Here is a 72,089-nt window from a genome sequence, read left to right as displayed (position 1 = left end):
TGTTAGCTATATTACATATTTTAATTTCTGCATACTCTGGTTGTATAAGCAAAAAAGTGAAGGGTGCAGACTTTCAGGCTCTTTGCCTTATAAGAGTTTTCAGATTGGGTGATGAGTATACTAGAAGACTCTGGCACTCACTTTGCTCATGATCAGTAAATTCCCTGTTTAAACTTGTCATGCACCTCTTAACACAATTTACATTGGATGGTTCTTGGTTTTATATTAATCTTCTTATTGTAATAATACTGCACACAGAATAGCTCTTCTTTTACTTCACCTTCTGAATCACTTTAAGTAGGCATCCCGGTTATCAAGATAGCAAATCCATGTGAATAGCCATTTATTCATGGAAATGGATCTGCTAATTACTATGCTTACAAAGGTGCTCCTTTGATTGTGCTCTTCAACTTGCCTTTTTTATATAGAAAAAATATATGATTTTTTGAGGTGGACATAAATATGAATAGCTTCTGTTTATTACCACCTGACCTAATTTCCTCACTATCACAATATCACTGTCCAAGTTATAAGAAACAGCAAATGCAGGGTGGAGTGGGTGTAGAATAAAACAGTAGAGCTATAGTAATTTTGTATCTATCAACAACATTTTGCTTAAGCATACAGGTCATTGGCTGCATTGTTTCCACCTTTTTTTTTTTTCACTCATCCCATCTAATCAGCAAAACAAGAAATTATAATTCAGTCAGGTCCTTGATTATTGTTGACAGAAAGCTCTAAAAATGTCACTCCACCATGTAAAATAAGAGCCCGTCTTACACTGCAAATATGAAAGTCAAGGTAATATAGGTACAAAATTTAGTCAAGAAGGACTTTAAAAAGCAAAACAAAGAAGCTTTATCTGGTTTATTCTGTAGGAAAAACCTCTAAACCATACTGCATCTAAACTAATAATTTTGATTCAGTCATCTGAAAACCAAACTTCTAAATATCCCATAATACCTAATTGTAAAGGTTATGTCCTTTGCTGTGTTTGCTGATGATAAGAGCGAGGAAAAGACCCACAGCTCTCCATTTAAGAATAGTTAGGGACACAGTAAGTTACCACTCCTAATAACTGATACAGATTTACTAAATTGGTTCTCTGTACATGGAACATGAGAAGGCAGACAAGATGTGGCCATGGGCTCTTTTGGCCGCGCCCTCAGGCTGCCAGGCATTTCACAGAAAAAATCAGTATTTTTGAATGTCAAGGTATGGAAGAATGTAGTGACAATCCACTCTCTGAAGAGGTTATTTTTTTCATTAAAGATCCCTGAAGCATAAATTCTATCCACCCCCAGATTTGGAAGAGTAGGAGTACTTCCTAGGCAAGCCACTTGAGAAGACTGAAAAGGCATTGTGTATGGCCACCATAAATCTGCTTCTAGTGTTTAAATACAGAGCAGATGCGCTTTGTAGGCCATTCTACAGTTCTGGTTCACTAGTCGTCCAGACTGCAGGAGATAGATATAAAAATGTAGCTGACTTCCTCCTGCCTGACTACACAGATTTTGCACTGCAAAAGAATCCAGGGAGGGCAGAAGGATCCCCTCATGTCTCATTCAGCTGGGATGTAGTCTGGACCCAGTGAAATGCTTCTAAGGTTTCCCCATCTGGATGTACTCAGTGCCCTGCAAATATATTCACTCAAGTCATTTAAGCAGTATCCTTCTCCAACATCAGTCACACCTGCTTATTTGAATCTTGAAAGTTTTTTATCCATTAACCATGTGTGTGTCTGTCTGTATGTATGTAAAAAGAGTTTATTTTCAGGTTGATACTCAAGAGACATTACAACCCAGTTTTACTACCAGCATTTGTTCTTCTTTTCTGCAAGGTAATAGGTGTATCATGTTATACTGAGCGTAACAAATTTTTAAATCAGCCAAGTGGTCTCCATTCCATCCTTTAAGTAATATTTTGTCCCTTTCTTCCATCCTATGCTCCTACTGAGTCACATTAATAGAACAATCAAAAATCATGCAAATATAAAACTAAGTGTCAATTAACCAGATGTTTTCTGCTTCTTTCGTTTTAGAGATGTGTCGCCAATCTACGTTTCTTTCACTGAATCTTAAGCAACATAGTAGCACCATAAAAATGTAAACCTTCCTGCGCTGCTGGGAACATACATGTAATGAAAATCTGAAATGATTCAGCCCTGTGTGAGAATTGTCTGACTTGCGGTATTTACTAAACCCTGTCTATCACAGGATTATGATGATTTTGAAGTCAAGGATTTAGGGAGAATATAATTTCCTATATGTTAGCAAGTGTTAATAACAGGCTCTGGATGAAATTCACAAATAATTGCGAACTCTTACTCGTTTAGATACCGCATCCTCAACAAACTTGTGCTGTGATTTTAAAATTACATGCTACCAGTTACAAAATAATTAGTTACTTTAAGACATGCAGATTAACTGCATTATCACTGTATCTTTAAAAATGCCTGTATAATTAATTGCATTGCCTTTTATTTTCATCTGTATCTCATGCTACATTACCAGCTGAGGTAAACCCAAGCCCTTAGTTTTATGCAACTCAGAGCAGAAGAATATAACTGGTCCCCACACTCATGTTGAAAAGAGGTGGTACATAAGGGAAGACTTACCTTTTCGCATCAGCTAATGCGATTGCCTATAGTGGGGTGCGTACTTCTGCTTGCTTCTAGAGCATATACTGGAGTGAACACTTGCATAGAAAGATGCAGAAGAAAGGAACAGCTGTCTACAGAAACAAATGCGTGTTACATCTTGATTGTATTCATGGGAGAGTCCAGTTTAATCCTCTGAAATACTTCTGGACATGATATTTGGTACACATTAGCTAATTACAGTGTTGGTATCAGCTTGCTTGTCTTTTTACTCTTTTTTTTTTTTTAACATTATCCCTGTTTTGACTTTACTAGAACATTGTAGGGTGACATTAGCCAGATACTTCTTGATTTATAGGGAAATAATATTTGTGTCTCGTACATTTATATGAGCAGTTTTCAAAAGTTGTTTAGGAAAGCTCAGAAGACATTCAAGAACCAGGATCTTCTTAACTGGATCAGAGAAGAAATTAGGTTGGAAAGGACCTCTGAAGGTCACGTAGACCAATTACCTGCTCAAAGCACAGCTAACTTCAGAGTTAGATGGAGCTGCTCAGGGACTTGTCCAGATGAATTTTGAAAAACTCTGAAGATGGAAATTCCACACTGTCTCTGGGCACCTCATTCCAGGGCCTGACCCCCTGACCAGGAGCGAGTTGTTCTTTGTATCCAGCTAGAATTTTCACTACTGTAGTTTATGACTGCTGCCTCCTGTCCTTTTGCTATGCATCTCTGAGAAGTGTTTGGCTGGTTAAAACTACAGCATGCCCACCCACCTTGAAGAAAACTGCTTGTTGAGGGGTAAAGCACAAGTTTAGATATCATGTAATTACAACCATGCATATACAGATGGCAAAAATAAAAGACCACACTTGTGACGGAAAAGAATAGGTGCCCTGTAAATCATGTTGAATTTACCTCACCTGCCAAAAGTGACTCTTCATAATAGAGTCATTCCCACATATTTTACAATTCCATCATGATCAGCTAAAGCAAATTTTCAAGCTGGTTATACTGCAGTAGGCATACATTGGTATAAAGAATCTGACAACTCAGCACAGGCTTCATGTGAACTGCCTCTGTCTCTGGTGAAGTGAGAGGCTTTAACCACAACATCCCTTTTGTGCTCAGCCAGCACCCCCTTTTTAACACTGTTGTTGGTTAGGCAAGTTTTACTAATCATCATCCTAGAATAGGGGTTTGTGTTTCAACAGTACTTTCACAACAGTTCAGGCTTGATGGAGGAGCCTTAAGAGAGCTGTGCTCCAGTCAAGCCAAGTAACTGACATCCTCATAAAAGAGGCCCCCAATTTATTTACTTATAGCCTCATTTCCTCTTATGGTCTTTCAGTTTTCAACACTCCCTTTGCCACATAGATCTCTATCTAGGAAATAAAATTGCAACACTAGCAGCAAAGCTCAAAATGAGACCTTATGGGAAGGAAAGGTGGTTTTATTTTAAAAAAAAAAAAATTATTTCACCCACACTGTCATATCCACATACTGACAAGCACCAAGAAGCAGGTGTCCAAAAGGTCTGTCAACCATCAGGTGCCACTAAGTGTGCAGTGAGGTGTCTTTCCAGCATTCAGACTTCTTCAATGTTGCAGAGGACAAGGTATGCAGATTATCGATCCTCAACACTTCTTCTAAGTCCATTTTGAGGTTACTGGCAAAATGCTGATTTTGGATGTACCTTCTTCTTCCCTATTAGTAGATAATAAATTCCTTCATCATGTCCCACCTCTCTGAATTATGGACATTAACTGATAGTCCTTTGACTCCCAGTCTGGGTGTCCTGTGAAGATGCACCTAGCTTTCATGAGACCTTGACATCTATGCTCCCATTAATACCAACCTAAACCTTTCTATTACATTTCTCTACATCTAGCTAAGCAGAGAGTCATTTGTCAAGAGTTTTCAGCAGTGGCGCTAGCTCACACAGTTGCTGGCCCAAACTTCTCTAGTGTGTGCGTATGCATGCATGCAAGTCCATGGGTAACCTGCAGCAGACCTGATGCTATTCCCAAACCACTGTGCAAACACTGTGTATGGGGAGGTGAGACGGTGAGAACAGCCTGCAAAGAGGGAGGCAGCAATAGCTTAAGCCCCATTACTGAGAACATGCAGCTGCAACCTAAATTCCCATTTGGCATTCCCTCCTCCCATTCAGAGTGCATGTTGATGTGCTACTTGGCCAGTCCACGTTACTTGTCTCCTCTGACTCATTAGTTGCCTATACAAGAAAGAAAGATTTATTTTCTACTTATCTGATGGAAAGGATACCTTTGGATTCTCAGGAACCACAGGCAGAAAACTTCAAGGATGACCTTCCTCACTCTTGGTATACTATACAACAACTATGTCTTAAAACCTAAAATATGGAGATACCATCCTGTTGCAAAGACTGATGATTTCTGCAAGCAGTTAAGACTTCACTGCATGGTAAGCTTTTTTGAAGGTTAATTCTAAACATCTCCTAACAGCAGGAACTTATAATTTATTTTGCTTTCCTAATGAAAGCAAATGCACTCTGTATCAAAAATAAGGAACTATTTGCCTCAGTGTTTCAAAACAATTTTCTTTCTGCAGTAGCTCTGGTGGGAGGCTGGTTAGCTTATTTCAGATTCATTTGACTCATTAAAAAGTCAAGCCAGAACTGTTTGAGGCAGCTTTCCTGTACTTTTCAAAATTGTAACTTCCATGTGGCATTATCTATTCTTCCCAATGATCACCTGACTTTAGCTTATATAATTTTTTTGTCACTGTAGATAAGTTAAAATAAAACTTTCACAAAATATTAAAATGAAATTCTAGTTCTGCTTAGACAGGAATATTTTCCTCAGTGAAACACCTGAATGAAAATCCTTCAGGTTTGTTTAAAACATGATATATTGTGTTGTAACCGTCAGTATTATAGGGTCTGCAGGGTGTAGAAAATAGTAAAAAAAAGTAAACTAATCAACTTGGTGTCATGAGATGTGTGCCCAGATTACAAATTCATATGTTAATCTGAAACAGCACACTGAAGTCTTGTTGGTCACTGCTCAGTACAGGCCAAAAATATATTTTCATGGAAGACTGTGAGAAAAAGCATTTTAGAGCCATCCACTTACCAGTGAGATGTTCATGTGAGTATTTATTTTAAAAATATACAGTACATGGAAACATTCAAGATGTTTGAAAGGCACGGGTGCTGTGCTTTAGCCGCATTCGGCAACCAAGCACCGCCCAGCCGTCCACTCACACTCCCCCAGCCCCAATGGGATGGGGGAGAGGATCTGAAACGCAAAAGTAAGAAAACTTGTAGGTTGAGGTAAGAATGCATTAATAATTTAAATATAATGCTAACAACAATAATAATTTTAAAATGTAATGAAAAGGAAAATGAGAGAGAAAGAAACAAAACTCGGGAAAAATAAGTGATGTAATCACCCACCATCCGCTGAGTGATGCCCATCCCATCCCCGAGCAGCCATCGCTCCCTCCGGCCAACTCCCCACAGCTCATACACTGAGCATGACATCGCATAGTCCGTTGGGATCAGCTGTCCTGGCTGTGTCCCCTCCCAGCTTGTCCACCTGGCAGAGCATGGGAGGCTGGAAAAGTCCTTGACTAGTGTAAGCACTATTTAGCAACAGCTAAAACATCAGTGTGTTATGAACATTTTTCTCACGCTCGGCCCTACACCAGCTACTAGAAAGAACATTAACTCTGTCCCAGACAAAAACAGTAGAAAAGGTAACCCACAGAAAGGAATGCAAGAAACTGTTGGTTTGCAATGATAACGAACACTGTCACTTGAAGGTTGGGGTGAACATCAATAATCTGCTTTCTTGGACTGAAACCTAAATGCTAGATATGTTTCTCCCTCAAGTTATAAAAGAAAGAAGTGATTTAAGGATCTCTCTAAGTTAATGAGCTCTCTTAATTTGTATTGAGATTTACAATGTGATCTGTATACTGCATATTAACTGTATGTTAGAAATAGATGTTGTCTGGCTGCGATGTGTTGGCTTCAGACTATGGAAGAGTGCTCAGGCTGATTACTCCAATAGTGTTATTAAATATGAACAGACTGAAAAGACTTATTTTTAGACTGTAGATTACAGAATTTCATTACATGAATGTGTGGCTGTCTAGTTAAGTCTGGCACAAGAAGCATGGGGAAACAATAACAGTATTCATCTAGGCGCTTAAGCCCACAAGGACGTTCAGTCACAGTAACATCAACAGGTATTTATACACGAAGTAATTTCTGTTACTGCATTTACCAACATAGCAGGGAGTTGGAGAAGAAACCAAACCAAATTATTGACGAAATTTAGCTAACATTGTATTAGGGCAAGATGTTCTTCATATATGTTAAAACTAAAGGACACTAAACCAATTAGAAAAACAAACATTCAGTATCTTTAGAGAAGGTCTGAGACTGATAAAAGAGGAAACTCCCACCTCAGCTGGGCCATAAAGAACAAAGTCAGTATCCTTTAACCACAGACATCCTGGGGCAACTAGACCTTAAGGAGAACAACTAATCAGGATATTTTATGTACGTTGCCAACTTGGTAAGAACTAAGTGTCCTTGGGGTGAACCATCCTCATCATAATAGCAAAAATCATGCCCATAGATCAGAAAGCCCCCTACTCAAATAAGCCCCTCACTCTCTGAGCATGCGTGGCAAATTTAACAGGATTTGATTTACTTTAGTTTGTACCTTTAAGATGAAGTGAGAAAGAAACTAAGCAACAACTAGCTGGGGGGTGCGAATATTACTAATATATTTAACTGTATAAATACCTACTGCGATTTTGACCTGGTGTGCTTGACTTGTGGGAAACCACCGAGCACCCCAGCTTGCGCAACCCTAAAACAAATAAGCAGCGTCTCTCTCCTGAGTGTGTGATTATTGGCTCATTGCACACCAGGTAACAGATCTGCGTTTCAGACAACATGAACTTTAAGTTCTTTTGAGAAATCAGACAGCAATAGCACACATCAAGCTAAGAACATTTACTCTAAATTTAACTGAATTACACTAATCAACATAAAAAACTAGAGAAAAAACAATACTCTGCACCAAGGGTCTAGCAAACGTGAGCAAGGGGCAGAGTAAAAGTGAGTGCTAGTAGTGAATATCTGCAGTGAAATTCTAGATCATGCATATAGAGAGAAACATACCAAAATCCAGTATTTTTATTAAATTTAGTTAGGGATTTTTAGTCCACTTGTGTGAATGTTTGCTCCCAAGTTTGTTTTCGAAGGGTTTTTTTTTTTGACCTTTCCAGAAGAAAAAGAGTAAGGCAGAAAGGACAGTTATTTTGTGAAAAATACACCACTATTGAATAGGTGTGTCCACCCTCCATTGACTGGTTCAATGCTGACGAGCAGTGCTTATTCAGTTTCCACATAGACATAGACATATGATGGAGAAAATAGAGTATATCACATTCTGCTAAGTGCATATATAGAATTCCTATATTTTGATGGTTCAGCTGTGGAAGGCACCTATTGAAACGGTTGTGAAGATTTGCAGGTAAGTCTTTTATTCACTGTTCTCGTGCAATCTGGTTCCATTCGTTGTATGGTCTCCTGGAAGCCTGGCCCTGATAAGTTGCATTGGGCTGTGGGGAAATGGGGTTTATGTGACATCCAAACCTTTTTTAAATACATTTAGCAAACTCTCATAGAATTTCCAGAACAGAGTGGTATAAAATAACTATGAGTTATCACTTCATACTGTATTAACTCTACATTGGGTTTTTTTTCTTTTTTTTTTTTGCAGTGCTGAGCCTCTCAAATGATATTTTCCTTGTGTTGCCCTTATTTTGCGAATTCCTTTTAGGGTTGTGTTGTAAGTGCAGCGGTGTATAAAGTAATTGAGGCTTTTATGCAAGCATATGTTTTCGATGGTTGCTGGCTTTATGAAGGTGGATGTGATAATCTGTGAGTTTAAGTGCACCAAGGAGTCTACATGCTACTATTTCTTTTCAGGTTCATCATGCTACTAGGAGCTTACTGGATAAATATTACCATCAAAGCAGCCTAATTTATATCCTTAGACCATCACAGCTGAGTCTACTAAAATACAGTAAATTATTTTACCAGGTTATGTACATACTCCATCTTCTGCATCAACACAGAACAGAGTAAAGCTTATTTTCTTTTTACACCACCCATGCATAAGAACTAGCAAATGCATCTAACTGGAAGTGACATGACTGTAATTAAAGCAAAAAAAGTAATGAAGATATTATACATAAAAAGTGAATGAAAAACAAATGAAAATAGTAAATACTAAATGTTATGTAAATACTACGGAAGATCAAAACAGCATGAGGCATTATGTTCATTGTGTAACCTTAAAATAGTCTGTAACATTTGCTTATTAATCCAGCATTACTGGAAGCAAAATCACACAAGATTACCTCCACTGTATTTTCCAACTTGTATGGAAATAAACGCAGCTTCCTTAAAAAATCGATCAGTACTTCATAAAATTTTTCTGTCCTCTCAGCACTAAAAAAGAACACAGCTTTCCTGCCTTCTTCAAAACCTATTAATAAGTTGGGATGCCATGCCTCTTTTCCCAAGATTTCTCACAGTGGGTTTTTTTTCCTGCTGTGTACTTTTTTATACTATTCTTTGGTTTCCCTGGAAAGCTTTAAAGCACATTACACAGAAAGCACATATCTCATCTGCTTCTGTACCTCCTTTAAAGCAGAAATTCTCAGGATGGAAATGAATGTCATGTATTTGCAAATTAAGCTGCTCAAGCTTCTCATGTTTCAAAGTCCATATAAAAGCAAGGATGAAAAAAGGTGTATTTTGGAGCACATATCTTCCTTGTCTGTCACAGATATTTCCTCTACCTACACGGAAATTATCAAGGGGAAAAAATGCTATACTTAGTCTAGCAAAAGGCAGAGGACTACTGCTTTTGTGTGTGTGTGAAGGGAGGCGGGAAGGTACAAGAGAGGGAGAAGAAGGGTGTAAATTTCTCAATATTAGTATGATTCATTTGATATTCATTCTTGCTGTGACCAAAGCAAGCCTGTGAAGAAGGGTCTCCGCTTACATGACAGAAAGAGATATCTGTTTTAAAGGAATGTCGGGTTAATATCTGTGACTCTTCTCTCCAAGCATATTTATCAGACTCTTTTCCCCCTTCAGTAGTTTATCATTCCTTTACACATAGATCATTTACATACAAAAGGGATGTAACTACACTGGTAAAAATGAAGAACTTTTTTTGATAGGAAGAAAAAGCTAATCAGGAATTGAGACTGAACTATGAAAAAAAAAAATTTTGCCACAAAAACTTCCCCATCCAACCTCTAGAACCTCAGTTAGTTTTTGGATTCTGTTCAAACTGAAGTACTGATCTAATTTAAACACAGTTTTTTTCATTTACTTTTTACATGTTTCAATTCTAAGCAGACTCATTGTAAGCCTGCTCCTAGAAGTTAAATACATTGATTAGAAGTCACTCTCTGCAAGCAGAACATAGAAATAGCTGATAGATCTTGAGTTTTAGTTCAGTAGTAGTTGGAGCATTTCCCTTAAAATCTGAGCTTTATTCACCAGTTCCTGATGTATGCAAGGATTCACTTAAGGCAGGTTTTAATGCAGATCACCTAAATTTGAACCTTATTAGTGTTTTACTGAAATTGTTAAAAGAGAGATGTTTGGTTCCTGTAGGCATGACGTTTCATAAATGTTGCAACCACATCATTCAGCAAACACATTGGAATGAGGCCTCAGTTTCTCTTAATTTTAAATTATCTCTGTACCAGCTTCATAGCAACCTGCTTGGAAAAGATAAATTGGCCAAGGAGCAAATTAAATTTACCTTTTAATAAAGTCCCTGTAATGATTCACTTAAAGCAAAGTTAAAGCAGAACTGGATGATGGATCCCAACATTTAAAGATGTTGGTTGAAAATCAGGCTCAGAGGCAAGATGACATTTCTCTTTCAAATTCAGATCAAGCAAAGATCTTCCCACTTGGATTCTGAGGGTTCTTGATTCTATCATCAAGTCAAAAGGGTGCTGATTCTTCAGTAGTTAAGGCTGATTCTTCTTAGGTTGGGAAGATGTCAGAAAAGTTTTTTTGGAACCGGAGGGAACCACGTTCCCACCCAAAGCATCCCGATAGCCTTCAAGACTTCTGGAAGAGTTTAGCCATACTGTTCCCAGAAAAACTGGTAGCATTTACAGCATTCCAAAATTCTAGGAATTTTATGTACAGCACTCTTTTTTAACATTGGTAAGTTAAAGGCAGTTCACAGGATGTCATTAATTAGGTTAAGTTGCTTTTGACTGCAGAATATGATGGCCTCCAAACTCTTCTCCACTCTTAAGGTACGGGAAGCCACATGAAGAGTGTTTCATGCTGTCTTTGTGCACTGAAGTTTTTTTCTGACAAGGGTGTATCACAGAAAGTCTTACCGTGCTTGCATGTCATACTATACCTGCCAAACTCTAATGGAAGGCTTGCCAGCCTAATGGAAGCTAAAAGCTAGGTGACTAAGGACAGTCCACCAAGACTGTGTAAAAAACTTGTAACCAGTGTTTCTGTTCAGCTGGGATTTTTTGAAGAGTTCCCCCACCCACTTTTTTGTTTCCCTGTACCACAGATGACAAGGACATGATTTTGAAGGAACTACACCTCCTCCATCCCAAGAAATAATGCTGGCTCTCTTCCATAAAGAAGAGAACTTAGTGCAAAATGCAGTCTTTTATTTTGCTTTTCTCAACATCTGAGGGCCTCTATTACTTACAAACACTTTTCCTAGCCATGTGAAATGCTAGTTAGCTGTCAGGTAGCTGCACAGTCTTGGGCTTCTCTGTACAAACACGACCACATACACTTCCTCAGATAACCTGAATGACCATCATTTTGGGGGCAGTGTAATGCAGAGCTCCAAGCTTGTGCTCAGACAATCTGTGCTGACTCACGCAGTCTGGCTGAAGCAGGTCAGATCCAAAGCGGAAAGGATTAAACGGTTAGGTTTGTCCTGCCATGCCTAAGGGCAAGTCAGGCAGGAGCTATTAGCAATTCAGAAGAAAGAACAAATGGGTTTGATGGGCAGCCAATCTCAAATGCTTCTCAATCAAGTGGACACTCTCCCATGCCAGCCCAGGGATCACCACAGCTTTGATGGGCAGGGAATGGGAATGCATGATCATGCATTTCTCCATAAAGGCATGAAAATGCAGTCCCCTTCTGTGGAGAATTCCCAGTACCCACAGAAAACTAGGAAGAGCAGTTAGTTCTTGAAAGAGTTGTTAGCACTTGATGATCCTGCTCAGGGAGGGTTTTCCAGCGTAATGGCTCTCTGGAACCTCCCTTTTGTTCCCTATAGAAGACGACATCTACTAGGACTCCCCTAACTCAGCCCAAGATTAACAGCAATCTTTATTCTCTGCTGGTACTGCCGCAAACAGTGCTTTTAAGGGCCCCTTTTGTTAACACGGGTAAATCTTAAAAGACTGCATAAGAATCAATGGAAGTTTTTCAAATAACTGCATACAAGAAGAAAGAGAGAGAGAAGTAGAAGAAAGGAAGGAAAGTCAGACGGTCCAAAACAGACAGGAGGGCTTTTGACACCACTCACTACAAAACTTAAACACAGGCACAATTCTCCTCACTCTACTCCTGTGAGAAAGCAAAGCCCTCTTTTTCATGCTTTATTACTCTCTCTCTCTTTTCCTAATGCTCTCTGATGCTTCTCTCTTTAATTAGTCATCGTTGTTGTAAGTTTCTTTAAACTGTAAACAGATAATGTCCCAGAAACTGGGGAACCCATTTGTCAGAAGAATTACTGGGAATACAGTCCCTTTTAATGAAATTGAGAGTTGTGAAATTAACAGAGGGCTGACTCGAGATTTCATTCTTTGTTCTCCTGTTTTGTCAGCAACAATTTTAAGCAAAATATGTATGCCTGTACATTCATCTTCTATATTTTTTGTCAAAGAACGACATGATCCCTTAGTGTAAACTGGGAATTTGATCTTACCCTGTGTATCTGCCACTGTGAAACCAAGAAATTCCAAACGTGTACCAATCCTTTGACTCAAATCATCTTCCCCCAAATAAATTTCATCTCTTGGACTCCGAGTGTACATGTGGCTCTTACCCACATGCAAAAGCCTTACACTTAACAATGCTTGATGGCTCCCGTAGTGAACGGGAGTTTGTCGTATCATGTCGCAACAGAAATGAGTTGTATCACGTCACGACACACTTGCAAAGCTCCACTTCGAATAAAACACCCATTTGATTTGTTAAAGCAGACCAGGCCCCAGCTGTTCACCTGTTTTCATTGTTAAAACAAATTACTTAATCTCAGAGGGTAACACAACCTTACTTACTGATGTTTCCCATTTCATTATCAGTCTGAAACTGTGAATGGCTTTTAGATGTGTATGCTTGAATGATGCACCAAATGGATGGATTAGGATCTGATGACACCGTATTGTATTTCTATTAGAATGTCTACAGATCATTTTACTTTATTCTTTCCCATGATTAAGGGTTTATACAGTTTCATCTAAAGATTTCTGGTGCGGCTTACTGAATTTCCTTGTGTTTAACTCCACCTAGATTGTGCACATTTCATTAATTAGAAAAAGCTCTCCGTGACAGTTAAGAAGCTAACTGATTCTTTCGTAGATGTCCTGGGATTTAACACTAACGGTTCAGTAGCCTGTGGCCTAGCAAATACCTGAAGAACAACAGTCTTGAATACTTGCAGGTTTTCCATCAACTCCCCTCTCAGGCACTGCCCCGTCAGCCTGCTGGAAGCCAACAGCTGGGAGCACTAAGGGTAGCCCACCAAGCCTGCGCAAAGAACCTGTAACCAGGGCTTTTGTTTGGCTGGGATTTTCAATGCGTTCCCCCATCCCCTTTTTCGTTTCCCTGTCCCATGGGTGACAAGGACACGACCTTGAACGAACCCTTTCAAGTTTTGAGGCAACTACTCCTTCTCCACCCCAATCATGTTGCCTCTCTTGTGACAAGATGACCATTCAGTGCAAAATGCGGCATTTTGTTTCTGAGATCGCACTGTACCTGGCATACCCGAGGGCCTCTACCACTTGCCTGGTCACATGAAACACCAGCCAGCCTTCAGGTACCCGCACCCTCTTGGGTTTCCCTGTACAAACACCACCACCGGAGCACCCGAACGATGTTTCAGGGCTGGAAGATAACCGGGGACCCCGCGGAAACCCGCCGGAAAACGCCAGTCCCCGTGAAACCACTGGGTCTGCCAGCCGTGGTCCCGGGCCCCAGGCAGGCCGCGGCCCGAGGGCCTGCCCGGGGAGGAGCCGCCGCTGCTGAGCGGCGCCGCCGCCGCCGCCGCCCGCTGCGGCCCGCCCGTGAGGCGGCGCCGGGCGCGCTGCGTGCGGAGAGCGGGCGGGGCGGGGCAAGGGCTGCCCGCCGCCCCGGGGCCGGGTAGGCCGTGTTGCCAGGCGGCCCGGCCGTCCACCCGCCCGGCGGAGGGCCCCGGCAGCGCCGCGGGGCACCGCCGCCACGGTGAGTAACGGGGCAGGGCGAACCGGCGGCCGGCCGGCGGCGCGGGCGCGCAGGCGCGCTGGGAGCGGCGAGGGCGGGCGGGGCGGGGCGGGGGAGCGCGTCCTCCGCTCCTGTCGCAGTTTGGGATCCGCAGTGCGCCTGCGCGGCGGCGGGCGGGGGGCTGAGGGGGGAGGAGGGCGGGGCCCGGCCCTGTGTTTTGAACGGCTGGATGCGGGTGGCTCACTATTTGGCAGGAAGGTGAGGAGGCCTCTATCCTGGCGGCGGAGCTCGTGTAGGGAGAGAGGGATCCAAATGTGGCAGAGGCGAGCAGGAGGCAGCGGCGGCGGCGGCGGAGGGGGGCAAACGAGAGAAGGGGAGCGGTCGTCCCCGCTGCCGCCGCGGAGGAACTGAGCCGCCTGGCAAGGCAGGGGGCTGCGGCAACGGCGGCGGCGCTGGCAGCCCCGGGCCGCCCGCCTGGCACCCCGTCCCGCCGGCAGGTGAGCGAGCGGGGAGGGCGGGGGAGGGGAGCGGGGGGGTGTGTGTGGGGGGGAAGCGCGCAGCCCGTCGCGCCGCCCTTGGCCTGGCCCGGCCCAGTACCGGGCAGAGCCGGAGGGAGTCGCTGTGGGGGGAGCCGGGGCTGCAGCCGCTCCCAGCCCGGCCCAGCCTCCCCTCCCTCCCCTCCCCCGGGGGCTGACATTATGTATCCACCCGCGGCGCCCCGGCCCCGCCACATCTTCGCCGCCGCACTCGCGCCGCCGCCCGCCCGGAAGCCGCGGGAAGCGGGCGGCAGCGCGGCCGCGGGGCTCATGTTGCCGTCCCTGCCCTCCCCTTCCCCCCGCGGCGCTCCGGCTGCCTGGCAACCCCCGCCCTTCCCGGCCGCGGGGGGCTGCCGCCGCCCTCCCTTGGCACGGGGCCCCGCTCGCATACACCGCCTCGTCCCCCGCCGGAGGGGAGGACTCGGGGCCGCCCGCCCTCCCCGCCCCCCCCAGCCTGCCTCCCCTTCCCCTCTGCGGAGCCATTGTATGTGGGCTGGGGCCCGCCGAGGGGCTGCTGCCAGATAAGCCTCCCCCTGGATAGCGCACGCCGGGGGAGGGGGAGGCGTGGGATAGCGTGCCCCGGCCCCCCCCCCGCCCCATCCCGCCGCCTTGGGAAAGCGGGGCGAAGGGGGCGTGAGTGCGGTGGCGGGGCCGGGCGGCGGCAGCCGGAGGGGGAGCTGCCGGGCCGGGTTGGCGGCGGGGCTGCGGGCAGGGCTGCCGCGGTGCGAGGCGGCCCGTCTGCGTGAGAGGGAGTGCGTGCGGGAGCGAGTGTGTGCGTGCTGCGCTGCGCTGGGATCCTTTGTCTGCTGCTGCTGCCGCTTTCCCCTCCTCCGTCCCTCCCTTCCCTCTGCCTGCCTCTCCTCCCGCCTCGCCGTTCTCTCTCCCTCCGTTCCCCTCTCTCAGACTCCAAGCGCTGCTGCAGCTGCAGGTTTGTAAATACTGGACCAACACACACACAACATGGCTGACGCTCGCCCTGCTCCACCAGGGTCTCCGCCTTCTCCCTCTGTCTCCGCCGCTTAGCCTCTCCTCCGTTTAGGCTTTTGTTTCTTCCCCCTCCCCCCCTCATCTCCCATCCAAAAAAAAGAGGAAAAACAATTCACCTTCCTTATTGCGCGCATGGCGGGATTTCAAGGGTAAGGATCCTTGCTTTGGAAGCTTTCTCCTTTCGTTTTGCTGTTTACAACAAAATGAAACGTAAAATCAAAGGTGATTTGGGAACCTGGCAAGGCCTGGGGTGAGGGAGGAAGGTGGGGGAGGACCGGGTAAGCCCCGCTGAGAGAGGCTTGATTGGAATGTGCGTATCTTTTTCTCTTTTTGGGTGGGGGGAGGCTGATGCATCAAAGTGCTGCTGGCAGAGATGAGATACTGTATTACACTTGCAGAATGATCTAGGGCCGTTTCTTGCGTTTCAGGATGTGGTTCGGCATAAGGTATCAACTCAGCACAGTCACATGAAAAAGACCTGAACTAGTTATGTCAGAATAGGCATTGTGTAGGTAAAAACCGTAGCCTAGGCTTTTTTGGATCTCTTTGCATTCCCTGTGTCTCCTTGTCAGTATCTTAAACAGCTCACAAATCATGGGATACAAAACTGGAATTAACACTTGCCAGGTCTTTGTGTTGCTAGTTTTCTGTCACAGATTAATTCGCCCTTGTGACGACAATGGCACAAACCGAAGCATTTCCTTTTTGCTACAGGAGGCCTCCCGCTTTTCAGATTCCTTTTTTTTGTAAAAACAAAAAAGGCATGGCATCATGAACTTAGGTGAGCTCCCGAACTAAAACAAGACGGCATGCTTCTGACCTCTCCTAACACAAGGCAAATGCTCAGTTCAGTACCCCCCACCTCAGTTATTCAGAGCACCCCCTTCTGGCTTCGATGAATATGGCTTATTTTTCTGCTTGCTTGTGACGTAAAACCAAAATAACGTTTCAAGGTAGTTAGTTGAGCACATCTGAAGTGATCTGCCGTGGAACAGATTTTATATCTGTTGTTACTTGAGGGTGAATGCTGAAGGTGCTAAGACACGATGCTTTATATTGCTTTCTGGACATGTTACTGCAATTCATACTAAACGTTTCATTTTTCAAAGATTGCATTTAAAGACATGGTCTTTATCCGATCATATATACATGGTTAGCCAGAGCTATCTGCACACTGCCCTAAAGTAACAAATATCCTAGGCTCTGCTCTCTTTGTCTACCTTGCTTTGGAAGCTTCTAGTGGAGAAGCACTGGCATGGCATAATTATACAGCCATTACTGAGACAGAAATAAGTACGTTTCAATGCTAGAATTAAGTATCATATATTTATACTTTTTTCCTGCTGCTTTTTCCATTCCATTAACAAATATTGATTAACTGGTGAGGAGAAAATAATTTATAATAATGAGTTTACAACAATGTAAAACTTAAGTGGAGTCATCCAAGTTACAAGATCATTTTGGAATGTGTGCCTACGTCATGGCTCCTGAGCCAACTGTACTACTTCTAGATGGAAAAGACTGAGCAAAAGTCTGTAACTTGATATATCAGTAGATTCCAGCAGCAGTTACTTTTTTTTTTACGTTTAACAACATAAAGGCCATATGGGTAAAGCCACTAGGCTAGTTCGAATTGTAGCTGATCAGTCATTCGCTATGATAGCCTCCAAATTTTGAAATTGGTACTTTCTTACCAGAAGTATGAAATATAAAAGGTATGCAGCTTCTCCCTCAGAACAGGCCTTTGGATACTTAAGCTCATTCTTAGGCTGAAGAGCAAAATAAACAGAACAAAAATAGGCCATCCACAACACATCTGTTTAAATAATGCATCACTTAAAAATAGTTATGTTTCTTAACTCTGGTACATTGTGGTTTTGTTGCCAGAACTGAATTTGATTCTGTAAAATTCAGCTCCACTTCATTATCTTTGAGAAGTTTATTGTTTACAGATCTTTGCTATAGCCTGCCATTATGTTATCTTCTATGGACACCTAGAAGATTTTTCTTTCTGCCTTGGTTATCTCGATGAGCTGGTCAAAAATCAGTGTTGTGGGTCTTAGTATGCCATGAGGAGCTGACCTAGTTGAAGAACTTGCCAAATCTTTGTGTCTTTGGTACCACCAAATGAAGACACCGCAGTGTTTTTTTGTCATTGTGGGTAATGCTAGGCTGTGTTTAACAAAATTAAAAACCAGGTACTAATAAAGTCTTCTTTTCCAAAACTCTTTACTTTTTCATGTTGGGAAGTGAGACTGACAAAAGATGGTGACTGCAAGAAATGCAGTCTTTGTGATCAGCTTGCTGGAAGATGTTAGAAATTAACCCATTTCTTTTAATAAGAAATACTTTTTAGTGAGTCTCTGATCAAGTAAATAATGACTTAGTAATTTCATAAATATTTTAAAACTACACTAATTAAAATATGAAGGTAATAACACATTTGATCATATACTATAATACTTTTTGTATATTCTCAATCTGAGTAGTATGCCTCCATCAACTTCTTAGCCTCTATCTTTCCTTGCTATCTGTTGCCAAGCTGCACTCTTTGACATGTTCAGATATGTAATCATCTAGCTGATGCAATAGCTGTTTTAAAGTTTTTTTAATATACTGCATAATTTGCTTAATGTTTGACAAGTGAAATATTTTCAGTAAGATTCTATTTTCTGAAGAAAAGAAACAGCCTCTTTCTTTTTTTAGGAAAGAAGCCTGTTGCTGTAAACTTTTTGTGCTTTCATTTTGTTTTTTTCTTGCCTCCTTTCCTTTCTTTCCCCAAGTATTAGAGAGATCAAACTTGACTTCTTGGTATTACAGTATGAGAATACGTTTCTGTAGATGACTAAAAGCAGTTCAACAAAGTGGTTTAAAAACCGTCTTTCGAAAACTGTTAACTGAAGCTGAGCCAAGGGAGAATCACTACTACAGAAGGTTATTTCCTGTTGTATGGTTAGATGGCTTGTTTCTCATGCCAGGTGTGAGAGGATTTTTTGGTTTGTTGTTTTCCTCATTTTCCTTCTCTTACTGCCCTTCAGAGTTTGGTGGTTCTATGATCAGAAGGTGAATGCTGGTCTTTGTTGGCACTGGCTTTTCTAATGAGTTCTTTCTATATATGAAGATGTGTCCCACTTGCTACCCAGATACTACCTAGATCAGTAAACCATATGACTTGAAGGAATGGGGAATGTGACCTTCCTTGTATAAATGTGCAGACTGTTTCCCTCCACATTTCTACGACATGAATAAGTGTTGAGTTCCTTGTAACAGTGTAGTTAACAAATTTGTATTTATCTATCAACAGTTGATTCTAGTGACAAGGGGGCCTCATCATTGATCCATTTCAAACAATGGTAAAATAATTTAAACCAAACTTACTGCTTTTACTGTGTGGTGATTGCAGTTAACTTTCTGTTGTAGTGTAAAATGTGAATTTGCTGATATGTGTAATTCGGAAGGTAAATTGATTTGGCTGTCAGATTATGGAGAATGGCTCTACCTATCCCAGTTATTTTTTTTTTTATATTTCTTTCCTATAATGTATGTTGTGAAACTGCCATAAGTCTATGCTATATGAGGTCTTGTTTGACTTGCTTACTTAGAAACTTTATTGAAATGGTTCTACAAAATGCTGAAATGTGCAGAAATTGTTGTCATTACCTGTCGTGACTACTAGCCTTAAATACTCTAATCATATTCTAACCTTTGCAGTTAATTGCAAGGTGTTTGAGATTATGTTGAAATATATTCTGATTTTTTTTTTGAGAACTGCTTGCAGAACAAGAGTTAATGGCATATACTGTAAGCACTTGCAAGTAGGTTTTAATAGCCTTTTTGATAGCACCATAATAAGAGCTGCTTAGCTATTGGTTTGGTTTTGTTGGTTGGTTTGGGTTTTTTTTAAATGTTATTGTTGAATGTTCCAGTAGGGTATTCTAGGCCTGCACCTACAAGTACTAGTTGAGAGTAGATAGTTATTTCAAGAGCAGTTCTGTGGATTCAATGATGTATTAAACACTTAACTTACACAGAATGACTGCTGAACCATAGACTTTTGGCTCTGTATCGTAGTCCATGCAAAATGAAGTTGTATCATGTTAGTTACTCCTTCGTTGTTGTTTTTTCCATTTGTTTCCTGGTTTTTCTCACATTGCTGACTTATGGTGGCCTTGCATAGGGATAACATTTTTATCATGATGACCAGGTGTTGGGTCTACTTGCTGTCTTTGAAGTCACCGTTTATTTTCACTTCACCACTTTGGGCCCAGCTGTACGCAGGCCCTCTTCTCTGACTGTTTTGTAGCTGGTAATCCCCTTCTAACAGTGCCACCTGCCTCAGCTGAAGGGCCCTGGGTTCAGTCACTATAGCTGACTTTCTTGAGTGATAGGTGGTGTGTGGTAACCTAACTGTTCTTAACACTGGTTTCCAGAGTTGGCTGTTTCAGTGTCAAAGTGCTGGGGAGCCTGCCTGGTGAAGTCTAAGACTGCTTTTGTCTGCAAGATTGGAAGTTCTCTAGAATGAAAGTACTCCCAATAAAATGTGTTGCTTTCTTTAAGGTCACTGGCAGATGTTACATCCTTTTGTTTTTAAAGAGTCTTCCTAGTGGTTCAGAGGTAATCTTGAATCTTGAGATCCCAATTTTGGGAAAGCAACTATATAACTTTGGGAGTAGCCTATTAAGATAGCAGTTCTCTGAATGTGTACCTCGGAGGCTTTTTTTTCCCTGTCCATTGTGTTGCTTTGTTTTCTCTCATAGAGTCATCTTAGAGCAGGACAATTAATGAATATAGGGAATGTTTAAGTTTAATCAGCTTTGATTACTATGCTAAATAGGTTGTAAAGTGTAGCATTACCTGGCAGTTTAATGTCAACCACTGATGCTGCTTCTTAGAGTGATATTCTGTCCAGATGTGGCCAGTCATATATAAAATGAAAAAGTAATAAGCTTGAACTTTTCTCCAGTAATGTTCTTTGACTTACTCTAAACCATAGTAAGCTGTTCTAGCTGATCTATGTCATCATGCTGAGGCCTGTGAACTTCTACCTGTATAGACCTTAATTTGACCCTCTTTCGAAAAAAACCCTTTTTTTCCCTCTGACCTTGTATGAATCCAATTTAAATGTAAAAATGAACTTTGCTAGATCTTAATCTCTTATCCTAATTGAGTAAGAAATGAAAGATTAATTAGATGTCAGATCTCTGATCTGGTGTGTTTTAAAATAAAATAAAATATTTTTCTGTTGCAAAACTAATTTGCCTACTTTGGTATTTATGTTCCATGCACAGAATTCTTCCCCAGTATGCTGAATAAAGGTAGCTTAAGTCCAGTGTATAATCTTGTGCTTGCTGTTGAGACTTTTAAATATGGAAATTTCTAGCTTTCTAGATGTAATATAAGTGTTGTAAGCTGAGTAGCATAGGAGAAGGCATGTTCTAGAATAGCTCCATGATGACAATTCTTGTTAACCTTTTCCAAATGCCTTGACAAACATAATGTCTGCAAAAATTCAGTATGGTGCTCAGGCTTCTAGTATGCAAAGGTAAGTACTTATCATGTACTGGCAAGTATTCTGTCCTTCTGCACATCTGTAACTTATCTCTGTTCTTCAACTTGGACTGTAAAATTGTTTGCAGATTAGACTGTCTTAATTCAATTTTCTATTATATAAAAACACTTGGTGGATGTAGGTTGTGTAACTCGCAGTTGCCTATGTCTGTATGATTCTGGACAATTGCTTGCGTGTCCTGTTTTATAACCATATGAGTTTTAGGCAATGATCTGAACACCAAAGCGAAGTCAGAATGGGAGCAAATATGGTAGAGATTAATTTACTGTTTCCATCCCAAGACCTTCCAGTTGCAGAGAGCTTTATTAAATGGACATAATTACTTCTTTTGCTCATTAATCCCCTTCAGAAGATCTTTGTATTAATGGTGAAAGATGACACACAAATTCATTAATGGTCATTTTGCCATCAGTGGACCTGTGGTTCTGTGAGATGTGATTGGGCAAAATCCATGCTCTGACAAGAATATATTAAAAATAGATGAACAGTGAATTCTGCTTTTCATGTGACTTAATAGAAATCTGACTCTTAAGTACTTTTAGGGTTAAGGAATATGCAGGTATTTGATACACTAGGAAGCTAGAGATTGTTGGATACTCACATGATTGACATCATGTTGGTAGCGGGAGGGAGCATTCACAATGGCTGCCTTCAGGGTCATCTCTCTACTGCTGAAAGGAGAAGGAAAAGGCTTGTCTAGGAGTGAAAGGATAAAAGATAAGGATAGAAATCTCTTCTAGTCGTAGACTGCAGGAGTGCACCTCAAGTGAATTGTCTCTCCATCTTCTGCACCTCCATTTTGTCAATAAATGCATACTTCATTGTTAGTGCCAGCCATAAGACAGAGCGGGCAAGCAAACTGTCTTGTGGTTCATGTGCTCTCCTAACTGTTCAGGCTGGGGGGGAAATTCACTCCTACCCACAGTTATATCTGTTTGTGGACTTGTAGCTTGTATGAAGAGAGATGAGACAAATTTATGTTACTTCATATCACTAGGGACATGTGGCTGTATTAATAATGGATGAAAAGTACGTTTTTAAAGAGCACTATCTTTCTGTGACCTTGGTGGGGAACCAGGGGTGAAAGAATCATTGCATAGCGGATAGTTTTAGGCTAGATGCTTGAAGAATGGAATTTATATTGATTCATTTGAGGTGGGCTTTCGTTTTGTTTTTCTCCATATGTATAAAATCAATTGAAGGAGGAAAAGGGGTGGGGTGAGACTTCACTCTTCAATATATATGCTGGTTTTCAGTCATACTTAGGTCTCTAGCCACATTTCTAGGAGACTATGGGCAGGGATAGCACAGGGTTAAATATGAAGCAGGGATCAGCGGAGGAGTGGTGGTCTGTTCTTGTGTTATCTTCTGTTTATTTGTAGGACAGACTTCTAGAAAGCCTCACTGCTTTTATGGGGAAGGATATCCTGCTTTCTGAGATTCCATTTTCACTGAAAGATACCTCACTTTTTCCCTTTTTGAATTGCTATTTCTCCCCTTTTCTGCTCCTCAGTTGAGTAGACTCAACCTTCTTTCAAGTATTAGAGGACAATTCAGTCCTCTCTGCAAGTAAGTATGTGCCTTTCCAAAAGGAAAAAGGGATGTGGTTTTTTTGGGGGGTGGTGGTTGTTATTACCAATACCTAGACTGAGGCAAAATCTGAAGAAATAAAATCAAATTTTTATGTTAATGAATCTAGTTCAGGTCAGATATAGAGCTTTCTGAAGATAAAATTAGATAATTAGATATGAAGCTAAAAAGATATTTGCTGCTGCTGAAAAGTTCTCACTCTGAAGTCCTATCTCGATTTATTTACTTCCTCATTTAATTTCTTTTTGTGCTGCATGCACAGTGAGGTAATTTCATAGCAGGGGTTTTGATTAGAGCTTATTATCGAAGCCTAGGAAAGCACCTTTGCTGTGGGGCAAGCAAGGTACGGTAGAAAACAAGTTGATTCCAAGGTGGTCCTCATTCTTAGTCTTGGCTTTCCTCTTGCCATCATTTTGTCACCTTTCTACTACTATGGAACACAAAGAATTAAGTGTTTTAAGGCAGCTGTTTCTCAGCAAAAATTGTAATATACTCAAACTCATGCAGGCATTCTCTTACAGAACACTTTTTCCACAGTCCAGTAAATAACTTTTCAGAGTGACTTGAGAGGGTTCTTCATCTTTCTAAATACTTCAGGATCTTATGGTTAGTTTCATGAATGTGCAGATACCCTACCAGTTTCAGAACTAGTACTTTGTGCATTTTTCTCCCATGTTTTAAAAAGCACCAGCAGTATGAGGATTGGTCTGTTTCTGATGTCTCCAGGGCTTTTATGGAAAGTCACTGGTTTCACAGCTTGATTTTTCTTTCCTTGTTGTTCTAGCCCCTTCCAATTTATGCAGGACGTGTTCTGTTTTCCACCAAAATTCTGAAAGACCTGTACTTAAGCAAAAAAAACACTGTAATGTCACAATACTGATAATTCTCATCTTTTATAGAAAAAGTATCATTAGCAGTTTAATGTTATCATTGTCTTTGCTGAGCAATCCAGTATTGACCGCAGTAAATCTCTGATACCTTTTCTTTCCAGCTATACTACTCTTCTATAACTAGTAATTTTTGCTTTAAAGCACTGTTCTTCTACTGACCCTCCAAATTTATCAAAAACAGTGTAGTTAGATGTAGCTAGAGCTCATAATACATTGCTGAATTTTGTTTTCTGTGCCTTGCTGTTAGTGTGTGTTACAACTTTGACATCTGTTACAGCTATTCACCATTTAAAGCTGGTAATCCGTTCAGGTTGAGATTCGTATTAACTTTGTAGACAGTAAGTGAATGTTCTGCAGTTGGGGTGGAAAAACAAAGATCATGTCATTGGTTAGTAGTCATGGCAAGAGGCTTGCCATTCTTAACACCAAATGCCTTCACTTAAGTGATTTATGTTTCCAGTGTAAACAGTTACATGAATGCATTTGTACAAGAACTGCTTTAATCTAAGCTAAAATGGCTGAAGGTGGATAGGTGAGACATATATTCAGTTCATAACTGGTTGCTCAGCTTTTTCAAGATGCAGATTAAAGGCAAGAGCATTTTCCCTGAGTCCCCTTTTCATATTTTTTTTCTCCTGATCATTGCAAAGATAGGATGAAAATTACTCCTGATTGAGATTGGCTAATCACCTCTGTAAGCTTTTCTTAAAATCGGGTCTGTAGGGAGAAATTTTTCTGTTCTTTGGGCTTAGGGTCTTTGCATTGGTGTAATCATGCTTCAATTTGCAAAATGCTACTGTTTACTCTTTAATTACAATAATTTCTAACAATGTTATTTTTCTATTTTATTGTGACTAGGGGAGGCCTTAACTTACCCAATAATTTCAGTATAATTCCTCTCCTTAGTCCAAGCTGATTTAAGAAAGAGAACTACATTTTTATCAGAGTAGAGGCAGTCAGTATTTGTGTCCAACAGGGACCTCTGATTCATTAAAGTGTCTGTTATGATTGTAGTTAATGTGGTATTGATGACGTGAGAAGTTTAGGCATGTGTGTCTCAAATCCATGAATAAGTGAGCTCATAATACAGGCTGTCATAGTTTTGGTTGTATACAGGTTTAAAGTGGGTAACTGTTTTTTAACTTTGTCCCTCTTAAGTATTTTGTGGCCCTACTTTTTGGGGGGTTGGTTTTTTTGTTTGTTTGGTTTTTTAAGTGCTGAATTACAACTTATTTGTTGATATCCTTATTGGTTACTTAGATTGAGGTTCATAACCATTAAATTTTCACTTTCTAATCAATGCTGTGAATAATAGCTTGTTCTAATAAGAATTTTGAGTGCTCATGTGTGTTGTCTGCTTTTAAAACTGGTCAGTGGTTGCTGTAGCACAAGTCTTAAGTATTGACGTATAATTACTTGGCTTACTTACCAAACACGCACACTCTTTTTGGTGCTTTCTGGCCCTCTCCCCCAAATTGGTGGCCTGCCATTGCTCACATTGAAGGTGAATAGTGATTATGTCATGAGTAAGATAAAACAGCTGCAGAAATTGGATGTAAACTGTAAGAATCAATGATTGTTAAAGCATGAACTGTTATCTCTGAATGCAGGAAACAAAATATGTTCTTTAATGCAGGCCTTCATGAATAAAATTTAGAAGCCTGCTGCGTTAGACAAGAAATATGTTTCAGGTATGTCAGGAAAGTATTTGCCCTTGCAAAACTAACTGATGTCACATTCTTAAGCTTGACTTAGGAAAATATTTTAATTATGCTTATCTTCAATTTAGTGTTGCAGTGGTGTCTTCTCAATGTACTAGGTGCTAAGGTCTGAGAACTCATGTCCAAGAATAATGTGTTACTTGGGATCCACAGAGTACTGGTGAGCTAAAAAGTTTTTAAGTGATCTGTCAAATGGCAGATTTTTCCCTCCCCACCTCGTTTTTAAAATACAACATGAAGCTCATATCCCCTCAATGTTGGAAGTGTGTTTAGCAGTGTTACTAGCCTGGATTGTTGAACTCTTGTAGACTTAAAATGTCACTTAGAAAGATCAGCCAGCCTCCTAAAGGAGATGTGAACGCAAGAGTTTGATTTGCCATGGTTAATTAACCTAACAGACTTAGGTAAGGGCAGCTACTTACCACTCCCTTACCTTGTAGCAGCAGGGTTAGGTATGTTTGCCTTGGGCTTGCTCTTCCAGTATGTTTGGATGATCCTTTTGACTTTGGAACAATGTTTCTCACACTAACACAATAACAATTAAACATAGTCTTTCAAACAAATGTGGCTGACCTAAGTATCCCCTGTGAGGAGACACACAAGCAGAGAACAGAGAAATGTCTGACTTTTTTTAAGATGGACATTTCCCTCTCTAGTTTCCAGAGACCTGTCTTTGTTACCAAACCAAACTCAGTAAACTCGCTTAAACTTAAAATAAATTATTTGGGTCAACTCCATCTGTAAGAGCATGAGTAAGGACACAATATTTGCATTGGAACACTGAAGTTCACTTGCATTTACCAGAGAGTGGTAGCAAGCATATGGCTTGTACAGTAATAAGGTGTTGCTGTCATATCTTGTGCAGTGGTTAATTTTGGGCATGTGTTTTTTGGGGTTCAGGAGAAGGGAAGGGTAGGGTAGCTACCTATGAATCAGCTAAGGTGTTTCATATTTGCTGTGATGGAAAAGTGTACAGCTTAAGACAGTTACACCAAGCTGTAACAGCTTCTTACCCTGGTGTCTGTGCATGTTCTTACCCTCTGGTTAAATGCAAAGTAATTTGCAGTAGACTGAACAATTAGGAGTGAGTTAAAATTTACCTTTGGATAAAGGGATGCAGGGAAGGTTCTCCTGGCTTTGAATAAATAGTAGATCTCTTAAAATTTTTCATAAAATTATTATCTTGTAAGACTTAGCTGTGGAGGGCTGTGCATTTATTAACTGATCAGTCAGTAAGTTGGAACATATGCAGGGTTTAGTCAGAGTAGTTTTGCATTGCCTGTAAGAGGAATTATGTGGATGCATTAAACAGTCATTGTGCTGCAGTTGTGGTATATTGTGTAAAGTCAGAAGAAGAATTGTAGCAATGGGGATGAAAAGAAATGAAATCATATCTTAATATTCCAAAGTGATAAACTTTTCCACTGGGTTTAAAGCTGTTTGGCTAAAATTTCGTAGCCATTTATGGTGGTTCCACAGGAGGAGGTCACAATACTGAAACTGAACCGTGCCTTCTGTTGGCGTGGGTAAATCATTCCTGAATAAACAAGAGGTTTTGCTTATCCATGCCGCTTGAGGGAAGAGTAACTAGAGCTCTGAAACAACTCTTTAAAAATGCTCTATGAATGTGTTTTTATTGTTCTAGTACCAAAGGTGTGCATAATATTGTAGCAATAGGCAATTTCTTTTTCAAAATTAGTTTTGCTGTGCTAAAGAGTGACTGCAAGGTTTGAGTATAGACAAATGTTTCAATTGTTCTTCTCAGCTGTTGGAAAGCAACTAGACTAGAAACTGGGGGGGGTTTAATTTAAAAACCTGTACATTAATTAATATGGAACTTAAAATTTTATGTTGACAAGCACATTCTGTTTTTTTAATTAAGCTCTTGCAAGCTCATTTGGCACTAGTCAATTCTATTTCTTCTTTAGCTTGATCCTTATCCAGTAGAATAGCCAATGTGTATGTTTTTAATACCAAATTTAACATCCAAGTGTTTGGATTCTTGTGTTAAGTTTTTGGTATATATTTTTTTGTAGTAATATGGGAAACAAGGAATTGTTCAAAGGGCAAGCATATGGCAAAATGTCGTTGAGTGCTGTAGCCAACTACTAGTGAATCTGGTTGTGACAGTGCTAAGGTGGGAGGCAGATCAAATAAGAATCTATTGCATTTAAATCGGTTTAACTTTAGCCAAATGCCTAGTACCTAGCTTTACTGTTGATAAGCCCTAAAAAAGTGACTAAACATGCAAGGCTTTCTGGAATACATTGCTGGAGAACTTCACTTTCTTTTGTTTTCTGGGTTCTTTATAAAGATATTCTTAAAGTGGCAGACATCTAGTTGTCCTTTCCCCCTGAAACTTGGAAGGAGTTTCAGAAAGCTCGTCGTATTTAGTGTGAGACTAAACTTCAGGCCTGTAATTGAAAAGAGCACTTTTTTTAACTTAACTGCATTCTGAATATGTTATGCATATGTCATTTTCCATTCCCAACCCCTTTTACCTCAGGAATTTTGTTTAATTATTTTGTCACTTTGGTTTTTTCAGTGTTGGGTTTTTTTTGCCTATGCATGTTGATGACTAGCTTTTTCCCTTTCAGGCAAAATCCTCTACCTATAGTTAATAGTAATCATCAACTGATGTATTGATTCCTTGTCTGGTTTAGTGAACATGTAGTGTTACCATTTTCACTTACTTCTAATCAGCCCATATGACTTGAGGTGTGGCATTTAGAGATTAGTGCTGTCTGGATGTTAATTGCATAACCATTGATGTCCGATACCTTTAGCAGTGGGTTATAGGCCTTTCCTGGCCTTTTTTCTTTCTTGAAGAACTCCAGGAACATCCAGAGCTACACATAATTAAACATAATGAAGAAGGCCTTGATCAGAGGTTCCCAAACTGTTTCCAGTTGATTCAAAGACTCAAACAATGGGAGAAGCCTTGCTCTTTGAACTATTGAGCTGGACCAGCCAAGATGATCATCTCTTGTAGGTGCAGCTGTCTGATCAAGAACTCTAAAAACCTCTGGGCAGAGGTGAGCTAAATCCTACAGAAGAGTACTGAATGTTGTATCCTCTAATGGAACTTCTTGGTGCCTTTTATATGAAAAAAAGGATGAAAAGTAGATAAAGTGTGATAAAAGTATACCTGCTGATGAAAGTGAAGTTAGTCAACCCCTTTGTCTTCCTTTGTCCATCTTTTTTTCAATTCCACAATCAGAAAAACTTAATGGGCCTCTGGTCAGCTTATTTAGTAGCACAGGGGGAAGGAGGAATCAGTTTTTTGTATATCTGCGCTTCCAGTGCTTTTGCAAAGATCACTCAGTGTATCATACACGTGCAGGTGTGACAGAGGCTGCGTGCTATGCAAGTTGCTGAAGTTCAGAGACCTGTATTTATTTGTTGGTTATACCCAACACAAAGCTTAAGTATAAAAGTATTTCTTGTATTGTTTTCAGTTCAGTGACTTCTATCCCTGATACATAAATAAGGCTGCAGGTTGAAAGGTTGTTGTGGAGCTGTGCTAGAATATTTTACGGGCAATTTAACGTTCACAGATTTTACTGAAGCATAATATTTCTGATTATTTCCATAATTTTCTGCCATGCTGAAGGATGATTCTTTCTCCTGTTAGTTCAGAGTTCTTCTCTGAACAGTTTAAACAGCACTGTCAGTCACTAATGGGCTGGAATAATGTAAATTCATCTACAATTATTTATAGGGATTTCTTACTTTCTGTTAGTTTCTGAGTTTCTGTTATTTTCTGAGCTTATATTAGCTTCAAGTAACTGTTTGCAATCTTTTACCACTCTTCAGGAAACAGATTTAAAAAACTGATAGTGAATTGTCCCATATCTTGGATTGTTTTCGTCGTTAGGGCTCATAAGGCACATGTCATTGCTTCCTGTCTGAGCGCAGAGAGGTGTCCAGTTAATCAAAGCTATTAAAAGCTTGTCAGGAAAAAATGGAGGAGTTCTTGCTGATGAAGTTGATTGGGTTACTATTCTTTGTCCGTGTTCATTATGCAGGTATCAAGGTATACTTACAGACACTTGTAATATTTGGTGATTTTTCAGCTGTTTTTATATAGCAGATTGCCTATTAGGAAATTTGTCATTACCTCATCATTATTTACTTGTGTTTTTTAAAAAATTACTGTATTTTTGCTCCATAAGGATCTGTAACAATGGTTACAGGCACTTTTGTGAATTTTGAGAAAGAAGATGCCTAATCTCTCAGAACAGAAATGTTTTTCTTGGTGAAGTACTGTGGGGGAATTTGTATCAGAATAGATTGATTTAATCAATGAGCTAGCTGCTTTCTGATGAAAACATAGCTTAATTTAACCTACTTATGGAAGCTGTAAGTATAAGAAATAGATAGTAGGTGCATGCTGAGAGGTAGTTTTTGTTAGGAAGATTAGTTTCTTCAGCTGTAGAAGACGCTTGTAGGTATAACTTGTAACATGGTCTCCTGGGGGGTTCTGAAACAATGCTTAGCATGTCTTTGGATTAGTTTTCATTCAAGTTCCATTAGTGATTTTAAAGATAAAACAGAAGCATGCTTACAAAATCTGAGAAGAATTCTAAGGCAGCATACTTTAAAAGTAAAAATGGAAAGTATAGAGAAGTAGTAAATAGGAAGCACAAGACTTGGAAAATATGCTTTAGCTATGATCAATTGAACCTACCTTGAAGGAAACAGGTTAACATAGATTATCATTTTGAGGACTCTTAAGGCCCACTTCTGCAAGATGCTATTTTAATATACATATTACAGGGAGTGGGGAAAGCACTTATCTTTGAAGCCTTCAGCATACGGAATAATTCAGGAGTAGTTGGAAAAGCTATAGATAAATAATTTAGACATTTTTAGGAAAACTCTTGCTTTGGTTTTGTATGAGTTGGTAACCTTTTTTTAAAAACTAGTGAAACAAAATGCTAATAAAAGTTACACAACTTGAGAGTTCAGTTTAATTAGTTTGGGGGGATTTGTTTGGTTGGGGGTTTTTGCATAACAGTCTTTTTAACGGTATGGCACTGTATGGATCATGTTCTCTCCTGGTGAAGGGAAAACATGTTCTTCCACTGTTGTCCAAAAAAGGCTAGAAGAATGTTTTTCTTAAGCCATGTGAAGAGAATTATATGGTGTGATAAATTCATCTTGCTTTGAGGGCCAGGATTATCATACTCTGTTAGGTGACTGGACTACCTACGTATTAGTAGAATTAAATGTTAAGGCTGGTAATAGAAAAAACAAGTCACCAATTTGTCAGTGAAGGTATAATTTGATTGCCAGTGTCCTGGGGAATTAAGGGAAGAAAAAGCAGAGAGGTTTCTTTTCAACCAAATCTTACTCTTGCAGCAGAGAGGTTAGCTGAATCTCCAACTCCCTCAATACTGAAAAGCATCCTTTTGTAATAATTTTCATAGAAAAAATATCATGTTAAATCACATTCTTGCCTTTTCCTGTTTAAGCATTATACTGGGTTAGTAGGAGACCTCAGTGGAGGAACTTAATACCAGCCAGCTTTACAGGTGAATGGATGTTAAATGTAATGTAAATGGAGAGTTTTGAAATACATGGTTGTGTAAGCTGGGTATTAAAACAGGTGAATTGGAGAACCTTTTAGGACTGACATTTAAACCTAGAAAAGCTAGCTTCCATTTTGGAGGACTAGCAATACGCAGCCTTATGTATGACTTTTTTGAGAAGGTGCACCTCACATGCCTAAGGCTGAATTACAGTCATTTAAAAAAATACCAAACCTAAACCAGCAATGCAATACATTGCTAGTGGAACTAGCTACCATGAGGAATACTTGTGCTTCTGAAGGCCTAGAAACAGCTGTTTTTATAGAGAAGCTCAAGTTGCATTTTGCAATACTTACATCCTATTAAAAACAGCATGAGAGGGAGATGCTGAGTGGCTGAAAAATTGAGCCAAGTGTTCAGTGCGTTGTTCACAGCTGGAATATTTGGCCTCTAAATGGATATTGACAAAGTCTGAAGCATTTCTACTACCAGTAGTTTTTGTTGTCATAGGTTGCATGCCATGTAGAGTAGATTAAGTGATGCCTTAATTGTTATAAAAGATACTGTTGAAATAAGAGGACTACAAATGAGATCTGTTCCTGCTCTGAAAACTTCTTTAGCTGCAGAAAACAGGTAAGAAACTCCTGTGGAATCAAGTCATGTACTTACATGTCTATACTGTTTCAGTAAAGCAATGAATAGTAAGCAGGTCAGAAAGAACAACATTACGTGATTGCCTCCTGAAAAGAACTGTGTCCCTTGCATACATGGAACAGAAATTAATATCCTGTAGATCTACAACTGATAGCCTTAATTATTTTACAGATTTTAACAACAAGATAGGACAACGTTTTGCTCTTTCTCTAGAAATGTTGGTTATCTTACTCATTCTGTGCACCTCAGGACTGTGCTCTTGTTTAATGTATGCAAGGTGCTTGTCTGTCATATGTGATAATTGTATTTTGTGTTCAGCTATAGTAGGTAAAGTTTTTTTCTGGGTTTACAGCTGTCCACCTTTTAAACTGTAAGGTGAAGAGGTCATGTGAATTAACCAGTATAGTTCTTTCTCTCGCCACACACAGTTCTGTATGCATGGATACAAGCGCTTGAAATTAATTCTGACCAGTGCTTGTTTTCACTGGCTGTCTTCCTAAGTTTTTGCTGCTGAATGGTGAGGAAAACCAACGATTTTCAGTTGCATATTTATTCACTGGGGAGAAAGGCTGATGAAGTTAGAGCTAGTAAAGTGTTTGGCAGGACTTTGCTTCTTAATATTAACTAATTCTAGTAGGTTTTCAGAATTTGGTAAAATTACTGATTTTAAACTGGTAGGAAATGTAAAAAGATGTTTCCAAATCCTGTGGTGCATCTTTTGTTCTTAAAGTTGTGGCTAGCGATAGAAGATCAAGTGTATGAGCTGTTGAGTTTCATGGATTGTAATGGAAAATATTTCTCTCAAAGTACAAATGCAGTAGTTTGCATAGCTTAACTACTACTTTAAATATTTTAAGACATTTTCCCTTTTAAACTTAAAAAACAAGAGATCGCAACCCACTTATATGTGCCCTGTGTTTTGCTGACTAAAACTGTTGAATAATTAATTGAAAATTATTTATGACTTGATTTGTCAAATATCAGTTTTCTGACAAACATTCATTAATGAAGATTCAGTACTTCACTGCAATGAGTCTGAACTAAGAGCTGCCAGTGTGTCAGCATATTCACTGTCAGATTTTCATTGAGGTAGTAGCTGATGAACTGAGTTTCTGCTATAGGCTTTTTATTAATTTGGATGGCCTTATGAATTTAATTTGAATGAGAGACCATTGAGTGGAAGGTGGAAGGGGACCACTGGTTCTAAAACTTGGTGGAGGGACATCCACCCTCTAACAAAACGATGCAAAGAACAGTGTGTAGGAGTTGGTCAAAATATATTGGTGTAAGATTAGGGGTTAAAAATGGCTGTCTTTTTCTTGCATTGTGGGATGGTAGTGTGGTTGGGAAATGGTCCTAAAGAAGGCATATAAGAATTTTGTGGTATTGGGTGACTACGGTCCTTTGAGTCTGCCCATGGTTCTCTTCATGCTGGAAGCTATTTCATGCTCAAATTTGGGTGGCCTTGTTTGCAGTTGCTTTTGACTTCCCAACATTGGCCATTAAGACATGCATCTCTTATTCTGGATGTGTGCTCTAAGCTCTTTGGAGTGAACTTCTACTAAACTTCAATCAGAATGGCTCATCATCATGATGATGTAAGTAGGAAAAATAGTAAGTTTTTTTTCTGATAATTTTTTCAAGAAACTGTGGCTTTCTTGATCCAATACTTGGCATTTAGATCAGGCAGGTGAAATTGAAAAGTATGAAGAGTATGTATATCTTTGATAAGGACATAGCTAGTGTTTAGTAAAAAAAACCTAGTGAACAGCTAATGAAAAAACTTCAGCTCTGAACAAATAAGCAGTGTTCATGCATACTTAGCAGAGACCCACTGGTGTTTGGCAGCAGAGCTTCCGAAAGTCCCTGTGTGTGTTTTCTTTCTCTCCAGCATTGTGTGGGCTGGTTAGCATTACAACCATAATTCAGTAGTGTGTCATTTGTTGTGCTGCTGAAGACAACCAGTGAGACTTTTTCTGCTTGTATTCTGTGTTCTGCTCTATGCTCTTTTTCATGGTTTTGTTATTGACTGAAATGCAGAATTTTTCAGAGGTGGTGGCTAAAAGTTACTTGTGGCAACTAGCCCTCAGAAACCACAGAGCAGCATGTACTGCATCTAGTTTTGCAAAGCAGCTAGGACAGAAAAAAATGCTGCAGTGGTCCCAAGAGGTTATTGGTATGAGGAACTGTGTAAGAAAAGCTGGGCAGCTGATTGAACTGGTCATTGTCAAATGACTGGAGGAATTTTTCTGTAAAGCAATAGTAAAATGACTTACATAAAGTCAAGGAGGACTGGAGGCTGAAGTCAGGGAGAAGGGTAATGCAGAAAGTGTCAGGCGGTGCTTGGGAAATACAGTCTTTAAACAAAGTTTCGGAAGAAGTGAAAAATTTCTTGGTTTGCTTTAATTTGGTATTCTGGAGTGGCAGATAGCTTTAGAAACTATGGTAGACTGGCCAGTGGTTTTGACAGGTAAAAAACACTAGGCAATCTGGAAGGGTAGCTGATGTGTAATAAATGTGGGCAGAGCCAGGCAAGCTAGGTGCTGACAGTGGCACAGACTTCTTAACCTGGTACCCTCAACAGAAGTTCTTCAATGTACATAAGCATTATTAATAGTCACTTCTGTTGTGCGCTTGTTAAGGCTCATCTTGCCTCTAAGCCAGTTATTACCCATGTAATTAAAATATTGTGAAATGTGAGAAGAGCAGAGTCCTAAAGAGCATGGAAAGAATTAATTGTGGTTTTATAAAGAAAGCTGTATGTGATTAGAGTGAAGCAAATGTAACGGGTGCACAACTTTGCCTTTAATATTTGTTTAACTCTTACTAAATAGCAATGCATTGTGGCAAGTTCAAAGGATCCTACTAGGAAAAAAGTTCATAATGATTTACATGCTCTAGAGTAAGAGAAAAATTTCCCAGAGTTCTCTAGAATAAGTCTTTAAAAAAAACCCAAAACAACTTAGAAGCCCTTTTTAACTTACCAAGCAGTGTCTGTATGCAAAAAAAGTTGAATTTAAATTTATATTTCCGGGGTTTGATTTCTGAATCATACTTTTCTTAAATGTATTTTTTTAGATAAAGTTCAACTATTCTAGGTTGTTCTCAGGATGCACTGTGTTGTACCCTGCTTCTTTGCTTTGTGTTTATTCTGCATATTCTTTGAGCAGATTTTTCTTATCGCTTTGAAATACGAAACCTAAGTAAAATCTAAACAGTTACATTGTTATCTTGGAGTTTCAACAGCTTGGGCTACAACAGTTGATAGTGCAATTCTGTAATTCTGTAATCTGTGTTTTACAGTGATCTTAGTAGCACAGAATTTGCAAATGTAAGGTCAAGGGAAAACTGTCTCACAGTTGTTACATACAGGTTATGAAGCAAACTTCTCTATCAGATTTCATTTATAAAAAACGTATGTATTGGGGTTCTTGTTCCCACTTCCTCTTTCATTTAACAGCTCTTACTCTCAGGAGAATCTGAAGTCATATTTTTTTAGGGAGTTTTGAATGTATGAAGTGATTCTGATTTGGCCCAATTGATGAAGTTCATTTATACAACTTAATATCAGTGTCAAAATAATAATTCTTTATTATTTGGCAATTATGCTTTGCTGCTGCATGAAGCGTTGATGACACTGAGGCATATGTTAATGTCAAGCCTCTGAGAACATTTATGGATCTTTCTATGTTAAGTGGCAGAGACATGCAGTTCACTTTCATAACTTCTGCGTGTCAGTCTGTGTAGTGTAACTGCTAATTCGGTGTAGCATATAACTTATAAATGTCTGGTCATAGTGCTCTCTAAAAGTAATCTTCTGACTTTTTTTTTTTAAGTCAGCAAGAAACTAAATGTGGCTTATCTAACTTGTTGACAGTTGAGGCACTTTTAAACTTCTGATCAATTCTATCCTTTATCCTTATCCTGTGATCTTAATTTCATCCTATAGAAAAGAAATCTCTAGGGGGAGACTTTCTTTGCATTGATCTCATAGCCCTGTAGGCTTCTAGAGCAGGGTTTCATTGCTGTAATTGCACATTGAAGCTTCCCATACAGTGATTTCTTGAACTACTTGGGCAGAGATTGGAGAGTAACTAATAGAACTTCTTAGAGGTTATGTTGAGACTCCTACCTAAGTTCTATATGTAGGAAACTGTGGAAGATACTTCCAGGTTTCTGATGGCTCAGGCTTCAACTTCTGCTTTTGTTTGCTAGGAGTATTTGGACAATTTGTTCTAAGGGCTTTTTTCCTGCCCCACTGAAGAATAGATAGAACTACTAGACTGGTACAACCTGGGGCTTCGTAACCCTGAAGGTAAATACCAGTACTCTTACGATGTGTTTGTACATACTTAATTTAAGTCATGTGTTTGGATGTGCTGAGAATACTGTCATCCACATGAAAGATTCTGCAAAGGAAGAAAGCCAGATATCCTCTCTAAGGGTGCCTGAAGGGTAGATGAAAACAATGATATTGTGCAAACAGGGAAAGACTATGAAGGTTGGTAGGATGGAACTAAGAGAGAAAGAGGAAAAGACATGGTATGAAGGGCGTGCAGGCTGCTCTGCAGTACATGCTGCACTGCAGTATATGCACTGTAATTTTCGGTGGCTATTATGGTCAAAAGTTACTACTAATTATCTGTAATAGCTTTAATCTAGACCGGAAAAAAAGAAGGTAAATTGAAATATATCTGAGGTCCTTCTGTGCTTTCACTGTTCAGATGTTCAGATAGCTATTTGCCAGATAGATATTAGGTTTTGCCAGGCTAACAGCTGATCTACTAGTTGGGTCATCTCTGGGCGATTTATCTTGGACAGTTGATTTACCTTCTGCTTCCACTTGTGGCCCACTAAGTTAAATCTTTATATGTAAGTACAGCGCATTTCACGGGGAATCCCTTGGAACTGTTTATGGTATGCTACTTACAGAGTCTGCTGCTTTTTGAGGGCAGCATCAATCCCATACTCATATTGGATATGGAGTTTATACTGAGGGCTAGCATAAAATACCAAGCCAGTCCAATGAGAATGAGATGACATCACTGTAATTTGTAGTTGACTAGAAAGTCTGAAATAATCCTCTGATTGCAGTAGGATTTAGATGCACTTTAGAAAGTGCCATCTTGGTATGATTCTAAAAAGTAGGAGTTCAGTTCTGGATACCTAAACTTGGCAGAAGAGTAGTTCTCACTAACTAGAGAGACTTTGCATCCTTCAGTGCTTACTTCCTAGACAGCTGAACTTTAATAATGAGTTTCACTGGTGTGGCACTAGTCAGATCCATTCACTGGCTTCTTGAGCTGGAAACACTTTGGGAAATCTCACATTTTATAGGTTTTCACCCATGGATTTTATTTATTTTAAGAATGCAATGCATGCTTCTGTGAACGTTTAAGACAAGCACCTTACCCTTTCTTGTTGGGTACTTAGAAATAACTTTGTGAAATTTATCTCTCCTCCAGTAATCCAGGGCTTTTCATGGAGCAGATGACAGCAAAATATGTCCGAATGGGATATAGTGTGTCCTTCCTGTAGTTCTGAACAGTTGCCCAGGACAGTAGTGTCGAATGTGATTGCTCTGTGCTTTGGTTTTCTGTTTGCTGTTTTTCTATGGAAAGTGAAAAATCCTACTTGGATTTTTTTTGTGTTCCAGGCTATTGATGTGTGGGTGCTCTAATGCAGGTGAGAAGACACTTAACGTCCGTATCTTGCATCTGCCACAGTAACTATATGTAAGCATAAGGATAATGCAGACAAGGCTAAAAACTAAATTTGTAAGCTTTTGGAGGAAATTATATTTTTTAGCATTTAACCTGTAAATTTTTTTTTTTAAATCGGGCATAGGTATATTCTGGCATAGGGACTGAGAATCCTCTGCTCTGCTGCTCTTTACTACTGCTTATACTACAATTTAGAACTGTAGTGTGGGAGTTACGAAAATTAGTCTTGCAAGATGATACTCTGAATCTGGGAGGGTCATCATTAAGTCCCTGAAATTAAAAAAAGCCAAGTTTAAAATACTGACTCTAAGGAAGTTTTTTTGCTGTCTTTACAAAGTAGCTGAATTATACACTGTTAAAGTTTATTTCAAATTATGTCCGTTGCAAAGATAAGAGTTCTTAAATGCTAAATTGGATTGAGACAGAGTGCTTTAATGATCTATGTCATGAGGAAAATGCAGTGGAAATAAAGAACAAACTCTACTGTTGTCTGAGTAACAGCTACATTTTGCTAATTCAAGAGGAAATAAGAGGCATGGATAGGAAATATTGGAAATCATACTTTCAGGTTTTCTCTGTGGATGATTTTTCCTTTTTTCTTTGCGTGTGTAAGAATTTTGAATGCAGCCTTCAAGAAGAAAACATCCACTGATGCTTCAAATTAACTTAATTTTTTAAAACAAATCCACATTTCACCTCAAATACTTTTTCTAACTTTAGTAAAACTGTGATAAGGACATGTGCTGAAAGAGGGTTTAGACAAAACTTGTACAAACTGTTGGCTGAGACTCTGAAAGATTAGTATCCTTTGTAAAGCCGCCGATCTAATTCTGAACCATTGGGATAACTCTCCAGAAAATATTACTGTTGATAGTTGTGCTTCTCTTATGGTGTTTTCAGGTTTTTGGGTTTCTTTTTAGGATTCCTAAATTATGTCAACTTCCCTGGTTTTATGCTATAAAACCTGGTTTTATACTATAATATGAAGTTCTTGTCTTCAAAACTTAATGGCAAACCCTGTTTTGCACTCTGTTATGGTAAATAGTCTGTCCATTTCGGCTGGAGAGCAGATCTGTCGAAAAGCACCTGGGGGTCCTGGTGGACAGAAAGCTCAACATGAGCAAACAGTGTGCTGCTGCAGCCAAGAAGATCAACAGGGTGCTGGGTTGCATCAAAAAGGGCATCACCAGCAGAGATAAAGAAGTCATTATCCTGCTATGCTCAGCGCTTGTCAGGCCACACCTGGAGTACTGTGTACAGTTCTGGTCCCCCTGTACAAAAAACACGTGGACAGGCTGGAAGGGGTCCAGAGAAGGGCCACCAAGAAGATCAATGGACTGGAAGCCTGCCATACGAGGATACACTGGGAGAACTGGGTTTGTTCAGCCTTGAGAAAAGAAGGCTCAGAGGGGATCTCATCACGATGTACCAGTACTTAAGGGGTAGCTACAAAGAAGATGGAGACTCCCTTTTTACACGGAGTCACATGGAGAGGACAAGGGGGAATGGACACAAGTTGCTCTTGGGGAGATTCCAATTGGACATGAAAGGGAAATTTTTCATGGTGGGGACAGTCAACCATTGGAATAATCTCCCCAGGGAAGTGGTTGACTTGGCCACGTTGGACACCTTTAAGAGTCATCTGGACAGGGTGCTGGGCCATCTTGTCTGGACTGTGCTCTTCCTGGTAAGGTTGGACTAGATGATCCCTGAGGTCCCTTCCAACCTGTGATTCTGTGATTTGTTTATATGCTAAAATGTTTTAATAAATAATTATTTATAAATAGAAACTGCAGTGTGCTGTCTGTTGCATTCTTTATGGTTAACACAAAGTTAAAATAAAGGACTTTGCTGAACGGTTAAAAACATTTTTCTTCAATTCGAGAATCATCAGGTAGCACAGTCTGATCCCAAGGATTCGAGTGTGTACATGTGCTGCTTCCTCTTCAGCAGAAACTGTGCAGTATTTGCAGTCCTATTCTCAACAAAGGTCTCCTGAATAGACACCCTGTCACCAAGAGATAGTTTGCGCAAAATTCAGGTTCTTCAGTATTCTGCTGAATTATCTGCAGTGTATCACTATAGCATTGTAGTGTGAAGGTAACTTAAAATTTGATTCATGTTTTTATATCTGTCATAGAATCAGAGAGTGGTTTAGGTTGGAACAGACCTTTTAAAGGTCATCTAGTCTAACCCCCTTGCCATGGGTAGGGACACCTTCAAGTAGAGCAGGTTGCTCGAAGCCCCATCCAACCAAATATATCTGTGTGTTCATATATATGCACACACAGTTGGCATGCCAGTGCTGCTTTTTTCTGTACAGCTGTAGAGAAATAACAGTACATCTATGAGTAGAGGACAAACTGCTGAGACTATCATAGGGGAGGGATAGTAGTACTTGATTTGTGGTCTTTCACCTTATAAATCCATAGTTGAAAAGTATTGCTTTTCATGGTTGTCAGCTGTAAATCACTTCCATGTTCAGAGTTTACGTACTGTAACCTTTCTTCTCAGGCATCAGATGTTACTAACCACACAAAAACCTAGTGATTGTATAAGAAAAGCTCTTAACCAATATGCTGGATGATCCTGTAGGGTTCTTCAAAGCAAATTTGGAATCTGAGTGGCTGAATTCTTATACCACAGGAAAGGGTTTGGGGTTTTTATTAGGGAAGAAAAAAGTAACACAAACCTGGCGTATATTTTTATTCCCCCTGTTTTTTAGGAGATATTTTAACATTAAGATTGCCTTTTGGGGATGGGGGTGCAGATGACTTGCATAGAATGTTCATGTGGTAAGAATTAGGGAGTCTAAATAACATACATGCTTCATCCAGCTTTTTAGTGCTGAAGCCATCATCCTACTTCAGCTGAAACATGTACCAGCAGTTCTGAGCTGAGTTACAGATACGAAAACACTGCTTACCAAGGAATTCTGTTACAGAATGACTCCTTCACTGACCCATCTTGTGATGTGTTGTGATGTGCTGGTCCTCAACATCTACTGGTGCAAACTTGCCGGGGTTTGGGGTGGTGGGGAGTTGCATGCAAGAGAATGTCTCGGATATCGAAGTGAAAACGTTAGAGTCCACCAGGTGGTGCCAGAAGGGCTGCTCGCTGGTAGTTTAGAAAGCAGGAACAGACCTCTCAAAGACGCGAGCCTGTAGTTAACATCAATGGGTATATAATCTGAATTTGTTATTCTATATATGAGAAAAGCAACACATGCTGTTGCCCCCAATCTCCTTTGAAGCTTCTACCCTAAAAGCAAGGCATCAGCAACTGTTCTGATACTACCTTCTGTGTTCATGATGGTAAAATTTAGATATGCTATTTAGGAGTGAAGTACTTTGTAATTTTGGTGCCATTAGCGTTAATTATCACAACTATGTTTTTGTGCTACTAATGTCCCTCTTCCATGGATAGTAGGGTCATGAAGCTTTCACTAGAATGCAGTAAACATTGTACTGTGTGTTGCAGTGAAATGCATGTAATTTGGTGGAAAGTCAAGCATGACAGTTAACAAAGCTAAGCTAGACAATTATTTTAGGTGGATACGCTTATTTTCATGGAGTTAAAAGCTCATATAAAAATACTTTCATGTCTAAACACCTAAGCTTATAGCAGGGTTTAAGCTGCTTCACAGTGAAAGCTGCAGTCTGTTTGTATGCTAGTTTTTCCTCCTTTTGCCTTTGTGCTGCAAAAATAATTTTTTACACAGCTTCTGTCTTAATATTGTCTTCCTTGTTACTCTGATAGCATGATTGTGCTACTCTTTATTAAAACTGGTATGATTAACAATTTGTAGGGCCTGCGTTTATAGTTTAACCTAACCTTATGTGAAATACTCCACAATAATTAGAACATTGGACAATGTAGTCATCTAATTTCCACATTGTGTTTTTTTTTAAAGTGTGCAGTTGATAAAATAAATTAGCAAATGTAAGAACCCTTTAAAACTCAATTTGTAGTTTTAGAAAGCAGGCGTTCTTTATTGCAGCACCAGGTGCACAGGGGATCGCTCCACCTAGTGTGGGCCCCAAGTTGCTCTACTACAGGGATTATATGCAATCAAAACATACATATTAATTAGATTTCTAGGAAGTAATTACCCTATCCATACTAGTCATAGGGTCCATTAACATATGCAAATGTACGTAACACATGCACATTCATGTTCATTGGTGGTCTTCTAGGGTCCTCTGGTGGTCCCCTAGTCATCCTCACCGTGTCTGCTGGCTGAACTCTAGGCATGCTTAGTTCATTTTTGGTTACACAATTCGTACTGATACTAAACTAGCTTATTCTAGTACCTTTCCCTTATTTATTGTATGTAAGGATACAGTGTCTCCAGACTCCTTTCTACCTAATCACATCTAACAAGTTACGAGACTATCTTATTGACAAAGTTTTCCAAGTACTTCAAACTTAACTATGTTGCTCCAATTAGAGGGGCTGTGTGTTCTTTTGAAGGCGGCATCCAGTATCACTGTGGTCTGGGAAGGTTTGTAAAAACAAACAAGCAAAACACCTGGACTTGTGAGTAGTTGCAGCTGATGACAAGGCAGAAGAGTGACTGTCATTAAGTGAAACCTGCAGCTGCACTGTTGGTGACCTGTGCTGTCAGGTGTTGGGGAAATCAGTGCCTAAATAGTAGGCACTTTCTTCTGATTACTGGCAGTCTGTAAAGGCTAGTGGAACTTGACCTGGATGTGTCAGTTTGGATCCAAAAAAGCTACTTGTGGTGTTTTTGCTGTATCTGCTGCTATCAACAGAATTACCCTAAAAAGTTGATTGGTTCATAGGCATCCAAACAAGGAGTTTCTGCTCTTAACAGTGTAGCTTATTGCTACTGAGTACATCAGAAGCTTTTTAAGAACTACTTTTCTACTTTTATGTGAAGCGTGACATTCTTTGAGGCTAGTAATAACATTTTAGAATAAAAGGGTTTGCATTCTGTGAGTTAATTTTATTCTTGATGATTTTCCATATAAAGAGTTTAAGATTTTTACATGATGGCATTAAATGTGTTGTAATGTCATTCATCATACTTAAACCAAAACCCATAGAGCTTAGGATTCTTATTTTCTGTCTTGTGAGACGTAGTTACATATGCTTTAAAAGTCTAGATGTTCCCAGAGTGCATAAGTTTATTTTCAGAAAGTCAGGTTTTATCCCTACTTACTAGTATCTTCAGAACTGTCAGTGTGAAACTGCAATGTAAATGGAATTAAGAATGCTAGGTTTAGGAAAATTCAAGTTTCATTTGTGTTCAGTGAAAATCTTCAGTGGTGTTTTGAACTAGTGACAGTTAATGGCTTAGTTTCTAGAAAATCAGTTTCAGCTGCTGAATCGGGTTTTGACTTCAGTACCCTTGTGTCCTTAGGTTCAGACAGCACAGTGAAACACTTCATTAAATGCTAGCAAATTAATTGTGACTTCAAGATGGATTAGGCAGTATTTTTCCTTTTTAGGATATGACTTAAAATTTGTGGCACGGTAAAGATTGGGGATGTACAGTGGAAAAACAAAGTTTACTGGTAGAAACCCGCAACTTCTGTTTTCGTTGTCTTTATAGCTACTTAAACAGTGAAATGAAAATATCTATATAGTACATATGCCATGAATAAGAAATTGGGGGGGGCGCAGAGTGTATGATACATACAGGTAATATGAAATGCTTACAGCTTCTTGAATAACAGTTCAATGTCTTACTGCAAAAGGGTATGTTAGTTTATAATTCTGAAGGATTTTCAGTTTGTGGGTTTGTGCCAGAGGTTTGTTTGATTTATGGTTTGGGGGGGCTTTTTTGGTGGTTATTTTTTTTAAAGTAGAAAAATATAATACTAGATAACACTTGATTCTTAACTAACAGCTCTCCTGGAGGAAAAAAATGTATCTCTATGCTTTCGCAGTGCCTGTGAGACAGAATGTGGTAGTATATCGGAGCAGTGCTCTGAATTCAGTTTCAAAATCAGTGATGCTTCAGTGCTGATGTATTTTAATCCATAGTAAAATATTTGAGTTTAGTAGAAAAACAATCGTTATGCTGTGTTCTAGTAAAATAAAGCAAGCTAATTGCTTTCTATTGTGTCTTCAAGTGCTTTTTAAAAGTTGGCTATTGTTGCTCTGGCATCATTCAGCATTGTTGTGTATGCACTGGTAGATATCAGGAAGAGATGAAATGCTGAAAATGACTGAATTCCTGTAAATTAATTTTTTAACTTCAATTCTACAAATTTTTATGAATTCCTGACTGTGAACATCTAAGTTAGCTTTTCCAAACACAGTACCGATCTTTATAAAAATTGCAAATTACTGAATGTTTGTCTCCCTATTGGTGTTTTTTCTTAGGAGTGTTCCTCTCTGTTGCTCTAATGTTCCTAGAAGTTAATGGGTGCAATTCATGGAAGAATTGGCAAGTGTTGTTAGATGTAAATGCATTTTTCTGTGTAATAGCTTTACCATACCTCGAGGCATGTCCGTGTATGTTCCCTTATTCAGTAAGGCATAAGCATAAGGTACACTTTTTCCCTAAGCTGGATGACTAGTTACAGGTCTTCCTCTGTTTTTAACCCATGTAGGACAACAGACAGCAGGTTCCAAAACTGAACTAAAAGAGGGAAGACCAGCCCTGATTAACAGATTACAGAGCACATGATTACAGCAATGACATTTCTTAAGGAAATGAGGCTAAAAGGATGATCTGACTACACTTGTCTTAGCTGTGTGTAGCACTGAAGTAATAGATTAATCTGGATAAATGTTTCCTGTCCCAAAATGTTAGTCTGAAATAATCTAGCCTGTAATTCTTCTTCAAACTTTCAGGCAATCAAAAGTTTCTGTAATTAAATTCCGAAAAAGACTTTAAAGAGTTCTTGTTACTTGTCTCCCTCATCTAAAGGAATGTGATGACTAGAAGTTCTAGGAATCTGAAGAGGTTAGGTATAGAAAATAGCCAGAAACATCTGCAGGTCTTCTATGCACCAATGACTTCCTCAACAAATTGTGGCTTGAGTTAGTCCTTGCAGTGGAATCAGTGTTTTGGTACTTTTTGCATGTTGGATTTTTTCAACAGACTTTTTTTTTTAACTTCTATGAAGCACAGTTGTTTTGCGTGGGTCTGAGGGTATTCTGTTTCTAATAAATGGGAATAGTTTACTTGTGCTCTGGTGAAGGTGTAGTTCAGTGTCTTCTAAGCTAGCCATTCTTCTGTTTACTAAGCTCAGTGATTTTTAAGAAGCTTTCCTTTCTGTATGTAGTTGACTTTAATGTGATCTGCAGTTAGCCTATGAATATGAGGGAGAAGTAGCAGCCCTAATACTTGTTTTGCTGTATTCTTGCCTGTAAGCCCTCTGGTCAATGTTTTCAGAGTAACAGGATGTTGAAGGAACTTACTGCTGACTGTGAAAACCAGTATTAAAGATAAACAAAATATTTTTATCTTAACCAAGTCAGTTAATGCATATCTTAACCAAGTCCCAAATCAAGCTATTTATACTCTGCCTGTTTTGTTTTTCAGAGTACTGTAATTGAAAGTACATCTTCTGCATTTGAGGAAGGACAAATTCATGATTGAATGGTGGATTAATAAGTAGCTGTGTTCTTCCAAGAGTAAGAAGATACTCTGGGAGTTGGGAAGAACTGGATTTTCACCCTAGTCCAGCAGCTTTGCTGCTCACTTAAACACAGATGAATGAAGACCCCATTTGGAAAATCACCGGGTCAGAGGTCCAGAGCTGATGCAGGTGAGGTGTTATTCAGGGTGGTCTTCTTTGGTTTTAGTGGGTAAAAAGTGTTCTTAAATAAATAAGGGTTTTAAAAATATATTTCATGGTTTTATGAAGGTGTTTTCATTCCTGTCTTAAAAGAATATTTACTTGTGTTATAGAAGCTGATGAATTGAAAAGGCATACATAAATTTAGCAGTACAGACATACGTATAAGAAGTGTTTAATATCATCTATAATATAAAAGTTTTATTAGAGCTGTAAGTTACATTAAATTCTAAAAAGGAACAAAGTTAATTTTGTAGGATTGCATTGACATTAAGGAGAGAACTTCATCTGGGAAGTGCTGGACCATAAACAAATTTATTCACCATATAATTTAAAGTAAAACTCTTATTGGTTTTATAGAAGCTGGTCACCTAGTAACTGTAAAAGAGAATCTCTTGAAAACACTACAAAAGTGCAAGTACCACTGCTACTGTGTCTGAGCTGAAATAGGCTAGTCAAAGTTTTTGACAGCAATTTTTCTATTCAGAGAAATGCAAAATACAAGCAAGCATTCATCCTCTTATGACTAAGTAGGCTTATTCAAAGTTTTGTGGCTTGAAAGACTAATGAATCTCAGTCAGTCTTGTGTGCCCTGGAGTAAGAATTATCAGTAATGATGCAAAAAAAGTGTCAAGTTGCCAACGAAGAATTGTTCTGTAGGTTGATACTTGGTCCTGTATAAACTAAGCCAGACTGTTTCAGCTGTGCATTCTGCCTGGACTAGTGTGTGACAGGTGCTAGAAGTTATCATTAGCAAGTTAGAAATTCTACAGACCAGCATTTCGAGGATGGAAAGGTTTCAGATTAACTGTTCATTCTTCTGTTCAACTATTTGCTTTTTGGTTGAACTTATTTAGGTAATGTAAATTGTTTTCTATATTCAGCACCCTTCTTATTTTGTGCTGTGGGAAAAGTCTTGTATGCGCAGCGTATTTTCTATCACCAGGCATTGTGAATTGGTGCTTTTCGGAAAGTCTCAAGAAGTTAAAGTGTGTAATTGGGAAAGCTCAGTTAACTTTTAAAATACCCAATCAATAGTCCTGCTTTCCAGTACTCATCCAATTCATTAAGAACTGAAGCAACTGATAATGGAAAACTTCCCTGAAACCCTTTGGACACTTTCAAAGCTGGGTTTACCTGTGATTAGCTTACATTAATGTTAATTTGCTGTCACTCATTTGAAACATCTACTGGTGTCGAGGGTAACTTAGGCAAATATTCTTGATAAATGGTTTCAATGGGGAAAGCCAGTATAAAGTCTTAAATGCTTGGTTCGGTGAGTGTTTGTTCTGTCAACTGATGGTCATCCTTATTCTTGACACTAGTAGAATACCTGTGGGAGCAGATGTATATTTGTAAGAGGAAAGAAAGGAGAGCAGGCTTTGACCTGGTACTTAACTTCAGTATTACTGACTCCTAAGCATTAACTGGGCACTGTACCCAAGTTCAGAGAATTCAGACGCTAGGTTTTTAAGGCAACTGTTAGAAGAATTTTGTCTAACAACTTCAGTGTGGCATGCAATTAATGAGAGAACTACAACACAGATTTGAAGTGTCATAATGTGAAACTTGCATAAAAGGTGATTATTGGGCTGGATTTTTTTTTTCTGAAAACCAAAAAAAGTTAGGCTAAGACCTCTTACTCAAATGTTGAGAAGAAAATTTGCTTCCTAATTTGATTTTTGACTCTTCAAAAAAAGAGAGAAAAGAGAGAGAATTCATAGACTTATTTTTGAAGAGTCACATCTTCCATTATTCATTAGTTTGTCCTATAACTGGCGCCATGTCAAATTGTCATTAAAATTTGCGTGCTTTAGATGCCATTTTTGCTTTTTGATATCCCTATATAACGGTTACAATTTGTCTATGTCTCTCTGTGAAGATCTTTTAATCTTACCTGAAAAGTCCTTAACTCACATTCATTTGATTAATGTAGTATCACTGTCATTTAAATACACACCGTAAATGATACACATTCGGTCTGCCTCAACTCTTGGCATAGCTATGGCCTAGGCTTGGGTGTTGCTAGCTTTCAGCCTCTGGCTGTTACAGTCTTGAGGAAGACAGCTGCTGACCTCCTTGCTGTTGTTGCACTTCCTCCTGATCATATTTGGTGGGCTGAGGCTAGTAAAAATAGGTTTTACTTCTTTGGGGTTTTTTTTGGGGGGAGTGGGGGAGGGTATGTCATTATATGCTGTTTGTTTCTTGATTATGGATACGCATTAAGAAAGAGTGCAGCAGGTAGCTGTCATTAGGAGGCTGCGTAGCCCACACTACAGTCAAGGTTGGGCACGGGACTTTTAAAGGTAGCTACTGAGCAAGAAAAACAGAACGTTTGTTTATCACAGCAGTAGTTTCACTGATAGCAGTCTAATTTTTCCTTTGAAATGAACAACAAATACAGTAATTAAGTTCATCAGAATTTATCAAATGACTACTTTGATGGCTGGAAGAGAAGCTTTGCAATGTGATACAAATTAAGATTATAGCAAGTTAGTTGTTTGGTTTTTTTAATTTCTTAAAAAGTGTCTCCAGGAGAGAAAGCTATCAACAGTGCAACCAGGTAAGGTGACAGAATAGTTTAGGTAGCAACCCTCCCTCTTCTTTTTAGAGGGAGAATTTGGTTACAAACAGGTGAAGATATATTCTTCCTTAGTTTTACGTTAAAAGTTTATTTGCTAGGGAAGAACAGCTTTTAGTCCTGCAGTTGTGGCAAGGTTCTCTGTGTTTAGATTAAGAGTGTCAGTGATCCTTGTGACCCTTTCTGGACTTTCAGAGAGGGGTCATGGTGATGTTTTAGGTTGGTTTTGTTTTTGTGTTTTTTTTTTTTTTCGTTTTTTTTTTTTTAAATGTTAAGGATTTACCCAAGTTAAGTGATAACTGAACTTGACAGTTACTTCATTTGAAATAACTGGTAAGGACAGTAACAGTGGGGGTGAGCATGACATTTGTTACGTACATAATTGGTGAGATAAAGGTTTGATGGATGGACTGTGACATGGATAAGGAATGGCTCAATCCCCAACAGCTCAACAGCTCAATCCCCAACTGGAAACCAGTAAGAGTGGTGTCCCTCAAGTGTGTGTACTGGGACCAGTACTATTTAGTATTCATCAGTGACGTAACGGTGAGATTTGGCAAGACCCTCAGCAAGTTTGCAGATTATACCAAGCTGAGAGGTATAGTTGATTCACTAGAGGGAAAGGATGCTATCCAGAGGGATCCTGGCAGGCTTGAGGAGTAGGCACATGTGAACATTATAAGGTAAGGGCAACCCCTGGTATCAAAAACAGGCTGGGGAATGACTTGGGGTTACTGCCGGATGAAAAATTGGACATGATCCAGCAATGTGCACGTGCATCCCAGAAAGCCAGTTATATCCTAGGCCACATCAAAAGAAGCATGGCCAGCAGGTCAAGGGAGGTGATTCTGACCCTCTACTCTGCTGTCATGAGACCCCACCTGGAGTTCTGTGTGCACTTCTAGAGTCCCCAGCACAAGACATGGACCTGCTGGAGCGGGTCCAGAGGAGGGCTGTGAAAGGGACCAAAGGACTAGAACACCTCTCCTATGAAGAAAGGCTGAGAGAGTTGGGATGTTCAGCCTGGAGAAGAGGAGGCTCTGGTGACACCTTATTGCAGCCCTTCAGTTTGTATGGGGGACTTATAAGGAAGATGGAGAGAGGCTTTTTACCAAGGCCTATAGTGACAAGGCAAGGGGCAGTGGTTTTAAACAGAAAGAGGGTAGATTTGGATTGAGCATAAGGAAGGAATTTTTTGCAATGAGGGTGGTGGGACCCTGGAACAGGTTGCCCAAAGAAGTTGTGGAGGCCCCATGGTTGGAAGTGTTCAAGTCAGGTTTGATGGGACTTTGAGCAACCTCATCTAGCAAAAAGTCCCTTTCTCCAGGAGCAGGTTGGGGTAGGTGGTCTTCATAGGTCCATTCTGTGGTTCACTAGAACAGCTGTAAAAGAAAGTCTTGTACATTAACAAGTAACTTCTTAAACAGGATTTACTGTGCTTTACAGTGTTATTGATGCAAGTATCTGATTTTGGTATTTATTACCTTTTTTAAAGATGGTTGCTACTTCCAGGAAGTTATATGAATATATAGTGTTTCAGAACAGCTAAATACTTCAAGTGGAAAATAAGTTTTTAAAAGTCTTGCCTATAAAATTGCTATCATCTGGGAGTAGATAATAAAGCATTAGTATATTCTCTCTATTAATTTTTCCTCCTGATTGAAAGGTATGGTGAAAGCATGAATACAGCTTACAAACTTTATATTTGATCTGTAAATCATGTAAAATCATGGGATTCTAGGAAATGTACAGGCTACAGAAAACTTTCTGGAGGTACAGATAAACTAGTGGTTGTGCCAGGTATTCATATAGGCTAGTACAATTACTGTTACAAAATCTAATGCATTACCAAAGCTTTTTGCAATTGACTTTGATTTCATCCCGTTGTAGACTTATCTGTGACATTACATGTGTGGTGACTTCTTTGAAGAAGCCAATTTTCATCTGTCCTATGTGTTGGCCTACAAAGAAAATGCATTTATTTGCAGTAAAGTAGGTGCAAAGGCAGAGGTATGTTTGATTAAAATAAGCTTTTGAAATCTATCTCTATTGGCAAACATACTTCACAGTTCCATCTTCAGAAATAGTGGAATTGAAGAAAAGAAGGAAAGCCAGACTTTTTTTTTTCCCCCACAACAGTAGAGTACATGACTACAGGCTCTATGAATTTGCCGAAGTACAGAGTCAGTTTGTAGGACATAGTTTCAGATAAGCCAGCTGTTCCTGTGCATGGCAGCATGCCTGTCTAATTAGTGTACGTCTGTCTCCAATATTGGAGAATACGGATTTTTTTTAACTTAACATTATATAGTAGTATTGATTGTAAAATAAGTTGTGACTACCCTTGTATTTACACTTATATTAGGCCATTATTAGTCTAGTGATCACCTGTTTAATGTTGTGTAAGTGAAAGGCATGGTGCTCTAGAGTCCTTCCTCGCAGTTCACTTTCAGAGATACAGAATCCCACCAACCTGCCTGATGATCAGGAACAATTGTAATGCCTTTACTGGATAGATTGAAATCGAAGTAATTTCTTAGTAAAGAAAAGAACTAGGAGACATTGTCATATCAAGCTTTTGTAGCTTTTTCCCATTTAAAAGTAATTTTAAATTGTTTCAGTACTGTCATTGTGAACAAAAAAGGTATCCCACTCCTAGATTTGACTTGCTTAGGCTTGCAGTGAAATTTTTTGGCAGTCAGAATTCATTTTATTTCTGTACTTATGGTCTATTTTGATTAAAAGAACTCTTTTCCTTCCCCAAACCCTTAAGTTGAGGTTGGACAATACTAGGTGTGAATAGCATGCCAACGTATTTCTTAGGTCCCTGAAAGTAATTCTGAAGTAGCCTTTAGATACAGAGTAATTCCTGTGGGATTACTGCTCTTTTCATAGAAGATTCTGAAATATAACTTAAAACACAGCTTTTGCTGCTTGTTGTAAACACAGGATATTCAGAGAAATAAGATATTGTGCTGTGTTTTGAAGAGCCTGTCTGATTTACCTGGATTGAATGGAGGGTGCTATCTGATTCCACAATAATAAAAACATTGCCAGCAGCATTCTCCTGTCCATCTGCCTGTTCTATACCCACCAGCTGAAATGATAGGCATACTTCGCTTAGAGTCAACATCCTGAAAGAATGTTTGGTTTAGTGTGTCTTGTCTCATCCTTTTTGTTTGTCTGTCTTTGTCTAGTGCAAAGTAGAAGCATTCATAAATGTGGTTTCTTTGCAGTTTAATTTTAAGGATCTACTTTAAAGGTCTGTTATGAGCAGAATTAACTAAGCCTCAAAAAACACAGACTACATGAAAATGAAATGCTTAATTCTGTTGCTCTCGACTGGGAGTTGGAGTTTGTGTTTACTTTCCATTACAAAAATGTTTCTGTGCTCTTATAAGTGACTGAGACATAAATCTTCCCTCCTTCCTCACATCCATCAAAGTTTGAGTCTTTGCAGCTTATTACAAAGAAGACTAAAAACTACTCCATTTGTTCTGATTTTTTTTCAGTATTAATCTTTTTCTATTTTGAAGAGTTGAGTTGTTGCTCAACAGTTGAGCTGCTGAGTGCGTTCAGGACAATTTAGTTGTACAGAGGATTTTGACTGTTACCTAAGATGTGGAATTTCATGGCGTGTTCTGGTTAGAACCTGTCTTTCCATAGTTAAAAGAGGTAAAGAATGTGAATTTAAACCCATCCAGTCAATGGCATTTATGCTGTGTGGAATGTAGTAACTCTCATTTATTGTTTTCTAATAAGTATTAACATCCTTGAAGTCACATTGCCACTTGTGACCAAGCTGTGGTTGGCCACAAAATGCTCTGTACACAGGTGGGTTTTTTATTTTGAAATATTTGTGTGAAGATACTGCCCTTGAAATGTTTGGGATTTTTTAAAATGCCTTTCTGCTTTGAACTTGGCACTTGACAGATAATAACTAATGTTAAGGAGGCCTCTATCGTAGGCTGTTTAGACAGTGCTGGAGGTCTTGTAGAGAATTTATATAAGCCAGGTTACTGCTTTGTTATGTTCTGCAATCATTAGGTGAAGAAGAAAATCAGCAATATATGTGTATATTAAAAGTTAATTTAAAACAACTATTTTCTCTCTCAAAAAAAAAAACCCACAACATTTTAAATCAGTAAGAGATAGCAATACATCATAGGTATCACTCATTAAAAGGTCATGCATTTACAAATAAATATCTCTGTAAAGAAACTCTACAAGCTCTTTGCAATTCTAATAATGGGAAAGAGTCTTTTACAGAGCTCATTTCTTGACATATAAAGGTAAGTTTTGTGTCTGTTTTATTTTGACATAGCATTACTTCTTCCTTTAATGTTGTAAAAAAGCAAAATTCACAGGATTTAAGATATTCTCACACATTAGAAGAATTCTAGTATTTGGAATTAATTTATTAATACCTGTAGGGAAAAGAAAAACTGACCAGCATTTCTAAACATTTTTATTGTGAATTGGTTATAATGGGCTTTACCACTTCAAAGGAGTAGTTTTGCAGTCATTCCAAGACTACCTTGCATTAGCTGCTTGAAACAAATGCTGGACCTTGGCATGGGTCAGATGATATTTGGAAGGAAGTGACAATAGTTAGAGGTGCTTCAAGGTCCATAACTATTCTTCTGTGTGACAGGGGCTGTTCAGCGTATTTTATGACAGGTGCTTGTGTCTGGAACATACTGTCTTTTTGTGCCAACACAAGACTTTAGTGTAAGCTCCTGGTAGGGTAATGGTCTTTCACATGCTGCTGTTAAACAGATAGAAGTGTGAATATCTTATTGATGTAATCCTCAAAATTGCAGCATTATGTAATATATGGTCTTCAAGTGTGGGAGTAGTTTCCTAAGGTATAAAAACCTGCATTTGCTTGCTGGTATTATTATTTTTAAAATAAATATCTGTAATTGTTTTAGCAGTTACTTTAAAGCATGACTTTAAGATGCTTTTGATAATAAATGGGGACAAAAAAGCAGTTTGAAACAGTTCTGGTGTATTGCTACCATTTTACCTGGACTTCATCCTTGTATTTCGGTGGCTGAAAGGGAATCATGCAGTGAAATTTGGGGATGTGGTGGGAGAGAGGGTGCACGTGTGTGTAACAATGCGACTGCTATGTGAAGCTGTCCTACTGTTAACATGTACATGAACTGCTTAAGTTAGCCTGATTTTGGACCTTGTTAGTAGAATATGCTACATCTAATGATTCTGTGCTGTTCCATCACCCTATTTAGAGCTGCTGTAGGAGACAGAAATGTTCATGATTCAGTGAACTCTTGCTACAGTTTCTGCAAATGCAAAAGCATTTGTAGCAAAGCGCTACAGAACTCAGTAGTGTAACCTGAGGTGTCTTTAAAAGGAGTTTACATCTCGTTCAGATATTACTGAATTCAGACAGTGCAAAATACAAAGTGAGTTCTGGCAAACAGGCATGTAGTCAGTACAAGAGTGGGTTTGTCCTAAGATCTTCAAATACTTGCTATCCTATCTTCCTGAAAGCTTGTTGTATTCATACTAAACATCCAAATGTCATAAATTTCTGTATTGAACTGGAAGCTACCTGAAGTTTGACTGACACAAGAAGCTGAGAAATGCTTAGTCCTTTTAGTTGGCTTTGATATAGAGCTCACTACATAAAAGAACAAGTTGAATCCTATCAAAGATCAGAGGTTCCCAAGGTAAAAAGTGAACAGGACAAACACCCATTCCCACAGGTCTGCATAGCTTATCCTTGATGTTTATTGCAGCTTCTGTACTAATTTTTCCCGTGTATGTCCAGAGCTCCTGTTCTTCACCTTGAAAGATTAAATGCTTTGGAATTCCCTTCCTACACACAGGTTCAGAGTCCTTGAGCAGAGGACAGAAAGCAAGTTTTGTGCAAAACAATCCTGCAGAATATGTGTGTTATTTCTTTAGTGTTTTTAGTCACTTGAACTGATTTAGCCAAAACCTTATTTTCTGTCATCAGCCAGTAATAGAAAACATAAAATACATGTGTTTGTTCTGATTCCGTAGCTCCTCTACTTCATAAGAACAGATTTATTTTTCTAAGTATTTTTTAAATAAAATGCCACCATATTTTTAATAAAACTTGTTTTATTTTACTATGTATTAATAAAATGCATCTGCCTCATATACAGAAGAGGTAGCTGATTGTATGATCAGAAAGCTTGTTCAGTGGTTCTAGTCAAGTCTCAGTCTTTTGGGTTTCTAACCAAGCTTTCTGTGATAGTGTGTTTTAATTTCTAGCTAACTGTTCTTACAAACATGCAGTTTAATTGCTTGGTCTTATAACAGTCAAAAATTGCAGGTAAGATCTTTACTGTAGCAGTTGGCATGTAAATTTTTGAAACCCAAACGTTTCAGATGTCATTGCAGCTGGAAATGCATGTTCCTGAGAATTTGATACCAGCTTGTGTTGTAAGCATAGGATGTAGTATTATTTTGATTCTGCCATTTCTGTAACTTTGTGTATGTCCTCTTTAATTTTTCACATGAAAATGGAAAGATTAAAATATTTATGAAGACTGAAGGTTAATGGTACTTTCAGTGCTTGAGTCTCTTGTGTGACACTACTATCAGAAAAGTTTTAAACATATATATTCCAAAGCTGTGCTTGGAGCATGCACATAGTGTTTGCTTAGACCTATAGAGAAACTCAAGTATTTCTGTGTAGGAGTTAATTTAAGCATCCATAGTTGAACTTCTGGCATGTTTCTACATACACAACATTAGAGTTACACATAGATCAGTCCAGCATTCTGACCAGGTTCTTTCAGATATTGCAGACAAGGATTTCATGTTTTAATACCAATTGAAGATATTAGACGTCATTCTGATTTAGCAGAGCAATATACTGAAATCTCAACGCAGTTGTAATACAGCAATTGCACTGTGACAGTGACTATCAATCACAGTGGCCTATTGACAGCGTGAGCTACCTCACTGCCTTTTTGTCCTGAGCCTTGTAAAAACCTTTATGGCTGGCCCATGACTGACCAAGCTTTTGTCTGCTGTAGCAACCCAGAGACTTGGTGGCTGCCTGTCCTGACCTATAGGCTCAGATCTGTTCCGCATGTCCAAGACAGCAGATTTCAGCATGGCAATTAGCAGCTCTGGAGTATTCTCCCACCACCATCTCCCTTGCCCATACCCCATCCCTCCCCAAAGGCTGGCAGGGAGCTGCATGACCCGGCAGACAGCATAGCCCTGCAGCAAGCCTGCCTGTTGTAGTGCAGGGTTTGTAAGAGAATCCCCAGCCCTTAGTGCTAAACCTGAGCCTCTTCCTGATTTGCTCCTTTTTTCTGTAAACAGATCATCCATTCTAGGGATGTAGCTCCTGGTTTAGCTGAAAATATAGTTTGTAGATCAATTGACTAACAAAACCTCTCACAACAGGATGCCTCTGGTGTTTGCTCAGTTTTTATCATGGGAGCAACCACGTTAATGGTACATTATTTTCCTGGACCATATGAATATTAAGAAAAATTGTGCAGAAAAGAGAAAAGTAAGAGGAAAATAAAACCCAAGGAAGACTAGTGATGCAAATAAAAACTGTTTTGCTTGCCATCTGTCCTGAGTTCAGCTGGGATAGAGATAATTTTCTTCACAATAGCTAGCATGGGGCTATGTTTTGCATTTGTGCTAAAAACAACGTTGATAATGTGGAGACGTTTTCGTTGTTGCTAAGTGGTGCTTACACTAGTTAAGGACTTCTTCAGCTTCCCATGCTCAGCCAGGTGCACAGGAAGCTGGGAGGGGACATGGCTGGGACAGCTGACCACAACTGACCAACGGGATGTTCCATACAGTAGGGTGTCATCCTTGTATATAAAGCCTGGGGGAAGAAGAAGGAAGTGAGGTCTGTTCAGAGTGATAGTGTTCATCTTCCCAAGTCATTAGTTTGAAGGAGCCCTGCTTTCCTGGAGATGGCTGAACACCTGCCTGATGATGGGAAGTAGTGAATTAATTCCTTGTTTTGATTTGCTTGCTTGCACAGCTTTTGCTTTACCTGCTAAACCAACTTAATCTTAATTCCTGAGTTTTCTCACTTTCACCTTTCTGATTCTCTCCCCCATCCCACTGAGAGGGGAGTGAGTGAGCACCTGTGTGGGGCTTAATTGCTGCCGGCAGTCCTTTTTGGTGCCCAGCGTGGGGCTCAGAGGATTTGAGATAAGGACAGATTTGATGGGAATGTGCTAGACTGAATTCATAGCTGTTACTGCTGTTTACCTATTAATCCGATGGTTTCTGTGCTTGCCATGGGGCTGGCTTGCCTCACTGTATGTTAGAGTCTAGTGCTCATTAGTGGCTGTTTTTGCTTTCGTTGCTTGCTGTACCGCTGATCATCTTGCTCTGCCGTGCCTGGGAACATTCTGATAACAGCAATGGCCATGCACCTTGGCTGGCAGACAGCCAGGGCATCGCTGCCGCACTGAACGGGCTGGAGCTCCAGTGTGAACTTGAGTCAAAGGGACTGTGTGTGACCTGTGGGTAGGTCCACGCTGGAGAGGGTTGTGCTGGTTTTTGGCTGTGCATGAAGTCATGCTGGGACACATGTCGCGATCCACTGTTGGGCTGAAAAATTTGGCAGAGGTTAAACCCCCTTGCTTTCCAACCGACCTCAGATAATTCTGGGAGGTTGAGGGCGGCTGGGCTTAACTTCTGATTAACTCCAGAGTTTTATCGTGACTAGGTTCCTTTTATGTTCTTGGAAACAGCGTTAAGACTCAGAACGGAGCCAAGTGCCAAGTCACTTTATTTGGCCAACAATAAACATGTGAGAGAAAAGGAGAGAGAAAGGAAAAAAAAAAAAGGTGAGAAAGGGGAAGGGAGAAAGAGAGCGTTGCGATAGCTACCGCGGCGGTCGGTCCGTCCATCCGTGCGTCCGAGGTATCTTTGAATCCGGCGGAGGGGGGCGGGTGTCCCAGAACGCTGTCGGTGGTCTCCGCTGGTTTCCCCTTTCTATAGCGTTGTCGGCGGGCACAGCCAGGGGCTGTTCTGCATACCTACGCCTCCCGCTCGGCGGTGGGGCGCGTGCCCGGGACCGTCGCTAGAGGGCGCGAGAAAGCTCTAGAGGGTCCGGGCCCCCGCCATCAGTCCAACCTGGGCCCGGGCGCATGCGCAGAGGGCGCGTACTCCCGCCGGGTGAGGAGGGCTCAACGGGCAGCCCCGGCGACCAAACTGCCGCTCAGTTGCCGTGGTGATCCGGCTTTGGTAGTGAAACTTGTCCTGCCAGCAATGTTGAGACAAGTTTCGAGTCCCTTACAACAACTCCAAAGTGAGTGGCTAAGCCATGATGCCACCAAGAGACCAATGCCCAGCTGTCTCCCCAGGCAGTGCTCACCCACCAGCCTCTCCCCGCTCCCCTCCAAGCCCCCCAGTTTTGTTGCAAAGCTTGATGCAATATGGTATTGGAATATTCCTTTGGTCATTTGGGGTCAGCTGTCCCAGCTGTGTCCCCACTTCTTGTGCACCCCCAGCCTCCTTGCTGGTGGGGTGGTGTGAGAGGCAGAAAGGTCCTTGATTCTGTGTAAGCCCTGCTCAGCAGCAACTAAAACATCCCTGTGTTACCAGCACTATTTTCAGAACAAATCCAAAATCTCACAAGTAGTTTTCTAACAACCGGCACAGGCCTACTTTCCCCTTTCCTCTCTTCAACTTATTAGAAGCTTTCTATTTTTCATATTTATCCCAAAGTATCACTGGGATCAGTGCAATGTAGTACTATCTATGAACAAATCCCACTTAGGATTTCTCCATTCTTCCTCTACAATTTTTTACAGCCTTTGTTAGCACTCGGTGTTTTACATCCTCTAAACAGTAAACAGCCTGTCTGCAGACAGTCTTTTTGCTACTCTTCCTTACTCACAGCACAAGTCACCTCTCTGAGGCTCTTATTCATGACTAAAACTCTAAATCAGAATTTCCAGTATTATTGAATTGTTAGTAAATAACATTCATGCTCTCACATCACAGACTGTTGGGTCCATGATGCCAGTTAGTGTCAAGATTCCACCACTCTACTGTCCAGGCTTTCTTACATACTGCACACAAGGCGGATGTAATATTTTAATACCTTTTTTGTTAAGTTTTTTTTAACACTGTGCTGGATTTTTATTTAAGCAGAATGTTACAACCATAAAATCACCAATACTTAGCAGAATATAATAACTGAAATATACAATTGCATCTCAATACAAGTGTGATTGTGTTTACTGGTCTCTCTGACATGCTCACCATCACAGCACTGGGTGTCCCCATTTGCTGGGAAGGAATACATGGGTTGAAGATAGCTCAAGCCTGTTGCTCTTCTCCAAGCTCTTTTTGTTCATTGTTTGGTTTTTATATGCTCTGTTAGGCCGAGATGTGTATATACTTCCCCAGTGCTGCTCTGGCGAACTCAGGACGACATGGATTTGCACCCTTTGGATTAATTCAAGGATGAAAAGTTACACAGCCAGCTGATTGACTTAACTGCTGTAGCTGATTGATCATCTCAACTGTTACAGCTATTTTCTTAGAACAAAGACCACACAGGTCCCTGTTGCATGAAGTTCAGCTTTTTTTCTAATAGCTGTGGTCAGTCAGTCCTCCTGTCCATCCCCGAGCTTCATGAGTGTGTAGCCTGTGTCTGTCTTTGCAGAGCCTTCTCCTACTGTAGCAGTTCATTGATCAGTCATAACATGAAGTGTTTGGATTCTGTGCATTTTAACATTCAAAATAGACTTATGTGTGAGATGGCTTTTTTTGGCATTGTATACACCTTCATTTTTCAATAATTCCAACATCATTTATATTGCAGGTCATGCAGGAGTGTCTGCCAGCATGATGAAGAAAAGAACTTCCCACAAGTAAGTTGTTAGTATTTTTACTAAAATATAGCTCTCAGTAACTGTTGTAGAAATGTATCTGTATTGTTCCACTCACTTCGTTATTGAAAATCATGTGGAATAATATTCAGTCTGTATATTTGTGTAGAGTCAGATTTCTGTTTTTTTTTTTTCAGGGGGGTGGTAGGAAAGAATGCCCCACAGAGTTTTAAATATAATTTTCACTGTTAATAGGACATTCTTTTTGAATACAATTTTGTAATTCTTTCTGAAATTCAGAGAGAAGGAGCTGTGAGCCAGAAATTAGCCACATGTATTCTAGGATCTCTCTTTTCTGGCACAGAGTTCATGCATTGTCACCAGGCCAATAAAAACTGCAAAGCATGCTTACTGATAACTCAGTCTGGAAATAACCTTAGAAATACCTAATCTAGCATTCATTAAAACTGTAGTTTTGACACTGATTTTTCTTTTTTCTAAAATAACAAAAAAATACTTCTGTAAGGAGGCTGCTATTTATGTGTGAAGGATACCTGCTTATCCTGCACGTTCATGGCATCTCTTTTTCCCCCTATGTTTTTAAATAGTAGCAGCTGAACATTACTGAGTAGCTGTGTGAAAATAGAGGTAATGTTTTAGGCATAATTGGTCTTGGTGTCAGACAGCAAGATACCGTATCTGGCTACATCTCTGGTGGGAGAAATCTAAGCCGGGTAAGTGTGAAAGTTACTAAAATGTTACAAGTTGTATTTTAAGTTTTAAGTGTAAAGTCATATAGTGGTGCATCAATCGGAAGCACTTTGTTCGGCAGGTACAATTAACATAGTTAATCACTGCTAACAGTGTTAACTTTCCCAGAGACAACAGCTGATGTAAAACTACTCTAATCCCTTCCACCAGCTCATCATTATCCATTCTTGTCTATCTTCATAGAAGGCAAAGAGAAACATTTATTTGTCTAGAGGCAGGTAGAGTTGGTTAAAACTTAATTTCTCTTGTTCTTTTTCAACCGCTCAGAAAGGAGTGTGTGATGGGAAGACTATCAGAGGTGGGTTGCCTTTTGTACTTGAGGGTGGCTAGATTTGTCTTTATTGTTGTGGTGATATACACTTACTTAAATACCTAAATAGGCTGTAAATTTGTTAGCATAAAGGCTTTTATGTGGCATAAGAAGTTTTGATTTTGAGGCATTTAACTTAAGTATCCAGCTTAGTTTTATGTTAATTTAGCCTAGTTCAATTGTTTGTTAATTATTTAGTGAAGGTTTTTTGTACCAAACCAAGATGACTTCTTGTGCGCTGCTCACTGATCTGTCTGAGAATAGTAGCAGAATAGTGGCCATAGTAGTTTACCACAGACCAGTAGGGTATGAATGACCATGTAACAATATATGCTGATACTACTCTGAGCTGTTACAGTAGACTGTAAGTTAGTAATGCATACTTTGTTACTGATTTAGTAATTTATTTAGTTGCTCCTCATATAAAGAAAAAGAGGAACAAGCCTACCAGCACTGGAAGGCCATCAAGGAGAGTTTAAACTAGCTTCAGACAGTTTGTGGCCGAGAAGGGAGCCAAGAAGATGAAACAGGGCATGACTCAGTAATTGAGGACATGATAGAATGAGCAGTGTGGGTGAGTCATCTTCTTTACTAAATGGTAGTTAACTGTTGAGCCTTTTGCAAAGGGTTCCCATGGTTATAGGGCAGTTCTTCCAAGCGCTCTGTCAGTGGGTAGTGGTGATCTCTGCCAATATGAAGCTGACCTCACTGGCATCAGATGAGTCAGTAATCTCCCAGATTTCATTCTTTCCACCCTTGGTGCATAAGGAAAGAGTACAAGAACTAGTGTAAGTATAAAACAATTCTTTCTTCATAGGCTCTCCAGATTTCTTGTAGTTGGCAATTCAAGGACTTTGAGGTGCAGGTTATACCTGCAATTTAACTACGAGTGAACTTAACCATTTTGAATTTCTGATCCCACTTTAAGCTAACTTGTAATCTTGGTTCCTGCAGGATCTGAAGATGAAATACACAGTTCTTTGATGGTTTTTGAGGGAGTGCAGAAAGTATTTCAAAAGTTTTGCCTCAACTAATGTGCCTTATAGTCTGAATATTGTGAAAAGTAGTCAGTAACAATTCTGTCATCACCATTCTGCTCTTAATGATAGTCTGTAATAAGATCACAATTTTAAAATTTTGCATCTTATTTTTAATAACTCTTCTGCTTGGCACCGTGAAAGACTTGAAATTGTACTGGCCATTGCTGCTGTACTGCATTTATACTGTTTTACAGTTTTCTTGTTTTTCACAGTTGTGCCTTTTTTGCAGATCTGAGGGGTGTGGTTTTCCTTCACACTTCTGGTTTTTTCCCTAGTTCTACCCTGTGGTGTTTTCCTGAGATGATTGGGGGGGGTGGGGGGGGGGCGGGGGGGGGGGAAGTGTGGGGGACAGGATGGGGGACAGAAAACAAATAAGTAAATAAAAACCCAACCACCAAACCTAAATGGGTAACTTTACTTGATAGGTTATTGGGAACTGCCACTCTCCTATTTATAAATGCTAGTTTTTATTTTAAGCACAACCCTGAAGTAATGGTTGGTTTTTCTGCTGCCAGTCCTGTGCAGTTCTGCGCTACTGGTGGCAGCTGCCAAATAAAAGTGTGTGTGAGGACTATATAAATACAACTCTGAAATCTGGGAAGATTTCTTTCTGTCTGTGTAGTCTCTGGAAAGTTCCTGAAAGTATCTGGTTCTGATAATGAAACCTTTTCACATAACTAGGTTTTACTTACCAGCTTACTGCCTTCAAGATAAGGAAGAGGATCTGAAACCTTTGGGGATTGAAGGGCTGTTTACAATGATGATGTGTTTGATGTGTCAGAGCTATTTCCAAAACGTGCTATTTTTCTAGTTTTCCTGCCTTCATGTTTTACATATCTAGGAAAATTGTTACCCAGTCTTCAAGAGCAACTCTTTCTGGAATTCTAATGATAATTCTAAACAGAAGGAAAAATTGTGTTGGGTCTTCTGTATATAGTATCATAGAAGCTTATCTACATTTGTATTACTTGGTGTATCACAGAAGTAAGAGAGAAGACTTGAGAACTTGAGAGGTTTGAGTTGGTTATTTGGTTGTCTTACGTGGAAGTACATTCATATCTGTTATTTATTGGTAGAAGCCTATGCTTGCTTTCTTACTGCATGTTCAGATGCAAGAAGTAGGTTTTCCATGGTAATTTACTAGTCTGAAAATCATATTTCTTAGAGTGTAAACCACTGGAAATGAGAGTGGATGGCTGTTCAGTAGTACAACCTTCAAACCAAAATTTGAACTGCAAGTACACCTGGTGGGTACTTGACTTGTAATTAAATTTGTAATGCTTTTTGTTCTCTGAGGGCACCTATTTTTAAAGGTAGCTAGCAGTTTGAACTCAGTTATGTAGCCTTTTTCCATCGTATTTCTTAAAATGAGTGTGGAGCTTTTCACTTAATTGTTCCAATTTAAACATTAAAGTAGATTATGCTTTATAGGCGGAAATTAAAATTGACTGTGGTTGAACATGAACAGCTTATCTTTACCTTTTTCAATGATGAGATGATTATCAGTGTAGACAAACTGTTTAAAACTGACATTGTTTTATCTGTTTTAACTTTTTGTACCTTCAGTTGGTTTTATTCTGCTTTAGAATGGAACTATGATTCATTAGAACTAAATAAATTAATTGCATACAAAACAACCTAATTTTTATTGTGCTGAGAACCAGGTCTCTGATCTCATTTTGTAAAAGTAAAATATTTCTCAGATTATTACAATTAAAAAAAGAAAAAGAATAAAACTAGAATTTGCAAATGTGTTCTAGGTCTTGCACAAAATTAGAACCAACTTTGTTGGAGAGTGCCTCTTAACTGGAAGAGGTTGGAGTTCCTATAACAATCTGAGCTATCAAAGTGAGGAATCCAAAATCTGCTGTTTGACCTTGCTGAAAAGGTCAAAGGATGACAAAAGTGAAATTTGACAAAACCCCCTGCTAAGATGTTCCTGGTGAATGAAAGTCTGGAGGTGGCACAAGCTGCTGAAGGAATCATACCTCTTGTTTTTAATAGTTATGATTACATCTTCAGCAGTATGCATTCCAATGTCATGTAGTGAGTGTCTTATTCTGCAAGACTACTTCCAGGATTTCAGTGGTACGATTGTTTGTCTCTTTTGGATCATAAAGGGATCTCTCTGAGAGCATTCATCGTTTCTCTTTGGTCACTGTCTCTAATCTAACGAAGAACATTGTTTTCTGCAACTTCTCTTATAGATGTTCCTTTTAAGCATGCTAGTGGTGTGCGTATTTTATTGCCATTTCAATGAAGTGCGCTACAAGTAGTAACCCAAAAATTTTTTTTGTGTCTAGTTGACATTTGTGAGAGTTTTGATCAGGCAACCCTCTAAATAATATTTCTAGGAATGAATAAGTATTGTAACAAGAAATTAATATTATATCTATTTTATCATATCACCAATATGCAGTCATAATGTTCCTTAGTTTCTTCCATTTGTATTCAAAACTGTCAATCTGTGTTTTTAATAATTGGATAGAACAAAATTCTTATAACACTTTCAGTGATGTGAAACTGTTAAGTAGCTTACATAGCTGTTGAGAACAGTAACTGTTAGTCACCAAAGGGAATTTCCATTAAACTTCCATGAAAATAGAGGAAGGACAAAAAAGTGTATGTAACCTGTTTCCTACATTAAGGAGTATCCCTTCTGTTGGCCATTACATATAATTTTTCTTTGCTATATAAAAAGGAATGCTAGAAGTGTCATTGCTACCATGTGTCTTTAAAAATACTTGGAGCCAAAAATATCTGTAAATGCAGAAGGAAGCTAAATTTTCTTCAGGTGAAAACACAGCTTAGAGAAAACAAATGCCTTGGAAGAATTTTAGTCAACCACGGGTAATGTTTCCACTGACTTCTTCCTCCTCGGGCAGGAGTTGTGTTTACTATTATGCAGAGAGCAACAAGGTAGTAAAGTTACCATACTGCCAGGTAACCGTGTCCTTTGAAATGTGATCAGGTGAGTTTTTACTTCTGACATCCAGTGTAGCAGGGGCTAAAATAGTCCTTTTGGCTTAAGCAAACTAGTTTTAGAAACAACTATTGGGAAACTGACCTTACAAAGCACATAAAAATGTTTCACTACTTTTCAGTGTGGTTTTTTTTTTCCTGTTAGGGTTATTTGCTTTATACCCTAATTTGAATAAGGTGCACTAAGCTATAAAATATATTGCCATTTTAAAGCACACAGCTCTTGTCTGCAGTAGAATTTTGAGTATGTATGTACTTGTTTAATACTACGTTTGTATCTGTGTGCAGAAAGCATAGAAACAATGTGGGACCAAGCAAACCTATTTCTCAGCCACGAAGAAATATTGTAGGATGCAGAATACAGCATGGATGGAAAGAAGGGAGTGGACCTGTAACACAATGGAAGGGCACAGTTCTTGATCAAGTTCCTGTAAATCCCTCTCTCTATCTTATAAAGTATGATGGATTTGACTGTGTGTATGGACTAGAACTGCACAAAGATGAAAGAGTTTCAGCACTTGAAGTTCTTCCAGACAGAGTTGGTAAGTGTTTTGGGTTTTCCTCCTAAATTCACATACATATAAGATGGCATTTACTATTAAATGTTCTCCACTAATTCCTCCAGACTTCCTCCAAGATAACATCTGACCAGTTAAATGCTGTTAGTCAAACTCATATTTTTATATGACAGGTAATCTAAATGCTCTATTTAAATTTTCTTCATTCCATAAAGATTCGATGATACCGGTGAATGCAGTGCTGTCTTCATCTTTAAGTAGTATGCAGTACGTTCTGTAGTTTTTATTTAGAGTCTTATCCCTTAGAGCCATATGTAAAGTAAACATGGATATTTCTGTTAAAATTAAACTCTAAACCATCTTGGCTGTGCTGTCTATTGTGTGTGTCTGACAGTAATAATGTCACATTTTTCCTTATGTACTTTGCCTAAGTCCTTTTAATCATGGGAAACGCATTTTCGGAGTGAAATAACTTGGTCAGTAGCACAGCTTTTTGATTTTCAGAATTAGCAGTGGATTGTTAAACTATAGGCTTTTCAAACTGCGAATTTTATTATTTACCCAAGTAATTAATAGTTTATAAGCAGAGTAAGCTGTTGCTTCTCTGACAGCAAAGCAATTGGTAGCAGCCTCTAGAGTGGCATTAGGGGGAACCAAACCCAAAAGTTCACTGATAACATCCCAGAACTGTTCTGTGATCGGCCTCTCTTCCTCTTCCCCCCTTCGTGCCTTGCTCCCTCCAGTGTCTGATTAAAATACAAGGAGTCTTCATTGCTGTGGCCTCGATTGTTCTCTCTTTACTTTGCATTACGATTGCTTAATCAGAGAGAGTGCAATGATATATCATTGTTACTTTAACAACATTTCTAAAGTTCTGCAGTTCTTTGGTAGTAAACTTTCTGGAATGGACAGTGTTTTGAATATGAATTGATTAACTTCCAAACAAATTTGTTTATGAATCAGGGTAAAGATTATTTTTCATGAAGACATATACCCGTGCTTTTAAATGAACTTATGAATTGCTGTCATTTCAGCTTCATCTCGAATTAGTGATGCCCACCTGGCAGACACAATGATTGGTAAAGCTGTGGAACACATGTTTGAGACAGAAGATGGCTCAAAAGATGAATGGAGGGGAATGGTTTTGGCTCGAGCTCCTATTATGAACACATGGTTTTATATTACCTATGAGAAAGATCCCGTCTTGTACATGTACCAACTCTTAGATGATTATAAAGAAGGTGACCTTCGCATTATGCCTGATTCGAGTAAGTAGGCCAGTTACTGATCTGGAAAGTGGTGGCTTTTTGTATTAACATTTGGCTGTAGTTTATTTATGGTCAGGAGAGTTGACCAACACAAATTTTGTTTGTTACTTTATTAAGTATCACAACCAGCAACGGTTATAGCACAACAAAGAAATCTGTGTTAACTGCTGAAATATTTTATCAACAGTGACATGCAGGAAAAGCATTTTCCGTAATTATTCCTAATTCTGCTGAAAATATCTACATATTACTGTGGAAGAGTTTATGCTTGGTTTTTCTAATGGAACCTGACAAACCAGAGGTTTTCCACTGTTATTTCCTTACAGAAATAACATCTCACAGCTTGTTGAGATGACTTTTGATTTGTGTTTCCGAAGCAGTTCTTGTGGGAATAATATTTTGGGGCATAGTAGTACTGTCAGATTATTTTGTTGGGGTACATGTCTCAGTGCAAAGAACTTTTCAGTAGTTTCTTGGGGGAAAGTAGTACTAACCTTTCAAAAACTCATTTTCTCTCATAAGCTGCAACACACTAGCAAGAAAAATATTTCAGTAGATTAGGAGGGGTATTTTTTCCCCCCTTTCTTGAAGTAAAAGTCATTGGGACTTTTCCTATTCATGTAGAAGGATTTTCACAGAATCAATATTGTTCAAAAGATTTGGATAACCAATACAAAAAAGAAGGAAAAAAACCTTGTAAAGAATACTTTGTTTTTATTTTTCCCATGTAACTATAACACACTTCTCTGACAGAGGCAATCTGGGCTTTAAAGAAAATTAATAATTGGGTAGCTGTAGTGGTTGGCTACATAGTGCTTTATATAAGTATTAGTTACAATTGATTTGTTGAGTTCCTGACTCTCTTCCTTCAGACCTAGCACTGATAATAGTCTGCTAGCTAAACAAACAAGTGGCACTTATTTGCATAACATCTGTAGTAATCATCTGTTCAGATAATTTTTTCCCTACTCTAACCAAAAGCAATATATCTGCTGCAGATTTGAACATTCAAATAATTTGTTCCTACTTTTTATTAAAAAAGGACTTGGAATCTATTAAGTATGCTTTGCTTTCTTCTGCCTTTGGAGAATGGGGTAGGGAAGGAGGTTATATGCTTTCAATTTAAGTAGTAAATGGACTTTTTCCTCCATGCTCACCACAAGACTATCTACTGCTTACCTGTTTCCAATACACGGCTAAGTATTTGCTACCTTCCCTGAATCTGAATGCTTTCTGGATATTTTGAATTGTGTCCTTAAGTTAATGATTGCATGTTAAGAGTAATATTTTTCAAATCAGATTTTAGAATACCTAGAGGTATGTCTGTAAATTTGGTGCAATGTGCCATAGCATTACTATTACAATTTCTAGGTAACTCTTTTGCCAAAGACAGGCTTTTCATATGTGAGGAGACCAAACTTGAGATAATTTTTTCTATGCTTGTTTTGGTGAGGGGGAAATGTTTTGCTGGATCTGATACTAAAACTTTGACATTTCGTAATTCCTTCTAAATGAAGATGTAAGAGTTTAACTTGCATCTTGGCCAAAGGAGACTCTTTATATAGAACTGATATTAAGAGGATAATAACTGTGTGTGACAGTGCATTTGTAGAGGAACTGAAACAAAAGTTGAAAGAGAAACTTCTTAAGTTTGTGGAAGAATATTAAGTGTAAGTATAAGTCAAATCTACTCGTTCCCTGGTTTGTCTTTTTCTTCTCCTTTTGGAGTTCCTTCACAGCTCTCAGAAATGAAGAGAAAATGGGTGGAATCTGTAAGGGATTCTTAATGCAAACTTGGAACAAATACATTAATTTTTAAGGCTTAGGATTTCCAGAATAAAAGCCATATCAAGTGGGACCATTACTTAGCAAATTCCTCACGGGAATACGAAGCACAAGTTTATCTAGAATAGTCAAAAAGAAGACAAGCTGAGAAAGGAGGTGTGGTTAGCTTCCAGTTCTCCAGTACAGTACTTTTACCTTTTATCACATTTGTTCTGTGACTGGCTTGTAACCAACCCTATGACAATTGGCATGTTATGAATCATGCCTTTTTGTATCCATATTTAGCATGGGCATCATCTAAAATACAAGGATATTTCTGGCTAGATTTTGCTAGCTAAGCAAATAATATTGTTACACTTTACGAAGAGCGTTATTCCAATATGGAGGAAAAGCCTCTTTTAATGACGAGTTTACACTTACTGTCATTTTAGATGAGATGCTTTTGTTGCGGTGGCATGCATACACTGCAACTTTGAATAATGTGTGTGGGAAGAGGGAGGTTTAGTTTAGCTGCCTTTCTGCTAAGGAGACCCACTGCCTTTTTCTGCTGGTGGCTTAAATTCAGTTATCCACGTACATTTTTCTATAACTTGTGCATAAACCTTCATGTCAGAAGACTTACTTCTCTTGCTAAAGTGCTATTTTTGTCTTAATAAGACTGGAGACAGTATTACTTGACAGTTTTTCTGTAATTGTACTTTCTAGAAGCATGGCAATCGTTAGGTGCTTGTCTGAAGAAAACTAATTTTTTACATACTTTGTATTTAAAACTTCTGATTGATTTGTATGAGTTTTAAAGAAGACTCTGCAGTTGTCTTCCATATCAAAAAATTCCATTAATGTCTACCAAAGCACCCTGGTTTTGTGTTACAGATGATTCACCTCCAGCAGAACGGGAACCAGGTGAAGTTGTGGACAGCCTGGTAGGCAAACAAGTGGAATATGCCAAAGAAGATGGCTCAAAAAGGACTGGCATGGTCATTCATCAAGTTGAAGCCAAACCATCTGTCTATTTCATCAAGTTTGATGATGATTTCCATATTTATGTCTACGATTTGGTGAAGACATCCTAGACGTCATCATGAACTTTTGCCAAATTTGTGGAACTATTAAATGTAAAATTTGTAGACACAAAGACTTGACTGCTTTCCAGTTTAATGAAAGCTTAAATGTCCCTGCGAACCCACAATCTCTGCCAGCAAAACTGTTTTGTTCTGAATAATATAAACAAACATGACACATTTTGTGTAAGAGAACTCCTTTTCTTGAAGGAAGTAATTATATTTGGGCAGGAGGGAGTTAAAAGCAAAGAACAGCTGCAATTCAAGCTGTGTAAAGTTGATATAGTATTGTAATCATTAATCTAAATTTTTTCATAGATATTAACTTTTTCTTCAACGTTGCACTCACCTGTTCAACTGCCACATGCAAGTGTAGTTTGATATTTTGATATGCCTTCTTTTGTAACATTAAATTTAATTTCTTGGCTACTGGCAGTCCTTATTTTCAGGGTTGGGACAGAGGTGACTTTTCTGAAAGGTTTAAACAGTTTGTGCAGCATTGAGGAGTGCCTAACCCAAGTAACATCAATCTGCTGTGTTTCTACACTTTTATTTCAAATTTAGCTTTTTAAGAACTTGCAGTACACGGAAGTACTTGCGCATTTTTAGTAGTCACAGGGCAGTAGGATATCAAGTGTTTGACTTATGCACCTTTCAGTGAAAAGACTTTAAACTATAAAAATATATTTAATCTGTATAACCAGTTAATTAGAAAATACAGGTTAATGGCCCATATTTACAAGTTGTAGGAACCAGTAAAATACATGCAACAAGGCTGCCTTCAATCCTAAATGTCCTTCTTTGTTTGTTATACACACTTCTTAGCAAAACCCAATGCTTGGTGCCACAATTTTAACAGTGTATATGCTACTTCAGAAGATTTTAGACTACGCATTGGCAATCAGTAGTCTCTCATTTAATATCAAAACCTAGCAACCTGAATGTTTGTGTGTGGACTTAGAAGCCTAACAGTAGTTAATATTTCACATGGTAAATACAATCTCATGCCAGGGGGGTGGGGGGGTGGGGGTCCTTTTACATTGAAGACTTATTTAGAGAAGGAGAAGCATTTGTTGCCTTCTGCTCAGTCTGTTGCATTTCTTTGTTTGTACGTTTGTTCTGTTTTTAACCATTTTGGTTCAAGAAGGCATCTTCCCAACTTACTCTTTTTATGGCTTTTCCACATAAGGAGTGTCCGGACAAATCTACAGCTTAAACCTGTTGTTGCCTTTTGTGGTGTACATTGTTCTTGCTTTGAGGTATGCTGTTAATGTGAATTTCATTCTATGAACACTAGAGTTCTGCATGCCAGTGGTGTACTATCTAATGGAAGCTATAGGCAGTCTCAGTGGTTCAGTCATCTGCATTAGATTGTGGATGTAAATAGCAGCCCACAACAGCAAAATCCTTTCACAGCTTTAATCTTCTTGCAAGATAGTTGAAAATGAAGATTAGGATTTTTTTAAAGTGTGGAAGCTTTTAAAAGTGTCAGAACTGCAACAATGATCAGCACAGCAACAAAATTGTCATGTTACTTTAAGGCAGAGCTCTGCAAGTTTCAAAGAACTGCTTCACAGAAGTACAGTATGTGAGGAGAGTCAACACTTGATGGAAGGAGCAAATACTCTGATATCCAACCTTAGGCCATTAGTGGAAGGATGCAGGAGAGGTGCTGTTAATCAGAGATGAGAGGTCCAGATGACCCCTACTGTGGGTATTCTTGATACTGAAGACTCAGTGGTTTAAGCCCCTTTCTGTCCATTTTTTTGCCTGATTTCATATTTTAGCCTTAAGGCTTGTGCCTCATTATGCTGTTGAATGGTAATAAATACTCTCCATATAAATATGATACCTTAATTCTTTGTCCATTGCTACTATATTGCATTATGTCCAGTATTTCATCATGGGCAACCAAAGGCAGGCTATTGTCATTCAGTGAATAGTTTCTCAATGCAGTCCTTAAGCACTAAGTACCTGAGTCGTAAATGTTCCTTGTGTTTTGAACAAAGTGAGCAGATTTGCAACACAGTGTTTTCATCCTGCAGATCTGTTATGTGTTTTCTATTGACTCTTAAGAGTCCTGCATGTAAATCTCAAAGCTGAGCCTGGCTCCATGAGCCCAAGTTGATATTTGTGGCACAAGAATGAGTGAGTGTATTGATTATACACAAGATACATGAATAACCTAGTACACTGAACTTTGGGCTAGATACCTGCGGAATACAAGGTTTGTTTTGAAATATCTGAGGTTTAGGTCTACTGGAACATTTTTAGCATTAGGCTTGCATTTCTGGGTTTTCTGCAAGCCTCTTGAATACACCACATATTCTGCCAATTAGAGTACAATCTATAAACTGTAAATTTTATTGTTGTTTTTAGATGTCCCTGTTGTCTGTGTGGATATTTCTTTTCATCTTTTTTCCTCTTTCCTTTTTCTTCTTTTTTTTTTTTTTTCTTTTGTTGATAGCTTAAACCACCTTTTTGAGGCTTGAGACTAATTCCACTCCCTGCCCATCTGCTTTGGGCTTTGTTTTAGGCTCATGTTTCAGATCTGCATGCAGTGCTTGCGTTACCCTGGTAACTAAATGTTGGTTCCTTGTTATAGGGGTTCAACATTACTTTCCAAAATCACATAGGGCTTGTGATGGCACAAGCCACAGATCCTTGTATAAAAGTTATTCGCCTTTCACATTTACCTGCTGTAGTATTGTTGTATATTGTGTGTGTGCGTGTGTGTGATGTCAGGCTGCCATGTAAAACTTTTTAAAAGGAAAAAAAAAAAAAACTTAAATGCAGACCATCCTTTTTTGCATGCTTAGAGGGTTAGAACGTTCAATGTAACAAACTAAAGTTGCATGTTAAAATGTTTAGGTTTTTGTTTTGTTCTGTTTTTATTTTGTGTTCAGTTTTTTGTGAATTTGCTTATTGTGCTGTTTTAATGGTTGTTAGTAGGATTAAATGCACCGGTGAGACGAGCATAGTGCCAACGGAAGGTAATTTTCCAGTTGTATGTGTCATACAGCATTTGAAGGGACCATGTATTCTGTTAAAGAAAAAATAAAATCACAGTTGATTAGCAAAACACTACATTTTTCTTCTTTCTTTTTGAGTGCCAAACCCTAAACTGTCTTGGAGTAGACTATGGGGAAACCCCTTCTTATTGCAACAGGTAGAAGCCGCCTTTAAATGAATTGTTTTAAAAGGGAGGCTTTATCTTCAGTAGATTTGATTAGTTGCTTCAGGGAAAAGAATTACAGTAAAAACAGTTTCTGGTTCCTTGAAAATGCTGTTCTTCTGTATTTTACATCATTAGTGCAATTTGGATGGTTCTTGGTATGTGTATAGTTCAAAGGTCTTCGTGTTCACATTTTAAAATTAGGTAATGACTTCATCTTTAGAGCTTGGTTTCATTATTTTTATTTTACTTTGAACAATGTAGACAGTTCCCTGTTCTCTGCATTTAGAAGTATAAACACTTTAAATCTGTTACTTAATTCTGTAAGTAATTTTTATAATTATGATGTAACTCTATCCTTAAAACATTTAAAATAAACCCTTTATGTGCAACTTATGACTGTAAACTTTGTTCTCATGAGCAAAATGTAGCGATGTGATTTCAGACTGTGAAGAAGCAGTTTCTTCAGTTTTCCAATTAAAAAGGATTTATTATTTTAATGCTGAGCCGTATATGCTGGTATAATACTTGCCCTATGAAATAAGTTTGCTTGCAAAGCCAAATCTTTACTGTTGTTTTTTCTCCCCAAGTAATTACAAATGCTGGTAAGGTGGATCTCGGCTAAGGTAAAGCATACTGCTTAAACTGTATTTTACCTAACAGAGGA

The 72,089-nt window shown here is 39.1% G+C and overlaps 1 protein-coding gene across 5 annotated transcripts; it reads left to right on the top strand.

Moving 5' to 3' along the window:
* The first annotated feature begins 14,021 nt into the window (after positions 1 to 14,021).
* Positions 14,022 to 71,818, top strand: SPIN1 (spindlin 1). Of its 5 annotated transcripts, XM_075079796.1 has the most exons (7): positions 14,046 to 14,141; positions 14,375 to 14,617; positions 44,847 to 45,072; positions 58,506 to 58,554; positions 63,904 to 64,157; positions 65,168 to 65,401; positions 68,060 to 71,818. In XM_075079796.1, exons 3-7 carry the CDS (start codon positions 45,021 to 45,023, stop codon positions 68,257 to 68,259), a joined length of 789 nt encoding a protein of 262 aa, XP_074935897.1. In that variant the 5' UTR covers positions 14,046 to 14,141; positions 14,375 to 14,617; positions 44,847 to 45,020; the 3' UTR covers positions 68,260 to 71,818. The 5 variants fall into 5 exon arrangements, with proteins under 5 accessions (XP_074935901.1, XP_074935897.1, XP_074935899.1 ...); XM_075079800.1 differs by lacking the exon at positions 14,375 to 14,617 and having other exon boundaries at positions 14,022 to 14,141; XM_075079798.1 differs by lacking the exon at positions 14,046 to 14,141 and having other exon boundaries at positions 14,304 to 14,617.
* The last annotated feature ends 271 nt before the right edge of the window (positions 71,819 to 72,089 follow it).

This window comes from Phalacrocorax aristotelis, chromosome Z (genome assembly GCF_949628215.1).
Source record: "Phalacrocorax aristotelis chromosome Z, bGulAri2.1, whole genome shotgun sequence".
NCBI lineage: Eukaryota > Metazoa > Chordata > Aves > Suliformes > Phalacrocoracidae > Phalacrocorax > Phalacrocorax aristotelis.
This window is presented reverse-complemented; position numbering and strand designations above follow the sequence as displayed.

Excerpts from the sequence above, each read along its gene's own strand:
- SPIN1 (XM_075079800.1), top strand. The coding sequence starts at position 45,021 with ATGAAGACCCCATTTGGAAAATCACCGGGTCAGAGGTCCAGAGCTGAT. Across the intron at positions 45,073-58,505 it reads GAGGTCCAGAGCTGATGCAG|GTCATGCAGGAGTGTCTGCC; the intron begins GTGAGGTGTTAT and ends TTTATATTGCAG. Across the intron at positions 58,555-63,903 it reads AAGAAAAGAACTTCCCACAA|AAAGCATAGAAACAATGTGG; the intron begins GTAAGTTGTTAG and ends ATCTGTGTGCAG.